The 72,089-nt window shown below is 38.6% G+C and overlaps 1 protein-coding gene across 1 annotated transcript; it reads right to left on the bottom strand.

Annotated features, from left to right (window-relative positions):
* Positions 1-42,507: 42,507 nt before the first annotated feature.
* On the bottom strand, positions 42,508-71,711 carry LOC101670399 (glutamate decarboxylase 1-like). Its single transcript, XM_013052718.2, is given in 16 exon segments — positions 42,508-42,711; positions 44,888-44,977; positions 46,562-46,669; positions 51,846-51,995; positions 56,793-56,871; positions 56,974-57,038; positions 57,917-58,033; positions 58,543-58,597; positions 61,175-61,254; positions 62,907-62,980; positions 62,983-63,018; positions 63,535-63,647; positions 66,303-66,393; positions 68,914-69,156; positions 69,808-69,924; positions 71,678-71,711. Coding segments are annotated over 16 exon segments (1,626 nt in total). The 3' UTR covers positions 42,508-42,537.
* Between the last annotated feature and the right edge of the window lie 378 nt (positions 71,712-72,089).

Raw genomic sequence — 72,089 nt, 5'->3', positions numbered from 1 at the left:
ATGGACATCAGACAGACCTAACCAAGAGAAGCTGTGATAAACCTGCAGAAAACAGGGAAAAACACAAACGGGAAAAAACCCAAAAATACTAGTTTCAAGGCCACAGAAAACAGGGAACACCAAAACAGGACAAAAACAGGGAAGAAGCAGAAAATATTAGTTTCAAGGTCACAGAATGAAGTACAGTATTGAGACAAAACAAAAGGCTAAATCAAAAAGTCTGAGGTCAGGCTGGTATGAATACAAAGGTCTAGTCAGGACAAGGATAACTCTTGAGAGTTTATGAGGTGTGGCATCTCTGCTTTCTAGACCTGAACTCCTCTGAACATGGGGTTATTTCAGAATAATTAATAAAATTATTATTTGTTAAGATATAGGAAATAGACTGTATCAACCCATAAGCTCTTAGGTCTTTAAATGTTGAATTTTACACCTAATCACAGGCTCATTACTGCCTATATTGTCATTACTTCAATGTTGACTATAGAAATCCAGAAAGTCTCTTATAATCTAATGCTCTTAGTGTCTTGGTAATTTTCTTATGAATTCCAGATAATTCCATGATAATATTTCAGATACCATAGCTTCTGCTATGGACGCTTTGCAAGGCACCCAATGTATCTAAGTATAATTTCCCTCCATAGCCCCTGGAAATCTATCAGAAAATAACCAGCAAGGACACATGGTCTACAAGCCACTTCTAATCTACCCATCCACCGTATCTTTTTGTATGCTTTTTGATGGGTATGCAAAAAGTGCAATATTATGAATGTCTGTTCAGTAAGTCATGTATTGACTACAAGTCAAAGCAAGCAAGTGCTAAATCCATCCCAATATTTTTTCTGCTCAAATCAATGGGCATTGGCCATTTAAAACAGGAATCAATAATAGTGACAGATTTCAATGCTATTGCTAAGAATTTATATTAATACAAACAGCATCCACATTATACTTGACCCTGTGACACAGAAGACAGAAAATCAATACCCTTATATCCCTGCTTGGATTAAATTCTCTTCTTGGAATATGCTAATTAAAAGTCAACCACGGTGCTAACATTTTCTGCATAATTAAGATAACTTCATAAAAGGTAAAATAAATTATAACATAGTGAGCACTTTTGTTGGAAAATTAGTACCAAATTAAATAACACTCAAAAAACCCAATGACAATAACATCCCCGGTCACAAGCATTACTTATTATAACCAAGATGCTGAAACTGTAAGTCAAGTTGTTCCCTACTTTGTGTTGCTATTATCTATTAATAATGAAGTGGTGTCAGTGTGTGTGTGTATTTAAAGCATGCAAGCTCAAAAAGTGGAAGACTGTGAGGTGTTTTTGTACCTGGATAATGTGTAGATAGGAGAGCAATTTAAAGCAATAGAATGCATTATTTAATGTCAGCACAACTTTCAGTGTGACTCAAACTTAATGATTTTTGGAGCTCCATCAGATGTCTACTCAATTTCACACTGCAGATAGTGTTTGAAAAGAAAATTTACTATGAAAGTTGGAAAAGTAATTACTCTTCAACTACAGAGCTATTGTCTTTTAAAAGATGCATGTATGATTTGGCCTTGGACTCAGAAAAGAGCAGTCACAATGTTCAGAGAAAGATCCACTAGTACAAAAATATCTAGAAGAAATGGAGAAAGCAGACATTTAAGATATACTGAATGAAGTACAAAATACTGTCATAGGTGATTTAAGAAATCCTAGGTTGGGGGGCTGGTCCTTGGGTATCTCAGTAGGTTAAACATCCAACTCTTGGTTTAGGCTCAGGTCATGATCTCAAGGTCATGAGATGGAGCTTCACTTTGGGCTCCGTGCCCAGCACAGAGTCTACATAAGTTTCTCTCTCCCTCTCCTTTTCCCCTTCCCTCTGCTCTCTCTCAAATAAATAAATCAACCAGAAAGAAAGAAAGTAGGAAGGTAGGAAGGCAGGGAGGGAAGAAGGAACCCAAGGAAGTTAAATTAGAAATACAAACATTCCATCCCATTCTTTCTTGGATATTCCCAATCAACTGATTTCCTTGATGGGCCCTTTATGATTTAAAAAATGTGCTCACAGACAAACCAAATTTCCTCCTCCCCCTTTCATTTCTTCTCTTGCACTTAGCCAGTGACTATGACTTTCAAACTATGTGACTACAGTGACTTTCAAACTATGGAGTCAATCATTTTTTTTGGGGGGATAGAGTCTTCCATTACTCTTTAGTATAAGATAGGGTGCCTGGGTGGCTCAGTTGGTTGAGCAACTGCCTTCCGCTCAGGTCATGATACCGGATTTCCAGGATTGAGTCCGGCACCAGGCTCCCAGCTCCTCCTTGGGGAGTTTGTTTCTCCCTCTGACCTTCTCCTCTCTCATGCTCTCTCACTCATTCTCCCTCAAATAAAAAAAATCTTAAAAAAAAAAAAAAAACACTTCTAAGATAAGTGCCATCTACTTGCAATATATGTGCAATCTCTCAAGCATTCATCTTCGACCTCCTTTTAAACTCATTATTGTTGTGTATGTATCACATACTGTGCACACTGTTCCAGGCACTGGGGAAACAAAAAGAAACCAGACATTCAAGTGCTTGTAAAGAAACTTAATGTTCAACTGTTATAGCAGATCTGGATTTAATCTAAGTTCTAATCTTTTATCAAATTTTGCACCAACTCAACCATCTTTATTAGAGCTGACCATATCTGAGAATCACTCTTCTCTTACACCGCAGCTTCCAACGTCTATAGTTTTCACTCTCTACACACTATTTTTTTAAAGATTTATTTATTTTATTTATTTGAGAGAGAGAGAGAGAGAGAGAGAATGGGGGTTGTGCTGAGGGAGAGAATCCTCTCACAGGCTCCCTGCTGAGGGAAGAGCCCCACATGGGCCTGGATCTCAGGACCCATAAGATCACAACCTGAGCTGAAACCAAGAGTCAGATTCTTAACCAACTGAGCCACCCAGGCGCCCCTCCATGTACTACTTTTGTATGTAATTTGAAGCTATATACATTTTCCTCTTGAGAATTTCCTATGATCGACTTTTTTTTTTTCCTGCCTTCAAAACAGCAATCTATAGACAAATGACCTTGGTCTAATGCACGCAATGAAATAAATGTATTGATGATCTAACAGGGCCATTCACAATTCTGAACAGTGCAGATAAGAAATGAACAAAATAAACAAACATCCTTGCCTCAAAAAGCTTACATAGTGTTCATTAGGTATACATGCTTTTCTTTGTCAATTGAGTAACTGCGACTGCAGCAAGACGGTGTGTCTGTGTCTAGAAACTCTACCACGCTCATTACGAATTAAGGGCCAGGTAACTAAACATAAAAGGCAAAATAAAAATCTTAACCAGAACCAACATCTATAAATATAATCATGGTGAACGATTTTAAATGACTTTAAAATTTCACTATTTAACTGCAAATTGTGAGATGTGATTAAAAAGTGAAGGTGGGGAAATATTAGAAATAAAGTAGAAGCCTATGCTTAAAATTAAATATGCAAAAAGATGATGTCATTGGATTCTTTTCTACATATTCTTTACATTTTTTTTTTCTTCTTCCTGGAGTTCTGGGCACTCCGATACGGTTTCTCCCATGCTTATCTCATACAAGACAATTAATTATACTTTATTCTTGGTGCAGTGGTTTTACTAGTCTCAAAATTAAATAGATGGAACTTCTACTTTGTTTCATATTTGTATCTATCTATTCTCAGTTTTTCTTTCCCAGAAACCATTCTATCCCCTATTAAAAATCGGCTGTGCAACTCTAGGACATGACAATGATCAGGGTCCTTTTCTTTTCTCAGTGATTACTCAATGTTGGGTATTTTACCCACTTCCTATTTCTTTACCTAAAAAATCAAAATCCAGATGTTATTTTATTCCTTCAACCTATGTTAATAACCCTTTTATGCCATGTAATATCCCAGGTCTTGGGAAATATGAAATAATGAACATTTTCTTTTTAGGACTTGGTAGCCTGGTGGAGATTATTGTTATAAAGACACATATTTACAATAAAATGCAATAACTTTTAATAGAGGTAAATAAGGAGGTAGAGAGTTGTGGAAAAATGGGTTTTAGAGTCTAAATGTAGAATGGGAGAGGTGCTGACAGAATGAGGGCTGCAGAAACTATTTTGTTTACCTCTGAGGGGCTCACACAAATCTGTGTGATTTATCCCCAAATCAGTTATTCTACTTATAAAACATGAGATGTTTAATTTAGAGAAACATAAATTCTTATTTCACCTCTGTCCCAAACTCATTAAAAAGGAAGGAATCTGAATTTTATTGTAACACTAAAAAGCATTTTGTATATTTTAAGATGCTTCTACTTGTTTTTAGTTAACTTCTCTCCTGAAATGAGCCATCCAGTCGTTCTACTTGGGGCTGTCTTCCTGCTTCGGGATGGGCTGCCTTCTCTTTTGTAAGCTGCAGTAGTGCCAACCCTGTCTCCTCGTATCTCCCAGAACAATACGGTCTTGAAATGCACTGGACTCTTGAACAACGCAGGTATGGACTACACAGGTCCAATTGTACATGGATTTTTTTTTTAATAAAGTGAGTACAGTACTCTAAATGTATTTTCTCTTCTCTATGATTTTATTGGTATCATTTTCTTCTTCCTAACTTACTTTATTGTAAGAATACAGTATATAATACATTTAACATATAAAATACGTGTGTTCATTGACTGTTCATGTTATCAGTGGGGCTTCTGGTAAGCAGTTGGCTATTAGTAGTTCAGTTTTGGGGAAGTCAAAAGTTATACTTGGATTTTCAAATGCATGGGGGTCCGGGACCCCAACCCTTACATTGTTCAGAGGTCAACCTTACGCTGTTTCTTGTCTTTCTTTTTATCTCATATTAAATGGGCCATTCTGTCTACTCATAGGCTTCAAGCAAATCCCTGAGCAGTATTCCCGCGAGCTGCTGTAGGAAGGGCTTGTCTGGTCAGAATCTCTGAGAGACCTTGCGAGGCCTGATTCTCAGATGGGTATAAATTTGAACGCTCCCCCTCAACCCCTCTTCACCATGACAATGACAGTTGGAGTGGAGGGCCTTTGGAAGGGGCCTTCTTGCCAGGAGATTATTTACTTTTGCGTGAGGAAGGGCTGGGGGTTGTTAAAAACTTGAGCATCTACCTCTGGGCTCTCGATGTTTATATTTTAATATCTATGCCCCCTTTGCCTGAAATTATACTTTCCATATGAATTGTGTGCCCCCCCTTTTTAATCATTTTGCTACTGGGATCAATAATTTTGCTTTTTATTATGTAAAACGTGGTTATTTCATTGACTTCCACTAACCATAAAGTGTGCGGGTTTCCCCACCATTGTTTCAGGCTCTTCGTTAAAGTCCTGTGTATCAAACTAACTAAAAGCCTTTGCTATTCAATTCAACTCTTTAAATTTTAGACACAAGGAATATAAGACATATGCAAATAGAGACATAAGTAAATGTAAGACATAAGTAAATACTCACATTAAATGGGTCCAAAGGCAATCCCAAGCAGTGGGAACTCCCAGGCTTACTTCTCCCAGTTCCACTCTGCCGCTGAACAGAGGGGCTACCCAGAATTCCTCAGGAATTTAGAAATAAATCAAGTCTCGAGTTTTAACAAGATAGAAAGTTCCAAATGACTATCCACTATATGAAGTATGAACAGACTTGCCACAAAAATTTAAAGGATACTTCTGTCGTTGTGTGTGTATTTGTGTGCGTGCGTGTGTGTGTGTGTGTGTGTGTGTAGCCTTGACCCAGGTTTGAGAGCAGCTAACAGGTCAGTCAGTACTCCTTCTGGACCATTAGATTCTGTCATACCCCAATGACCTCTCCTATGACCCCAGGTCCAGGTGCCAGGCAACCAGGGACAACCCCAAGCCCCCAGAATTACTGATATTATTCAAATGAGCCAATCCCAAGCATGTTTACCTACCCTCCCCTTCCTTTTCCACAGAAACTACAATCAAATTGCTTGTTCATGGCTCACTTCCCACCCTCTGTCTGTGGACCCACGCCGAGCCTGGTGCTTCCCCTGAGTCGCCCTGTCCTGGGGCTCTGTGTCCTCCCTGGGATGCTGGGAGTAACCAAACTGCACGACTCTTTCCGGTCTCATCTTACAACCATCACAAAGTAACTAAAACAGCTTTAATTTAACATGTTGGATTTCTCGGGCACCTGAGTGGCTCAGTCGGTGAAGTGGCCGCCTTTGGCTCAGATCATGAACCTGGGGTCCTGGGACTGAGTTCTCGCTCCTCCCCACTCCATACTCGTGCTCTCTGTCGCTGTCTCTGTCTGTCTCTCTCTCTCAAATAAACAAACAAGCAAACATGTTGGATTTCTCGGTGATGTTTCACTTGAGAATGGTAAACAGAATACCAGCACGTGTGGGAACAAACACAGTCAAAACACCGGTTTGCTTAACACGGAACAAGTAAAGGATGTAGGTTTTACAAGCACTTTTACAGGACTCCTACTGCCTGTGGACTAATAATGCCACCTGGTGGACGAATGAAATAAATGCAAAAAAGCGTTCTAGGTAGGGTGTGTGTGTGTGTGCGTGTGTGTGTGTGAGAGAGAGAGAGAGAGAGAGAGAGAGAGAATTAGGGTAAGAGATTTTAGTAAATGTTCTTGTGTGAAGTCCCAGTAAATCATATTCTGTTGAACCTATAAAAAGACCAGTTCCTGAGAGCTGTGTTACTCAGTTTCTTCCCACATATATTTAACAAGGTTTATTAGTAATTAGTACCAAATCCCTCATCTTTCATTTATGCAGAGTAAACTTAAGCAAATTGCTTAATTTCTCTGAGTCTCAGATAATTTACATCCATAATATCGGTTAATTCTCACAAGAGAACACTGTGTAGAGGATATTAATATTCTCATTTCTTTAAATGAGAAATCAAATTCTGCAGCTTGAAACAAATGAGGCCTTCTACCCAGGTAATCCTCCAGCTGATCAACCCTCTGAATATTATTTCATTTATTAGAACTTTGATTAAACGGCACACAAAACCCCACAGTCTTCTGTTTCCTTAGAAGTTTTTGCAAATAGAAAATGATTTCTGTTTCATTTGATTTGATGTATACAGAACTTGTGCCAACAAAGATAGCAGCACATCAGCTGTGACTTCCAGTGGACAGAGATTAGACTATGAAGGGGTATGGCAGTGTCTAGAGAGAAGATGGCATCTTGTTAAAAAAAGAAGGGAGGGGTGCCTGGGTGGCTCAGTGGGTCAAGCCTCTGCCTTCACCTCAGGTCATGGTCTCAGGGTCCTGGGATCGAGCCCGCATCGGGCTCTCTGCTCAGCAGGGAGCCTGCCCACCCCCCCCCCAGCCTTCCTCTCTGCCTACTTGTGATCTCCATCTTTCAAATAAATAAATAAAATCTTTAAAAAAAAAAAAAAGAAGAAGAAGAAGAAGAAGGGAGAGTGGGAAATTGCTATTTGCTCTGGCTTGCCGGAGCTGTTGAGAGCCTAGGAGGCAGTGGAACCTGCACTGTGGACTCTCCCCACTTGTGCCTTGGAGGGGGGATCTCACTGTGCGAACAGCAAAGGCGCTGCCCAGCCTCGCTGCCAGGTGCCACCTTCCAACCCGACATGAAGTCTCAGCGCTGGGGGAGGGCTGCCCCCCACTCTGCCTTAGCATTTTTATTGTTTTCTTAAAACAATAAAAAGGGTTTTGGAGCACAACTTACATTTTTAGGTATATATTTCTATCAGATGTGGGGTTTTGTTTTTGTTTTTGTTTTTTTGAGGGAGAAAGGGAGCAAGTGGGGAGGAGCAGAGGGAGGAGTCTCAAGCAGATTCTGGGCTGAGCTGGGGCTTCATCTCCTGACTCTGAGATCATGACCTGAGCTGAAACCAAGAGTCTGCACACTGAACCAACGGAGCCACCCCGGTGCCCGTATTTCTGTCCGTTCTAACAAATATATGCAACCACGTAGCCACCCCCACAACTGAGAAGCAGAGGATTTCCATGACCGCAGAGTTTCCTCGTCCCGCTGGGAGTTGGTGTCCTCTGCACAGCCCCAGCCCTAGCCCCTCCTGCGGTAGCTTTCCTTCGTTCATTTTGTCTTTTCTAAAATGTCACACAAATAGAATCAAACAGCATGTAGGCTTTTGTGTCTGGCCTCTTTCACTTTCGATAATGCTCAGGAGGCTCATTCAGATTGCCACGTGTGTCAGGGGTTTTGTGTTTATTGGCGGAGAGCGTTCCACTGTACGGATGCATCTCCCGTTTCTTTGTGGAGCCATCACTCGGTGAGTCGCACATTGGGACTATTAGAAATAAAGCTGCTATCAACATTTGCAAAGATGCTTTCTGTGGACACGCATTTTTCTTTGATTTGGGTAGAAATCTAGCCGTGGAATTGCTTTGTCATATTAAATGTACAAAAATATAAAAATCTGGGATGTCCGGGTGGCTCAGTCGGTTAAGCGTTCTGTCTTGGGCAGGGTCATGGTCTCAGGGTCCTCGGATTGAGTCCTGCATTGGGGTGGGTGGGGGGCGGGGAAATCCCCGCTCAGCAGGGAGTCTGCTTCTCCCTCGCCCTCTGCCCCTCCCCTGCTCATGCTCTCTCACTCTCTCTCTCAAATAAATGAATAAAATCTTTAAAATATATACATAAATCCGCCAAACTGCTTGCCCCAGTGATCATTCAACTTTGCATGCCCACTAGCAATTGTGAGAGTTCCTATTCCTTGACATTTTCACGTGCACTTGGCATTATTGTCAATTTCTGTGTGTGTGTTATTCTAATTTGTAGCTGTTTTCCCGCTTTGGTTTGATTTGCATTTTCCTAAGGACTAAAGATGGTGATCAGCTTTTCATGTGTGTATTTGCCATTCCTCTATCTTCTTTTGTCAGGAAGGGCTCCTCTAATGTCAATTAGATCAAATTGATTATATTGTGTTTAGGCTTTCTTTACTCTGATTGATCATCTATTTGTGGTATAAATAGAGAGAAAATTAAAGTCTTTAAACTCTAATTGTACATAGGTTTAATTCTTCCTTAAATTTTATCATTTTTATTGTATTTTGAGGCTCCAAATATTAGGTGCTTATATGTAGAGGAAAGTGTTTTCTTGGAGAACTGACACCTTTGATCATTTCTTTACTCCTTCCCCCTCACTTAAAAGCTTTCAACCCGTGTCTTTATTCTTAACTGGCACACACATCTTTAAGCCAGTATCAAAGCTCTGTCTTGTAGTTGAGGCATTGAGAATGCCGACATTTACTGTAATTATTCATGTGGTTGGGTTTAAAACTGACATCTTGCTAGTTATTTTTCGATTTTCTCCATTTGCTGCTTCTTTCTTTTGAGTTAAGAATTGTGGGTTGTTTTAAAAATTTCATTTATCTCTACCAACAGTTAATTAGTTCTATGTCTTTATTTTTCTAGTAGTTGCATTGAGGTTTGCAACATAAATCTTTTATTTTAGTGACTCTCGTCCCAGACTGTACTTCTTCAGTAATGTGTTGGCCACTCTGTGGCTATTGTCTTTCCATGTATGTGTTAGAGTCAGTTTGCTTGATACCTGCCAAGTAAATTCCTGCAGTTTGGGTTGGACTTGCCCTGAATACGTAGATCGCATTAGAGAGAGCGGCCATCTGTGTCACGTGCTTGCAGTCACACAGTTTGTAGCCTTTCGGATTGACGTCTTTCAACTATTATTAGCCTGTATTTAAGGTTCCTTCCTATCTTTTCATGGATTGTTAGCTCATTTCCTGTTAGCATCGAATGATTTCCATTCTTTGGATGGACCACGGTTTATTTATCATTCACCTACTGAACAACATCTTGATTGCTTCCAAATTTGGGCAGTCATAAAGCTGCTGTAAATATCTGTGTGCAGGACCTGGGGTGGATGTAAGTCTCCAACTCATTTGAGTATCAGTGAGTATGATTGACAGATCATACGACAAGAATATGTTTACTTTCGTAAGAAACCTACAAACTATCTTCCGCAGTAGCTGGGCCGTTTTGCATTCCCACTGGCAGTGAATGAGGACTCCTGCTGGTCCGCATCTTCACCAGCATTTGATATTACCAGTGTTTTTTAATGTTTATTTCTGGATTTTGTCCACTCTGATAGATGTGTGTTCATTGTTGTTTTAATTTGCATTTCCCTAACGACATATGATGTCAAGAATCTTTTCATATGCTTAATTGCCATTCGTGTCTCTTTCTTCGGGAGATGTCTGTTTCACTCTTTTGGTCATTTTTTTTTTTTTTTAAAGATGTTATTTATTTGTTTGACAGAGATCTCAAGTAGGCAGAGAGGCAGGCAGAGAGAGAGGGGGAAGCAGGCTCCCTGATGAGCAGAGAGGCTGAGGCGGGGCTGGATCCCAGGACCCTGAGACCATGACCTGAGCCGAAGGCAGAGGCTTTAGCCCACTGAGCCACCCAGGCGCCCCTCTTTTGGTCATTTTTAAATTGGATTGTCCATTTTCCTGTTGTTGAGATTAAAGCGTTCTTTGTATATCTTAGATAACAGTCCTTTATCAAATATGTTTTCTTTAAACATTGATTTCCCAGTCTGTGGCTTGCCTACTCCTTCTGTTAAGCTATTGGTTTTTGTAAAAGTTCCTTATCAAGTTGTGAAATTTCCCCTCTATTCATAGTTTGCTAAATGTTTCTATGCTGAACAAATGTTGGCTTTTACTGAATGTTCTTTCTATATCTATTGATATGGTCATATGATTTTTCTTCTCTAGTCTGCTGATATGATGGATTACATTAATTGGTTTTCAGATGTTGAATCAACCAAATGATCTAGGGCTTTAAAAATAAATATATTTTGTGTTTTTGTAGATTAAAGAACAAATTTAATCAGTAAGATGGATAGATTAAATTTTAAAAAATAAACTTTCCTTAGATACGAAAATACATTGTGGATCTTGCTAATTAGATTATATATGGACAGAGAGTAAATCCAAGGTTAAAGAATTTTAAGAAGAAACACCATAAATACATAAATTTAAATATTGCTGATTTTAACTTGATGTGACACTCCCACTTTGCCAATTACTTATACTTGAAAGTTAAATTATAAGTAATTTAATTAACAGAAAATTGCCTGCCTTAAAAAAAAAATGCCTTTACCCAGACATTTTCTTTGTTTAAAGTGTTTTCTTTTTGTATTTTTTACAAGTAGAAATATACTCCGTATTTTCAATATGCCAATTCATACTTTTTCCAATGCACTCTAGAAAATAAGTTAGTATAAATTAGATTAATAAATTGAATATAAATGACCTTTTTCCTCAAAACAAAATATTCTGTTTGTGATTAGGAATCAACCCCAGGAAAATTTTATTGGAATTCATAATGTCTATAAAACTTCTAAGGTGTTTATGTGCACACATACTACTCCTTAAAATGCTTCTTAATGATATGATATGATATGATATCTAATAGCTACAGTATGTACATAGAGAAGAATAGATAAACACAGAGTTTTTAAATTCAGTCAAAACTACAGTACATTTAATGAGAGTTATGAAAGTTGCGTATTTAGATAGGCAAGAATTGGATAAATATTTTTCAGTCAATCCAAACATATCCTTTGTATTTCATGTTTCCCCCCCCCCAAATTTCTAGTTGTATTTATAAATTCCTACAAAATACAGTACCCTTGTCACATCATTCACTTCCAAGGGGACCGCTTTCCCGGATAACCCTTGGGTATGACTCCTAGAGCCACAATCACAGAAGTGCCTCAGGTTTGGAGGCACTTGGGTTGCTCAGTCAGTTAAGCCTCTGACTCTTGGTTTCAGTTCAGGTCATAATCTCCTGGGTCATGAGATAGAACGCAGAGTTGAGCTCACGCTCCGTGGGGAATCTGCTTGGGATTCTCTCCCTCTGCCTCTCCTCCCACTCATGCACTCTCTCTCTCTCTCTCTTTCTCTCAAATAAATAAATCTTTAGAAAAGAAGAAGGGCATCAATTTTGAAATTCTTTTGTTCATAAAATTTCATACCTATTCTGCACTTCTTCCTTTTTCTGTTATCATGAAATAGCATTTCACCTTCAAAATCACTAATTCAAGAAACAGCACTTGGACATAAACTTCTTCCTATCCATCTGGGCCCTGGATACCTCTAGTTCATCCCATATCCTTCAGACAACTCCTCTGTACACTGCAGAGCCCGGTTGTCTGAGATTTAATGCCCCTGATCTAAGAAACTCTTAATAATAGCCTTCTTTGCACTTCTGTCTTCTTTTCTATTCATGGCACAACTGTAACCAAGGATGAGAACAACTACCCATTTTTAATTTGAATGGAACTAGGAAGTTGCTGATAAAATAATCCTATGTGTCAGCAGAATTTGTAGGGTCTCCATCTCTGGGCTTTTTAAATTCTGTACTTCTGTGTGGGGACACCAGTTTGCCTGGTCTTCAGTTACCTTTGTGTCTGTTCCACACTTCCATCTTGACGTTATTTCCATTCTTTGAAACTAAATTCACTGTGAGTACCTCACTTTTTTCTTTCAAACTAGAAATTCAGTTTTGAGCTGGATTTTATGAGCAGTGACCACCATGTTACTTAATCCAAGGTGTGTTCCTCTCTGCAGGTCTTTTATGACCTCTTTGGAGCTCTGAACTCTTGTACTGCTTCCTTATTCTAGAGAGTCTTCTCTCTTATCAAAGATCGCACCACACTCTTCAGCTTCCCTCTCTACCTTCCAAGCTATTTCTCATTTTCTGCCGGATCAGGCTTGATCTGGTCTTTGATGTTGGAGGTCACCAGCAAATAGTTCAAGATTCTTTTCTCCCCACTCATTTTTATTTTGAAAAATTTCAAACCTATAGTCAAGAAGAAAGTATAGTATTATGAACACAGAACACTCTTACCTAGAATGACCAACTGTTATCATTATGCCATATTTCCTTTATCTGTCTATCTATCTATCTATCTATCTATTTACACACACACACACACACACACACACACACACACACATTTTCTGGAAAAGTCATTATGGCATTTAGTTACAAATATTTTAACATGTACATCTATTAATGATAAAACATTTTCTTACATAACTACAATACACCTCTTACTACACCTAATAAAATCTATCTTAGTTCAGTGATGCCATGTAATCACGAGGCTATATTTAAAATGCCCTAAATGCCCCAAAAATGTCTTTTTTAGTTGGTTTCATTTCTTTAAAGACCCAATTAAGGTCTGCACAATGCACTTAGTTATTATGTTTGTAAATCTAGGACACAGCCATTTATAGCACTTCATTTATTTACTTGGTCTTTCATGCCATTGAAACATGGTATATCCCTGCATTATCCTGAGTTATCCTAACCTAATAGAATTTTACCTTGATACCTTAGCTGGGAAATTGTACTTGGTCCTCACTTAATGCCAGTCACTAAGAAATGACCACTCTTATTTTTTGCAGGGAAATGACAGGAAACTTTTTTTCTTGCACATGTCAAACAGGTATCCTATTTTGAAAATGGACACGTCACAGAGTTCGGAAATTTGCTCAGGGTATTGTTCTCAATGTCTCAGTCACTTGCTGTCATAGTTGCTCGATCCCACAGACCTTGTAAAATCCTTTACCAGCATAATTGCCTCAAAGCAATGCTTCTGGTGTTTCCCTCCTGAGCATGAGTGGTAAAGAGATGTCCTCCATTCCTTCTGATGGCCTTTCTTATTTTAGCAATGCTGACATTTTAAAATACTCTAGACCAGTTGTTTTATAGAATATTTGATATTATGTTATGAAGTAGTATTTTCCTGGGAGTCTGCAAACCCCCCCCCCCAAAGTGGGATGTCCCTTCAGCAGAATCTCTTACTAAAAGGAAGTTTATCGGTCTCCTGTCCACTTCTGAGAGGACGCATGGCGTAAACACACTGGCTACTAAATATTGCCTGCTGCACTGCTGCTCTTTGGTAAAGTACTGTGATTATTGTCTCTTCATGTCCCAGACTCCACCAGCCAAAGCTTTTGTTTCTACCAAGTTTTTACTGAAAATGTGTTGAGTCTGAGAGAATAATTATATCACAAATTAGGAAAAATTTTAATTGCATGTAAAATATTGCTAGTGGTGATATTTTGGTTAGTGTCTCCCATAAGGAACTTCTGGACTATGGTTAGTGTCCACCATAAAGAACTTCTGGACTATGGTTAGTCTCCACCATAAGGAACTTCTGGACTATGGTTAGTGTCCACTATAAGGAACTTCTGGACTATGGTTAGTCTCCACCAAGAACTTCTGGACTATGGTTAGTCTCCACCATAAGAAACTTCTGGGTGGAATATGCACTTCATGAGGATCCAGGCTCCTGTTAAGATAGTGGTCCCCCCATCCCCTTGGATCCTTCTGTCTTCTCTCTTTGCTCTTCTGTCCTCCCTTCTCCTCTCTTATCTGCTGGAGGCATGAAAATAACACTAACTTTGGTTAGTGTCCACCATAAAGAACTTCTGGACTATGGTTAGTCTCCACCTCTTTTGCTTTATTTCAGGGGAAAACTTATTCTTTACCTAAAACTCTCTTATCTAAGTTAAATATCATGGGGCCCTACCTTCAGTAGCCCAACAGGGTTACTAAGTTCTTTTCTTTTCTTTCTTTCTTTTTTTTTTTAAAGGTGTGTTGATTTTGGTGAGAGAGAGAGCATGTGGTGGGATGGACAGAGGGAGCAAAAGGAAGGATCCCAAGCAGACTCCACACCAAACATGGAACCCAATGTGGGGTTCAATCTCATGACCCTGAGATCATGACCTGAGTTGAAACCAAGAGTCAGATGCTTAACAAACTGAGCCACCCAAGTGCTCCTATTAAGTTGCCTTCTAAAACAAAGAAGGAATTCTCTTTTCTACTACCCATCTAGGTTAATGGTCCAAACTGAGTTAGCCTTTACTGTGTTTTCCTCCTGGTGTACTCATACGTTAAATATGGTAAAGAAAAAAACTGGACTCAGACACCAACAGCATCAAAACAAACTGTGCTCTACCAAGTCACTAACAACAACATGAGCTCCAGCGGGCAGGCCGTGTACATTCAGGCAGACCCCAGCCTGGGGACTGTGCTGCTGGAGATTACAGCTGCCAGCTCTATAAGAAGTGATCTCTGTGGGACAGCTCTGAAAGAACCCTCAGCATTTGCTACCCTAAATGCATTGCCTCCTATTTAACTTGGGCCATCCTTCCCAGCAAAAAAGTACTTTCCCAACTAAGGAAAGACATAATGAAGCTTTGGAGATGAGCTGTAAGAGGTGAAGCAACATCATGTCCATTGGAACATGTGTCTCTTTGCTGTGATGTGATCAACTTTTTCAATAATTACATGAACTAAAAGGAATAAGAAGGGGAGTGGACAGAAGAGGAGGACACAGAGGAGGAGGAGGAGGGAGAGGAATAGGGAGAAGAAATAAATATATTCTATTAGGAGCTCCTGGGTGGCTCAGTGGGTTAAGCCTCTGCCTTTGGCTCAGGTCAGGATCTCAGGGTCCTGGGATCGAGTCCCGCATCAGGCTCTCTGCTCAGCGGGGAGCCTGCTTCCCCTTCTCTCTCTGTCTACCTCTCTGCCTACTTGTGATCTCTGTCTGTCAAGTAAATAAATAGAATCTTTAAAAAAAATTCTATTAAACAAACTGCTCTTTGCCCTGCCCAAAAGAGCAAAAGAGGAGGAAAAATAACACTGAAAGTTTCCCAAGCATCAAAGACTAATACAGGCTCATCAGTTAAATATTCTACAGTAGATGTTGTTAGCGTCCAACTCCGCCTCCCTCAAATGCTTGCATGAGCAAGCCCTCGGCCCGACACCTTGCTGCCAGCACCTGCATCTCTTTGCCTTTGGGCTTTATCCTGCAGTTGGAGCCTGGCTTATTGTACCCAGAGCAAGCCACAGTGCTGGGGAATTACCATGCCTCAAAGCAAACCCCAACCAATAATTATTCACTTGCATAGCATTCCGGTGGGATTAAAAGCCATTCACTCAGTAGTGGCCAGGCCTAGGGAGGCCAATTACTGGCTCACATTCCTGCAGGTGGTTCCCTTCACCTCCCCTATAAATTCAGTACATTCTCAAGATCTGTTTCTGGACCTGTATAAATCATATGCTGCATAGTACAGCCTGATGGCTTTAAAAATATCTGTGCTTGTGTAGTTCAAACATGGGTCTTCTCAGATCTTTAGATCATTCTTCAAAACTGTTAAAATATAAATTAAATATCCTTATTATAGTACCCTTAGGTGCTCTAAAGAAATCCTCTTCTGTAAATAATTGATACACTTTTTATTTTCATTTTCTTGGAAGAAAAAGCAACATAAACTAAATTAATGTTTTTGTTATTATAATATTAAAATGTAATAAAATGTGTCATACTTTATACTTTTCCAAGGATAAACAAGCATAATCCAATTTATGTCTCATGCTATAATTTAATTTACTACGAAAGAACATAAGGGATTACAATATTCGGCACTTATAATTTAAAAAAGGTAAATAGGGTATAAAGTAGCATACTATAAAGTAGGAAACCGATGGGAAAGAATAGAGAATTCATTATTTAAGTACATTAAAGTACATATCAAATTTCTCATGTTACATTTAAAATCAGTAATCACAGCACTCTATTATTAATGAGTGTCCTTGGGTTTAGGAGAAGAAATGTTCATACCACATTGAGATGACTCTGATAAACTATTAATCAAATGACATATCCTGATCTTAGTCAAGAAAAGAGGTTGGCTGACTATGACCCCTGGACCAAATCCAGATTACTACCAGTTTTTATAAATAAGGATTGATGGGAACATAGCTATGCCCATTTGTTTATGACTATTTTCTTTTTCTTTTCTTTTTTTTAAGATTTTATTTATTTATTTGACAGAGAAAGTGAACACAAGCATAGGGAGAAGCAGGCAAAGGGAGAGGGAGAAATTGGCTCCCCACAGAGTGAGGAGCCTGATGCAGGGTGCTGATCCCAGCACCCCGGGAGCTGAAGGCAAACACTTAACTGACTGAGCCACCCAGGCACCCCATGACTATTTTCACATTACAGCACCACATTACAACAAAGTGGAGTTTTTGTGACAGAGACCACATGGTCTTCAAAGCCTGAGATATTCGCCAGGGAGCGCTTTACAAAAAAGGTTGACTGACCTTTAGTTTAGAGCACTAGAACATAAGATGTTTCTAAACATAAGCATCAAAAATCTCTTTCATTAATTACTTGAGGATGTATCTGTGGCAATATTTTTTTTAATTTTTATCTAGAAAAACTTTCATACTTACAGAAAGTTTGCAAAAATGGGACAGAGTTCTCCTGTTCCCCCAAGCTTTTCCAATGTTAATATCTTACACGGACATAGTATAATTATCAAAACCACGAAATTAACATTGGTGCAGAACTATTAACTAACCTACAGATCTTAGTAGAACTTTTTCCACTTTTTCAGTAATGTCCAGGATCCCTCCTTGCCTTTGGGTGTCACAGTTCCTTGGTTTCCTTCAATATCGGGCATTCAGTGCTTCATCATTTTTCATCTCCTGGGGGCATCTGAAGAATGTGTGATGTGCCTTTTCAGGGCATCGATGTTACTGGTATATCTGATGACTGGCTGATGCTCTCTCTGATCACATGATTAAGGTGGTATCTGCCGGGTTACTTAACACGTTTTTCTCTATAGTTAATATGTATATGGGGAAAATATTTCAAGACTATGGAAATACTCTGTTTTTTCATCATAATTTTGTCCACCCATTTCAGCACCCTTTGACGTCTGCAAGAACAATTATTGGGGCGTTTGTGTACTCATGATGATCTATTTTCTCCATTTTGTTCTAATGAATGGAAAGTCTTTTCTTTCCCCCTTCAATTTCCATTCAGTTATCCATTGGACCTCTAGTCCTATGTTGAACAGCAGTGGTGATAATGGACATCCCTGCCGTGTTCCTGACCTTAGCGGAAAAGCTTTCAGTTTTTCTCCATTGAGAATGATATTTGCGTTGGGTTTTTCATAGATGGCTTTGATAATATTGAGGTATGTGCCCTCTATCCCTACACTTTGAAGAGTTTTGATCAGGAAGGGATGCTGTACTTTGTCAAATGCTTTTTCAGCATCTATTGAGAGTATCATATGGTTTTTGTTCTTTCTTTTATTAATGTGTTGTATCACATTGATTAATTTGCGGATATTGAACCAACCTTGCAGCCCTGGAATAAATCCCACTTAGATCTTCTTGTTGGACAGACCCTTTGAGTATGATATAGTGTCCTTCCTCATCTCTTAGTATAGTCTTTGGCTTAAAATCTAATTGATCTGATATAAGGATTGCTACTCCTGCTTTCTTCTGATGTCCATTAGCATGGTAAATTGTTTTCCCCCCCTCACTTTAAATCTGGTGGTGTCTTCAGGTTTTAAAATGAGTTTCTTGTAGGCAACATATATATGGTTTTTTTTTTTAAAGATTTTATTTATTTACTTGAGAGAGAGATAGTGAGAGAGAGCATGAACGAGGAGAAGGTCAGAGAGAGAAGCAGACTCCCCATGGAGCTGAGAGTCCGATGCGGGACTCGATCCTGGGACTCCAGGATCATGACCTGAGCCGAAGGCAGTCGTCCAACCAACTGAGCCACCAGGCGTCCCGGGTTTTGTTTTTTTATCCATTCTGATACCCTGTGTTTTTTGATTGTGGCATTTAGCCCATTAACATTCAGGGTAACTATTGAGAGATATGAATTTAGTGCCATTGTATTGCCTGTAAGGTGACTGTTACTGTATATTGTCTCTGTTCCTTTCTGATCTACTACTTTTAGGCTCTCTCTTTGCTTGAGGTAGAGCTGGTTTGGTGTTTGCAAATTCTTTCAGTTTTTGTTTGTCCCGGAAGGTTTTAATCTCTCCTTCTATCTTCAGTGATAGCCTCACTGGATATAGTATTCTTGGCTGCATGTTCTCATTTAGTGCTCTGAATATATCATGCCAGCTCTTTCTGGCCTGCCAGGTCTCTGTGGATAAGTCTGCTGCCAATCTAATATTTTTACCATTGTATGTTACAGACTTCTTTTCCCAGGCTGCTTTCAGGATTTTCTCTTTGTCACTAAGACTTGTAAATTTTACTATTAGGTGAAGGGGTGTGGACCTATTCTTATTGATTTTGAGGGGCGTTCTCTGAACCTCCTGAATTTTGATGCTTGTTCCTTTTGCCATATTGGGGAAATCCTTTCCAATAATCCTCTCCAATATACCTTCTGCTCTTCTTTCTCTTTCTTCTTCTTCTGGAATCCCAATTATTCTAATGTTTCGTCTTATGGTGTCACTTATCTCTCGAATTCTCCCCTCGTGGTCCAGTAGCTGTTTGTCCCTCTTTTGCCCAGCTTCTTTATTCTCTGTCATTTGGTCTTCTATATCACTAATTCTTTATTCTGCCTCATTTATCCTCGCAGTGAGAGCTTCCATTTTTGATTGCACCTCATTAATAGCTTTTTTTTATTTCAACTTGGTTAGATTTTAGTTCTTTTGTTTCTCCAGAAAGGGCTTTTATATCTCCCGAGAGGGTTTCTGTAATATCTTCCATGCCTTTTTCGAGCCTGGCTAGAACCTTGAGAATCGTCATTCTGAACTCTAGAATCTGACATATTACCAATGTCTGTATTGATTAGGTCCCTAGCCTTTGGTACTGCCTCTTCTTCTTTTTTTTTGTGTTGAATTTTTCTGCCTTGTCATTTTGTCCAGATAAGAGTATATGAAGGAGCAAGTAAAATACTAAAAGGGTGGCAACAACCCCAGGGAAATATGCTTTAACCAAATCAGAAGAGATCCCAAATCGTGAGGGGGGAGAAAGGGGATAAAAAGAGGTTCAGAAAGAGAAAAAAGAAAGAAAGAAAGAAAAGAAGCAATTAAAAAAAGAAAACGAATAAAGAAAAAGTATAAAAAAGAAAAATATATATATTAGATAAACTAGTCAAAAAACATTAAAAAAGAAAAGGGTAAAAGTTAAAAAAAATTTAGCAGAAGAAGAGAAAAAAAAAAGAAAAAGAAAAAAATTAAATTAACTACAAGACTAAAGAATCATGGGGAGAAAGCCATGAGTTCCGTGCTTTGCTTTCTCCTCCTCTGGAATTCTGCTGCTCTCCTTGGTATTGAAACCGCACTCCTTGGTAGGTGAACTTGGTCTTGGCTGGATTTCTTGTTGATCTTCTGGGGGAGGGGCCTGTTGTAGTGATTCTCAAGTGTCTTTGCCCCAGGCGGAATTGCACCGCCCTTACCCGGGGCCGGGGTGAGTAATCCGCTCGGGTTTGCTTTCAGGAGCTTTTGTTCCCTGAGCGCTTTCCGTAGAGTTCCAGAGGACGGGAATACAAATGGCGGCCTCCTGGTCTCCGGCCCGGAGGAGCCGAGAGCCCAGGGCCCCACTCCTCAGTGCGCCCTCAGAGAACAGCGCCCAGTTACTCCCGTCTGCCTGACCTCCGGCCGCGCTCCGAGCTCACTGAGCCTGCGACCGGTTCAAGGTCACCCCACGCTGCGAGCTTACTGTCGGCTCTGTCTCTGTAGCCGGCTTTCCCGTTCCAATACCCGCAAGCTCTGCGACACTCAGACACCCCCGATCCTTCTGTGACCCTGCGGGACCTGAGGCCACGCTGACCCCGCGTGGGCTTCGCCCCGGTTTAGCCTCTGGAGCGATGTCCCTCAGTGGAACAGACTTAAAAGTCCTGATTTTGTGCGCGGTTGCTCCGCCGCTTGCCGGGAGCCAGCCCCTCCCCCTGGGGTCTATCTTCCCGTTGCTTTGGATTCACTTCTCCGCTGGTCCTACCTTTCAGAAAGTGGTTGATTTTCTGTTTCCAGAATTGCTGTTCTTCTTCTCTTCAATCTGCCGATGGATTTGCAGGTGTTTGCAATCTTTAGATAAGCTATCTAGCTGATCTCCTCCTAGCTGATGTAGTCTCAGCCTGCTACTTCTCCAGCATCTTGACTCAGTTATCCATTGGTATCAGAAGAGGTTCATGCAGATCGATTTTATTTTATAGGCTAAAATTTAATACTATCATTATTTATTTTGTTGTTCAGATTCCCTCAGCTTTGGCCCTGGGGAGGCCCTTTAAGCGAGTTACTGTGTTTCTGTGCCCTTTCTACAGAATCCCTGCTTCCTTTTATTGGAGAATGATATTTAGACATCAAGATCTGGGTACTAGGTGTATCCAGTGCTACTGGGTTATTATTTTTCTAGACCTCAGCAGACAGAGCTAAGAATACAAGTATGTATCCTGCTGTCTCCCCACTGTCTGCTTGGTTTTTTAACCTGTTGTCTGGGGAGCAACTGCGCCGGGGAAAACCTCCAAGTGTCTTGGGCACATCTTTGTGCCTCCTTCTCTAGAAGCTTGACTCCTTTGATAGGGACATTAAGCCTTGACAATCCTGAACTCCAGCTTCTGCGTGTTAGCTCAGCATGATCACTCCAAACTCTGATGACTCCTTAGCTTCCCCGACCTGTTCCAAGTGTCATGGAATGCTGCTCGGACGGAAGTGGAATCCTAATTTTACTCTCACATCAGGGAGATTCCTCAAGCCTTGGTGGCTCTGGAATGCCTCCAAAGAAATGTTTGGTTGTATTTTACCCACAGATTTTAAATTTTTTTTTTTTTTGGCTAGGTGCACAGGAGTGTAAGTCTGGTATAAACTGCCACATAGTAGCTTAAAGTGGTGGTATTTTTCTTTAACCTTTTAAAATAGAGGTTAAACAGTCATACAAAAAAATGCACACAGTGTAAGCATGTAGTTCAAGGAATTACTACAAATAGAACACAAGTTTCTATCTGTCCTCCATATCAAGAAATAGATCTTGTGACATTTTAACAGTTTGTTCTTGGATACTTTAAATGAAATGCCTAAGCAACATACAGCATTCGTGTAGGAAAAACAAAAATAAAAGATTAAAAAAGCAAATCGTAGGTGCGCCTGGGTGGCTCAGTCGGTTAAAACATTGGCCTCTGGGCTCAGGTCACGAGCCCAGGGTCCTGGGATGGAGCCCATGTTAGGCTCCTGCATCTACCTCTCCTTCTGCCGCTCCCCCTGCTTGTGTTCTCTCTCTCTCTCAAATAAATAAAATATTTAAAAGTAAATAATTAATTAATAACTAACAAGTCGTAGCCCTTTGTGGGGAGAGGTCGACTGAGGCTGAGATGTCAAGTGTTGTCGCTTAAGGTCATTATCCTTGGCTGTACTAGAGACATCAGAGAAATTTAGGCAACATGACATACAGTGAACATGTTTAGTATGAATTAAACTGGATCCTTTGTTGAGTGGGTGTCCACCTCCATGCCACCAATGAATTTCACAAAGTTTCTCTAAACACCACAGCCATTGTGAGGATTCTCATCAATGATGACCTTTTAATTAATTGAGAGGCAGAAAAATATTCCGAGAACAGTTCAGTTTGTTTTCTTTGTGGGACCTAACCCTAACCCTAACCTATTTAACATACACAAAAGTTTGCAAAAACAAAACAAAACAAAAACCCCAAAACAAACAAACAAACAAACAAACAAACAAAAAACCCCAAACCAGTAATGGAGTCAGAGGTTGCCATTTTTCTCATTGAGAAACTTGGAAAACAAATTGTACCTCATTTAAAGCTTTGTCCTAGGGGCAAAGCCTGGGTGGCTCAGGTGGTTAAGGGTCTGTCTTTGGTTCAGGTCATGATCTCTGGGTCTTGGGATTAACTCTCCCCCCCCCCCCACCGTGCTTGCTCTCTTTTCCTCAAATAAATGAATAAAAATCTTTAAATAAATAAAGCAAGCTTTGCCCTATGTGTGTTCATATAAAAATGGAAGTGTTGATGTTGATGCTGGTGAATGCCAGAGAAGAAAATGTGTTTCAGATGGAAGAACGGAGAGAGCTTTGAGGGTCTGACCATCTAAAAATCCAAGAAACAAAATCGAAGGCTCCCCAAACTGATCAATGAAAATGAATGAGCAAATGAAGAATAACCAAAGAATAAAATAATATATGGGCTCTAAAAACAAACCAATGATACTAACAAAGGCAGAGTCCATGGTAGCCAGAAATCTCCAGATGCTGATTGGCTTTGATCAAAACTGGATGTTAGCATGTGTTAAAATATAAACTGAGGCACAGAAAAAAAATGTTAAGGGTTTATTTCAGCAAAATTCCAATAAAATTGGGCACAGTACCAAACCGGAAGTGGCTGGGGTGCTGCGCGCACAGGACCATGGCCTCTCCACCCTACACCCCAGCACCCCTGCTCAAAGAAAGTTAGCTACAGGTGGAGTGGATAGATGTAGACAATGGACATATTTGACTCAGCCCTGACTTTGATGCTTAAATATTGGACTTTCCAATACAAAGTCCGTGCATCCCCGCCTTGCCTTTAGCCGGCATCTGCGAGCCCTTCCATAAAAATATACTGATTTTGGCTATGTTTTAAGGTCACCCCAGAAAATAGGCGGGCATCTATTGTCAGGCCTGACTGGGTAACTGGTACCGAGCTGGCCCTAAGGTCATATTTAACTATAAAACGGGACAGCGCCACTCCGGGCTGTTCCCTGACCCCCAAACGAGAAAGGCAGACCCGGCCCCGATCCCCCGGAGGAGAGAACCGGGAACCTTCCTGTGGCGAGCACGTGGCTGCTGCCGTGGCACAGGCGGAGGCCACAGGGTCTCGGTGACCTGAGGGGGACAGCTGAAGTTCTGGAGCTGCCCGGAGTCCTCGGGCAGGGTGTCAGGGAAGAAGCTGCCCTGCAGAAAGGTCTGGAAGGCTGCGTGTGGATTCGCCTGCGCTCTGGCCTGCTCCAGGCAGAGGGAAGGGCCTTGCTGAGGCCCTCGGGCGTGAGAAAGGCCCGAAGGGGTTAAAAACGGCCATACAGTTACCGTGATAAAGAGGAAAAGCCAAGCCTGAAGAGACCAAACAAACCCAACTCCAGTAACTCCAGAGTCTGCCCGAAAGAACGCTTTCAAGGACGACCTGATCCCACCCCCTCACCCCTCCGAGGCCGGGAGGAGTTCGCGGTCAGGGATGCGCACCCACGCGGGAACGCAGCATGGGACTGCGGCCGAGGTCACCCTCTCCGTGAGAGCGCAGCATCTGCTCGCCGAGCCCCAGCCTGGGGACACAGGTCGCAGGTGCACCGGGAGCCAAGTTTGCGCGGGACCCTGCCTTCGTGGGGTGCGCGCGCTCAAGGTAGAGTCCTCTGTGGGACAGACGCCGAGTGCTGGCGCGGGTGTGGACCTTGCACGGTGCGGAGGATGTTAGGGTGTGGGTCGGAAAGTGTGTCTGGAAAGATTATTCCGAGGTCCCAAGGCCTTTTCCCGAATGCCTTGGTGGGAAGGCTCTGGAAGAGAATGGTCACGCTGTCCTTTTCCTTTCCGTGGAGATCACGTCTGCATCTACTCGGTGTCCGGTTTTTGCGGGCCCTGCTAAGGGACGGATTTTTGGAACTGCCTGGAGAGGACGCAGAGGATCGCTACTGCGATTAAGAGAGTCACTGCGGGGGGTGCCTGGGTGACTCAGTGGGTTAAGCCTCTGCCTTCGGCTCAGGTCATGATCTCTGGTTCCTGGAATCGAGCCCCGCATGGGGCTCTCTGCTTCCTCCTCTCTCTCTCTGTCTGCTCCTCTGTCTACTTGTGATCTCTCTCTCTCTCTCTCTGTCAAATGGATAAATAAAATCTTAAAAAAAGAAAGAAAGAAAGAAAGAAAGAAAGAAAGAAAGAAAGAAAGAAAGAAAAGAAAGAGAGAAAGTCACTGCGGGTCGAGTTTTGTTTCAGATCAAAGGCCCTCCTAGCCGTCCTACCTTGGAGTAACTGGAGCGAACCCTCCGAAGGGGATTTCGGACCGCGATCGGGGACTGCGAATTCCGCACGGAGTAAGGAACCAGCGGTCCAGGCGGTGGGGCCGATCCGCAGGAGCCCCGTGCGGCCTGGGACACCTCACTCGGGTCTTTTCAGCTCAAAACTGGGGTGTGTCCAGCCCAGAAGGTGCCTTCTGTCGGATGGAAGCCTGGGCACACGGACTGCGCTCGCACAGCGGGTTTGAATTTACGGGCATTTACCGTGAGCGAGTGAGGTCGGACTGGAAAGGACAGACGTGAAGGGCCAGTTCGCACAGTACAGCGGGGGATACCGTCATGACGCCTCTTCCTGGGGACGCAGAAGGGAATAGCCGTAGTGGCCCAGGTGACCAACACTGGCTGGCGGATAAATGCAGCCAACATGTAAAGCACATTGAAATTTCCTGGGAATTACCCGGGTTGGAGCACCAGGGCCATTACCGTGGGGCCAGGGAAGGGCACGGGCTCGGGATCTGCAACCTCATATCTATATGGAGGCTTTAAAATTAGAAGCCTGATATTTAGACAGTGAACTGTTGGTAACAGAGACCATTAGAGGCTGAGGAGCTTCCTGAGTCAGGTTTTCTGTCAGCATAACGTTGTCAGCTACACCAAAGTGAATTTTTTTTTTTAAAGATTTTATTTATTTGACAGAAACAGAGAGAGATCACAAATAGGCAGAGAGGCAGGCAGAGAGAGGGGGAAGCAGGCTCCCTGCTGAGCAGATAGCCAGATGCGGGGCTCGATCCCAGGACCCTGAGATCATGACCTGAGCCGCAGGTAAAGGCTTAACCCACTGAGCCACCCAGGCGCCCCCCAAAGTGAATTTTTAATTCATGAAATATTTCAGTTGTAGAGATGATTTAACAAATCCCCTTTCACCGATCATGGAGATAAACAAACTTAATATTTTGTCCTTATTTGGTTAAGAATACTTAAAGAAATGTAACTGTCCCTATCTTGTTGAACTGCTGTTTGAATTGTTTTCCCTCAAGAAGGAAATTATTGTGATATTGGTGCGCATGCTGCTTGCCCACATTTTTTCCTTTTTTTAAAATTACATTTTGTATGAACTCTCACTTTCAGTTCTAGTCCCCTAGTGATTTATTGATCTAGGCCTGTGCCAGACCCCCAGTGTCTCAATTCCTCCGGTTTTGCACCAAGTTTTGTAAGTTCTTCCTTGTACTTCAAACTGACTTCGATTATTCTTGGCTCTTTATTTCTGTAAGAAATTTGATATCAGGTTGTGATGCTTTGAGAAGTACACAAAAAACACCTGTTGAGAAGTCGATCAAAATGGCTTTGAACTTAAAGATTAAGAGCATTCTATTTTAAGATACGGAGTATTCTCTTAGATATACATACTCAGCTAAGTGTGATTTAATGGCATTTTGTTTGGGATACCCACGTCAGTGTTCACAAAGAAATTTGGTATAAAATGTTATTATACTGCTTCTTTCTGGTTTTATTATAATAATTAAAATATACATGTAGATTAGATCGAGATCGCCCTCTTTCTTATTCTATGATAAAGTAGTCTTATAAAGTCAGAATTCTCTGTTCCTTGAAGGTGTATAACCCATTCATAAAACCAGCAGGGCCTGATGTATCTCTGTTCATAGTGCAGCACAATTATTAAATCAAATCCTTAATATTTTCATTTCTCCTATTCTATTTCTTCTTGAGAAAAGTATGGTAATATATCTTTCAAAATTGCTAGCATAGGTTTTTTTTCTTTGAATTTTATTATTATTTTTTAAATCTCTGAGGAGTCTATATTTGAGGCTCTGTTTCATGCCCAGTGTTAACTTGTTCTTCAATGTTTATATTGAATATTTGGCTAGAGATTTGTTTTACTTATTTTTGTCTGGAGGATACCTTTGACAAGAGAATTTCATTTTTTAAAATAAGTATTAAATGTGTCAGCAACATAGAAGTTGAATAGTTTTAGAGGTCAAAACTGTCACATAAATATTTCTTCTATCAAATTCTGATACTAGAGTTTTGACCTTTTGATAGAGACAGATGACACACATTTCAGGTTTCTTCAATTTAGACTCATTTTTTTATGCTTTGAAAATAGAAGGATGTTTTTCTAACAGGTTCCTGCAACTGTATTTAGTTGAAATCAAAGAGTGGATTAGAGTAGTTTCTCATCAATTCTTTCAACTGGTCAAAATGGCTCATGAGAAAGAGATTAAAGGGACAGCTGTCCCATGGAACCGCATGGAACCCTGAACAGCTCTCAGGGACCCACAACTAAGCCAAAAGAGAGACAGAGACCCCTATGGGGGGGATGGGGAAAGAGGAGGTACTGAGGTGAGAACTTGGAGAAATATATCAATTCTAAGCTACAAGTCTGGAGAAGATCTGTGAATGAAGCTATTCACATAGTGGACTGTTGGAATCAAATATATAAGGAGCCAACTAAGTTTCCGAAAGAGAGATCCTAACAAAGGAAGAGCCAACTTGGAGTGTAGACAAAGTATGACTACCTGGCAATTAAATTAGCCTTGGATCCTCCAGCATCTATACGCGGGAGGTGGGCTGAGAAACTACTCATCTGCAAGGAGGTCAGATTCTGCAATTTGCAGTTCAGCTGTGGCAAGGCAAAAAAATGAAAAAAATAAAAGCCTCCAAATGGCAGAGCCGGGGATTCTTGAGAAGAGTGGGTTGGGGGTCAGAGTGATGAATTGAATGGGAGCTACTCCCTGTCCTCGTGGTAGAAGGTGCTCCTGACATTCTCACAGTGATATTTTAGAATTGCTATGTACTAATAATAGCTCAGTGTCTCCTTGTCCTCTTTCTGAAAGAGAAGATCCCAGTGGTAATTCTGTCTAGTCCGTCATTGTGCATTGGGTTTGTACAGGACACTTGTCCGGTCTTTCAATTTTATTGGTCTTTGAATTAAGACATGCCAGATGTGGTTCTTGGTTACAGACCATGGCTTACCTCTCCTTCGAGGAAATATTACCACACTTTACCCAACAATCCTGAACTTTGATCTTGATCTTGGAATGAAACTGGATTTTGTAGTGGTGGTGGTTGTTTGAGTTAACTTCTTGGAGATAGGCTGAGCATATCTTGTTCAAAGAAATGAGATAGAGTCCAATGGGCTGAGTGGTCAGTTGTGGTAATATTCAATGCCATTGACCAAATACTTCCATGTCTTTGCTTTCAGGACACATGTTAGTTTTGTATTTAGCTGTTTTTTTTTGAGATGTGGCACAGCCTCATAACTTGTTATGGCCCACACATATGATCAGAAGTGATGTAGGACTCCTCCAGGGAGCTTTAAGAACCCAAGCGTGATTTAGCTCTTTTCTGCTACCAATGACGTTAGAGACAATTGTTCTGTCAGCCTAGGGCCGAGAATAAGACACTGGAAATCAGGCACCCTGATAATCTGCAATGGACGTGGAGCAGGAACAAGAAATAAAGCTTTGTTTTTAAAAGCCACTAAGGTTTTAAGGTTGTTGCTACCTATCCCGATGAATGTAACGGAGAATTTGGCAAGATATAGAGCTCTAAGAATTGAAGATATTAAACTCCAAGGATCATCACTTTCTGAGAAGAAAGTTAAGAGAGGGACACACTGACATTCTTAATAACCATGTGAATATTAATAATAACCATGCTACATATTCTTTAATACACATCCAAAATTTGAGTTTACAGAAATTAAATTACTTGCTTATTAACATATTTATGGGGACACTGCGAAGCCTCCTGCCATGGAAGATAAAATGGAAGGACAGCTCTTTAGCCTCCATGAAGGAAACTTCCATATTAAGGGTAAAGGCAAGTACTTTGAAATGAGTAAGTTAGAAATATTTACATTAAGATATTAAGTATATTTTTATTCACTTAGACACATTAATTTATATGGGCAGAATGAAAAACCCACAAAAATTGTGTTTTTTTAAGTTACACTGTTATTTTTCTAAATGCAATGAAGCTCTTGATCCAAAAGTAATCCAGGCACTGCCCCCAGAGCCCCCCCACCCAGCATTCACTCCCACCAGGCCACAGGTAACCAGCGCCCTCTAATGGATAAGATGAGTTCATGGGTAACAAGCGGCTGCTGTTGTTTCTAAGAGGAGCAATGAATGGTTTTTAAACCATTTTTTAAATGTTTTCAGTTGCAGCCAGCACCAGGTGCTATGAGCAATGATGCCGTATTTTCAGCTGGATCCTCCCAAGAGACCCCACACCATTTCTTCAGCTCTCCCTAGCCTAGACAGTTCATCCCCTTTGTAGCTGTGCTGTAGACTAGCGGGAGTCATTAGCTCCTCCTCTGTGGCTTGCTCTCCTCGGAAGGGAGAGAGAAAACAACCCTGAGGCAACCTTACCCAGTGAGCAGAGTCACAGAGAGGACCAGGAGTGTTGTCACTTTCTCATTCTGTTCCTGCACTTAAATAAATCAATCTCTTTTTATTCCTTGTAAGTAACTGGCTTTAAGTCTTCTCTGTGTAGCTGATACACATGAGGAGGTTATGAAAGAAACAAAATAGATTCTTTGTAATCCCTCTTACAGACCTAGAAGTCATTAACATGAGACCTTTAAGTATCCTTAAAATAAGTCTTGCTTTAATTCTATAGTTTTACAAAAGACAAGCTTCTTTTTGACTTAGGGAGAGACATGATCGAAATAGATTCAGCTACTTCCATTCCAGAATAAATTACTGCTTCTCTCAGTATCATAAGACTTCCTTGACCAATCAGATATTTTTCTAGTTAGAACCTATATCCAAATGCCATAGATCATAGTATTAACATATTAAATGCTTAGATGAATAAGCTCATTTGGTTAATTGGATACTTTATTTAGGCTCAAAGTAAATATTTGATCTTTCATCAAATGTTGTAGTAGAGCAAAATACTGGGTACGAAAAATGTGTAAATTCGTTCTCTTAAACAACTAGTCAATTTCTTGGTGGCTATTCTGGGGAAAGAATCCACTGAGGTCACACTTTTCTATTGAACTTTATTAGCTTATAAACCAGTGATTCAACTTTAACTGCATTTTAGAATCACTAGGAATGCTTTAAAACAACAGCAGCAACCACCACCACTATTCTGATCACAACTTCAGAAATTCTGATTTATTTATCTGGGGTAATTCCATGCATTTTTATTATTTTAAAAAGCTCCCCTTTTTAATCACATGGATTAGACCAACATGCAGGGTTCATGACGTGGAGTAAAAGAACTATAAAAACAATACAATGTTCAAACACCCAAAACACTGAATTCCAGCCAAGTAATCCTTCTCTAATAGTGCACTGTAGAAATCTGCTTAAGGATTGGGAGAATGCCAGAACAATCATGGCATGATAATGTGTGCCAAATAATCAGATAAAATCATTATATTTACAAGTTCTGATTCTGCTTCCCTGTGATACACACACTGGAAGCCTTGGAATTCAAGATATTACATGACTTATTTAGTGCCACCTCCAGGTATTGAAAGAATTAACTCCTGATTTTATGTAGTTTTATATATCCATAGTTGATGTCATATATGCCCTATACATTAAATTATTCTACACACCTCTATCATTTCTCTACTGTGAATAGGGAACGAGAAATGATACATGTTGTAGAAAAATATATAGACAATAATTCCAAATTCCACCATCCTCTGGTATTATCAAAATCCTGAAACATTTCCTATGTTCATATGAGTGCATGACACCCATTGATACACTAGGCATCAGTGTATTCCTATTATTTCCCAGGACTAGAATAGGACATCATCCCTGACCTAGAAGATGTTGCTGTCCAGTGAGAGAGCCGGTTTGCCAAGCATATCATTTCAATGTAACATATTCAGTGTTAGTAGTCAGTTACTATATATTGTGTTCTTCCATTTATGTCATTAGCACTGGTTACAAAATGGGATTCAAGAGATAGTCCCTGTCCTTGTAGAGCTAATCATCTAACTGAATAGAAGACGAATCTATTATTAAATGAGATATTATTGGGGGAAAATTTCCTGTGAGTCACCAACACCTGCAGTGGGGAGATATCTGTAAAGCTGGAGTTAGAAGTCATACATAACTCTGTAGATTGTCTCCACAGGTCAGTTGAGCAATGACTTTCTCTTCTGCTGCCAATGAGCGAGCTTCAGGAAAATTATCAAGCTAGTAAACATTGTGCACTGGGCACAAGAGTACCTTCTTCAGCTGAGGAGACTGTGGGAATCGATGTGGTCTGATGGCACCACAGCCTATTGGGATCATTGGGTCAAGGGTAAATTCACCAGGCTTTGTGATCATAAAAATTGATGGGGTGGTTAGGAAGATAGCTTGCACCAGAAGAGAACCAGACTGAGCCTATGGAGTGGTATGTTGAGCTATCATTTTTTATGAGTTACATCATCTGATCAAGCATGTAGTTTCTGAAGAGCCATAGTTAGTGGCTCTTTTACCATAGCTCATTGTCATGGCAACAAATGTAAAAGACCCACTGAGGGTTCAGGGATCAGTCATTTGAACTTAAGGAGAGAAACTTGAGCAAACGTCTCTGTTTTCCTTTGGCCAAGCAGAATCACTCAGAAGCCCAGTATTCAGGATCCTGTTCAGCTCCAATCTCTCCCAAATTCTTGTGACTCATGGTTATTTTCATACTTCAGATCATCTGTCAAAGTAGATGTTCAGATCTTCCGCCAAAGTAGGAATTTGTCATGAGGCTCTAGTTGTGAAATATAGGCTTTTTCAAAGTCTACTTTTTGTGGTACACAGTTCTTTGGGTTGTGATAAAGGCATGGAGTAATGTGTCCGCCGCCATCATCATGACACAGAAGAGTTTCATCGCCAAATTCCCCCATGCTGCCTCTTTAGAGACAACCCCTCCCACAGCTTTCAGCTTCTGGGAACCACTCATCTGATTTCTCATCTCCATAATTCTGCCTTTTTTTTTTTAACAACTCATATACATCTTCTTTCACTTGGCAAAATGGATTTGAGAGTCATCTGTATTGTTAACAGAATCAAGAGTTTGTTCCTCTTTCTTGCTGAGAGAGTACAAATGGGCTATGTTCCACAGTTTGTCCATCTACTGGTTGAAGGGAATTTGGGTGGTTTCTAGCTTTTTTGGTGAAATGAAGAAATAAAGCTGTTATAAATAAACATTTGTAGGATTTATAAGAATGTAAGTTTGGTTTTTTTTAATCTTAATTTTATTTTTTTCCAGTGTTCCAAGATTCATTGTTTATGCACTACACTCAGTGCTCCCTGCAATACATGCCCTCCTTAATACCCACCACCAGGCTCACCCTTATCCTCACCCTACTCCCCTCCAAAACCCTGTTTGTTTCTCAGAGTCCACAGTCTCTCATCTCCCCCTCCAATTTCCCCCAATTCACTCTTCCTTCCCTTCTCCTAATGTCCTCCATGTTATTCTTTATGCTTCACAAGTAAGTGAAACCCTTTAATTGAGCTTCTCTTCTTGACTTATTTCACTCAGCATAATCTCCTCCAGTCCCACTCATGTTGATACAAAAGTTGGGTATTCATCCTTTCTGATGGCTGCATAATGTTCCATTGTATATATGGACCACATCTTCTTTATCCATTTGTCTGTTGAAGGGCATCTCGGCTCTTTCCACAGTTTGGTGACTGTGGATATTGCCACTATGAACATTGAGGTACAGGTCGCCCTTCTTCTCACTACGTCTGTATCTTTGGGATAAATACCCAGGAGTACAATTGCAGGGTCATAGGGTAGCTCTATTTTTCATTTCTTAAGGAATCTCCACACAGTTTTCCAAAGTGGCTGCACCAACTTGCATTCCCACCAACAGTGTAAGAGAGTTCCCCTTTCTCCACATCCTCTCCAACATTTGTTGTTTCCCATCCTTTTGATTTTGGACATTCTAACTGGTTTAAGGTGGTATCTCAATGTGGTTTTGATTTGAATCTCTCTGATGGCTAGTGATGATGAACACTTTTTCATGTGTCTGTTAGCCACTTGTAGGTCTTCTTTGTATAGGTGTCTGTTCATGTCATGTCTTCTGCCCATTTTTTGACAGATTGCCTGCTTTTTGGGTGTTGAGTTTGAGGAGTTCTTTCTAGATCTTGGATATCAGACCTTTGACTATAGTGTCATTTGCGAATATCTTCTCCCATTCCGTGGGTTTCCTCTGTTTTATTGACCGTTTCCTTTGCTGTACAGAAGCTTTTATAAATGGTGTTGGGAAAATTGAACAGCTACATATAGAAGAATGAAACTTAACCATTTGCTCATACCATACACAAAAATAAACTTGAAATGGATGAAAGTCTTCAACATGAGGCAGGAATCTATCAAAACCCTAGGGGAGAACATGGACAGTAACCTCTTTGACGTTGGCCACAACAACTTCTTTCAAGACACATCTCTAAAGGAAAAGGAAACAGAAACAAAAATGAACTTTTGGAACATTATCAAGAATGTAAGTTTTTATGCCAGTAAGATAAATACTTAGAAGTGGAATTTGCTGGGTCTTTTGCTGAGTCTGTGTTTCACCTTATACAAAAAAAGTCCATGTTTTCCAACATGACTGCTCTATTTTGCATTCCCAGAAAAAACTCTGAGAGTTATAGTCTGTCTACATTCTTGTCTTGCACAAGTAGGATGGCAATGCAGAGAGCAGACATATCTTGTTATGTTTCAATTCTCCTAGAGAGTCCAACATCCCTAATGTGGTGTGGGAAAAGCAGTGGATTTTTCCAAGTCCCAAAAGGTCTGTGTGTGCTGAATGGATACAAGAGTACAGAATTCTGGAGCTACCAATAGCTGAAGTCATGTCATGGTGAGGGCATTAACCTTACTTGCCAATGCAAGACAGAGGAAGCTAGATGGAATGGAATGAGCAGTAGAGTACAGCATATCAATCATTCCCCAGAGCAGCATAATACAGTATTTCTACCCCTAACTAAGACCACCCCCAGAACAAATTAAAGCAGAAGGAAAATTTGTCCTAGCCTGAGCCCGGTCTCACAATACTCAACCAGGAAGTCTCCATCTTTCATGGTCTTGGAGTTAGGAGGCGAACGGTAAGCATAAAATGAAAAGAAGAATGATAAAAAATTATACTTCTCACCTAAGAGAAAAACAAAAACATAGAAATGTTCTTCACTTTGGAAATCAAGGAAGAAGTAGAGACCAAATTTGATGAAGCTACAAAATAACTCTATATAGTTGGCATTTTCACATTTTTGTCATCCTACTTCCCAGGGGCATTTAACTTTTCAATACAGTTATTGTAGAAAAAATCTGGAACTGTTGAATTATCATAATAAGTCATCTGTTCTAAGGAAATTTTAATTTATCACACAGCTACTGAATGCTTTTGCTATAATTATACAAAAATCAATCCATAGGATTTGCGAGGGCTGAGTAATGTTGATGTTCAAAATTAACCATAAATCACTGAAATCGAGTGCACATTCTAAAGTTAACGTGGTGAATGTGGTTGTTGCACTTTTAATTATGCCAATTATTTCCTGAGATATGTGGTCTGGGAAAAAGGAATTAACATAAACTATGAATCGTGTCATACCTCTAGCTCTTGACTAAGCCAAGGATAATTTGGGTATGGCTTCATTCCCATTTCTATTTACTTTTAAATGATTTGACGAATGGGAATAAGGGTGCTGAGACTTGAAAATACTGTGTTTACTATCTGTGAAAAATTAGCCATGGCACGAAATATTCCCAAGGGACTGCAGAGGTAAAATGATCCCAGACTGGACGTCAGGGTTGCCAAGAGAAAATCTGAAATCATGGGTCAGTTCCAAGTACAAGCTCCAAATACCTTTGAGGTCTCTGTAACCAAGATTATATGGTCTGCCTGGGAATACAAGACCAACCTCCACAAATGTAACATTGATTGTTTTGATCCTAGTGTGTTTCTTGCTGTCTCAAAAATCCCTGGGGCTCACATGAAAAGATGCTCAACATCACTCATCATTAGGGAAATACAAATCAAAACTATGATGAGATACCACCTGTCAGAATGGCTAAATTAACACAACAAACAACAGGTGTTGGCGAGGATTCAGAGAAAGGGGAACACTTGCACACTGTTGGTGGGAATGCAAACTGGTGCAGCCACTCTGGAAAACAGTATGGCATTTTCTCAGAAAGTTAAAAATAAAACAACCTTATGATCCAGCAATTACACCCTAGATATTTACCCAAAGAATACAAAATTTCATATTTGAAAGTGTATGCGCATGCCGATGTTTATAGCAGCAATGTCCACAATAGTCAAACTATGGAAAGAGCCCAAATATCATTTGACTGATAAATGGATAAAGAAGATGAGTTATATTTAAGAAACAAAACAGATGAACATATGGGAAGGGGAAAAAGAAAAGAGGGAAAGGGAAGCAAACCATAAGGGACTCTCAATGATAGAGAACAGCTGAGGGTTAATGGAGGGGGATAATGGGGGATGGGCTAGATGGGTGATTGGGATTAAGGAGGGCATCTGCTGTGATGAGCATTGGGTGTTGTATGTAAGTGATGAACCCTTGAGTTCTACTCCTGAAAGCAATATTGCACTGTATGTTAACTAATTAGAATTTAAATAGAAGTTTTTAAAAATAAATAAAATGTTTTAAGTTGGTAAGTAAGAAAAAAAAATCCCTGAGTCTCTCATAAATATCTCATATATCTCTTTATATTGGTAACCTTGAGAGTAGGAGTCTCAAAAATAGCCTTTATTCTTGCTGTTGTCTCAGACAGGTGGACACTAAGCTCACAGAGCAACCGAAAGTAATCGGGAAACCCACCATGGATCAAGAATATCTCGGGGAAAGAAATTTTACCAGAATTTTAGCCCTCATACTTATTCCTTCTGGAGGAAGTTAACATTTTCTGATAAAGCCTGGTCATTTTATCAGAAAGGTGGTATTCTTGGCACCTCGGAAATAAAATCGTAGAATCAGAGTACAGTTGAAAAGTGTTTCCGTTTTGGGGATATTGTTGAATTATTTGAGATACCTCTCACTTAACTAACAGATTCCTAATCTTTATGTCTTTCCATCTAACTTCTTTCAGATCATACCTTTCTTGACACTGTGATTTGCCACATTCCTACTGAGGCTTCCAGGCCCAAGTACAGACTGTTCTGTATCATGCCTTTCACACAAGATTTTGCACATGGAATGGCAGCATAGCAAACTAGAAAGAATTTGAGTTTTGAAAGAGAATAGTGAATTTGAAACCTACCTGAAAGAAAAAACAAACAAACGAGAACACTCATAAAGCTTGTGTTTCTCATATTAATATTAACATGTATTGAAGGCTAATTATATGCCAGGCTGTTTAAAGTATATAACATATGGAAAGTAACTCATGTAATTTTTATACAACCTGTGAGGAAGTACTACTATACTTAGCAGAGAGATGGGGAAAGTGAATACAGACAGAGCAGGGAACTAGCCTGATTTGCCTTGCTCCTAAGGGACAGAGCTAGGATTTGATCCCTGGAAGCCTGGTTCCAGCATCCATGCTCTTAGTCTCTTTGTTATACTCTTTATTTTCACAGAGTTTGTGACCATGCCTTCCTCAGAAAACACACTCAGCTAAAATAAAATATGTAATGCCAATGTGATTTTAAACTGGAAAATGGCTATCAAAGATTAGGTATTATTTTATCACCTATTATCACATTTTCAACAAATGTTCACATTTGTTGCTTTTTATTTGTATAGAGTTGAATCACAATGATACATTAGTGTCAGATGTACAGCTTAGTGATTCCGTACGTTCATGTTATGCTCTGTTCACAAGTGTAGCTACCATCTGTCCCCATATGTCCTATCTTGCTATTAAAATATCACTGACTGTATTCCTTATGCTGTGCTTTTTATTCCCATGACTTACTCATTCCCTAACTGGAAGCCTGTATCTCTGACTCCCCTTCATGAATTTTGCCCAACCCTTAGCCCCATTCTCTCTGACAACTACCAGTTTATCCTCTGTATTTACAGGTCTGATTCTGCTTTTTGTTTTATCTATTTAATGTTTTGTTCTGTTTAGATTCCACATATTTATGAAATCACATGGTATTCACCTTTCTGAATTTGACTTATTTCACTTAGCATAGTACCCTCTGGGTCCATCCATGTTGTCTCAAATGGCACAATTTCATCTTTTTTATGGCTACATACTATTCCACTGCGATTACAGACCACCTCTTCCTTATCCATTCACCCACTGGTGGACCTTACATTGCTTCCATATTGGCTATTGTAAATATGCTGCAGTAAATATAGGGGTGCATATATCTTTTCAAAATTCGTGTTTTCTTTGAGTTTCTTTGAGTAAATACCCAATAATGGAATTACTGGATCGTATGATATTTCTATTTTTACTTTTTAAGGTAACCTCCATGCTGCTTGCCATAATGGCTGTACCAATTTGCATCCCCACCCACAGTGAACAAGGAGGGTCCTTTTCTTCCACATCCTTGCCAACGCTTGTTGCTTATCTTTTGTATTTAAGCTATGAAGGTGATATTTCGTTATGGTTTTGATGTACATTTCTCTGACAATGCATGATGTTGAGCATCTTTTTTATTTGCTGGCCATCTGTACGTCTTCTTTGGGAAAATGTCCATTCAGGTCCTCTGTCCATTTTGTTCATTGGACTGTTTGGTTTTTTGGTGTTGAGTTGTGTAAGTTCTTAGTATGTTATGAATAGTACCTCCTTATCAGATATATCCTTTGCAGACATATTCTCCCATTTAGTAGGCTTTTTGTTTCACTGATGGTTCTTTTTGTTGTACAAAAGCTTATTTATTTTGATATAGTCCTATTGGACTTTCATAACACAATTTACGAGTGATTTGAATTAGGCAGTTACAGAACCTGGTTAGATTATTTGTTTTTACTGAAGTAAGAATAGCAAATTAATCATGCCTTCCAAAGAACCATAGCCTACAGTTCTGTTAGAATATATTGACAAAAGCTAATTTAATTATTTTATAATTAAAAACATGGTAAGATTTGCAACTAGATGTACCAAAATTACTTTTTCAAGGAAATTAAAAGTTATTTTTAACAGGAAATTTCAGAATGCTGGGTGGAATTTGGGAGATGATAAGACTGAGATATGCAGTGCAGTGTAGAATTGAAGGCATATCTATGTTCCTTATAAATGGCTCATTAATTTGAGAGTATATAGATATGGCTTAATTAGGTATCTATTATTTCTATATAGAGTTTGAATAACATTGGCACATCTGCTATCACTGCTGTATCAAGAAAGCTTTTTGCAAAATTTTTTCCTAGGTAAGAGGACATTCCATGTGGGAGTGAAGAACAGAAAGATTTAATGTCCACCAACTAATGTATTTGTGAAAAAGGAAAACCACAATGGTGACCTAGAGCTAACACATCTCATGCGAGCCTGGAGGAATAGATTCCAATATTCTTGTAAAATACTTGTTGAATTTGTACTCACATTCCATCTTGGAGGGTCTGGACCAGGAAAAAGACTCAGGAGGAGATACCTTCGGCTGAACCTTGCAGGAGAGGTACAATTTTGATGGAAAGAACTAGGTCCCTTTACAATGAAAGTGGACGAGGACGGTGCCAAGTGAGGCACAGACACTGGTCGGGGTTGGTATTCCTGAGCCTTTGTGTGGGTGGAAGTTAAGGGTCTGATAAACAGCTCATGAAGAGAAACAGCCCATTCTTAGTGGTTGACCTAGACGAAGGATTAATGTCAAAGTCAGACATTTGAAGGGGGAAGGGGAAAAAAACCCCAAACCTGACCCTTCAGTCCAAGGGAGTTAAAAGACTGACTGAGCTGAAACAAAAGCCAGACAGAAAACTGAAGAATGCAAAGATATAGAGTAACATGATTCAGCAAGAGAGAGATTCTAGGACCTCAGTGGCTTTTCCCCTGTCCAGGCCCAACCCTTCGTGGCTACACTGGAAATGCTTAAGAGTTAACTAGACCACGATCTTCAAATATTCCTCCTCATTCTCCTGGGTAAGATAATCACTCAGATAATACAAGGGATCCAACTGTCAAATCAGACTCCAACGAGCCAGAGATCTTGTCCATATGAAACCTTACTAAGACGCTCTAGGACAGAGGTAATTATGAAGCACAAAGTAGGAAGAGGTACGGAATTATCCAGTGGTTTCCCAGATTCTTTCGTGCTGGTTCAGGATGTTCTGTGACCTGCATTAACATATAAAGACTTGAAGTAATGTATGATTCTACATTAATTACACAGAAGGGAGCTTACTCAATCTTGAAACATATTCATTTTATACTCAGAGTTACAAAGTTTATGTGGTATTTTCTAGAGAGCTAAACCCTCTAAATTTATAAATTCCAGTTTATTTTCTGTATGCAAGCCAAACAGATTGATGATGTTGTGCTGATAAGGCTCTCCTTTTTGGATTTCTGTGCTACTAAGATCTAAGCTTTCAACCTGGGAACTAAACTGCAGGCTCTTTGAATTTTTCTCTTCCCGACGTATTTTGGTAATTTTACTTCCTAAATGGCTCTCAATTCCCTATCGGCTGGCACTGCTAGACTCTTATCCTTCCTTGTCTTATTGCAATAGCCTCTAAAACTAGGGTACTGAGCTCAAGGCTTGTACCTCCTCTAATGCATCCTTGAAACTGCCATCAGAATAAATGCCTATATGTTGTACATGATCCTATAGCGGCACTTTGAATCGAATGTAATTTTAAGAAATACATTAACTACTTTATTTAGTTACTACTAAATTCCAAAGATACAGTCTCTCTGGTAGTCATCTCTGTTGATTAAATGAATGACATTCATTGTTTAAAAACATTATATTATGTTTAGTAAAAGCTCAAAAAAATAAACTCGGTAATACTCTTCTAAGAATTTCATGTCAAACTAAATCTCTTAGCAGCAAGAAAGGGGCCTTTCTATAGCATTTCTGTAAGTTATGGAAGGTAATTTCATGTAATCCAAGGCTAATGCCAGATACTTGTTTGAGAGAACATTGCCATGGGAAAGTGCTTAAGTGTTCTCTGGCTAAGATAATTTTGATTGACCCGTAAATAAACAATAATCCAAGGTCAAGGTAAGGGGTGACATATGTTAATTAATATTATTCTTTAATTTAAATGTTACAAATTTTCAACACCGTATAAAAGAGGTATTCAGATAATTGAAAATGTTGCGTACCTCAAAATAACAGAACAATTCTTATTAGGTTCGTTGTTATTAACTACTAGTAGTTCAGTAGGGAACTACTGAAAAACTCAGATTGTAGATTTTTAGAAATGCTACAAAAATATTTACTTAATTCAAGTTGTTTATATAACCCACACGATATGCACATTCCATTGAAGTAATTTATTATTTACTATGTTCTTATTTCCAAATGTTTATTAAGAAATAATACCAGTATCTACAATTGTGAATATAGGGACAAAGAAACTTGAGGTACACTTTTGAAAAGGAAATGTTTAATCTCTCTTTGATAACCTTTATGTAATGATAGGCAATCATGCATAATGCATAGGGAAGAAACAGATTTATGTTTCTAAGCCTGACAAACCCGATCGCATTTGGAACAAACCCTCCTGTCTAGAGCAGTAATTCTTATCAAGGGCTACATTGCACTTAGATAATTAAACTGCCATTCCCTATATCTCACAAAGACACCGCCTATCAAAGTCTGTAGCATAATCAATTTTATGTTTCCTCTGAGGAAAACTTTGGATCTGAAATGTCTTATTTATTTGGTAGAAAAACAATTGGAAAAAAAATCTCTATCCCAATTCATGTGTTTTTCTTTCTAAAATATAGAAGTTCTTACACATTTAACTTGAATGAAGGCAACACAGCTTGGAAAACAGAAGGGTGCAACGTCCTCTGTAGTGAAGAAACAGGACAGTATTTGATTATAAACCTGAAGGATTAATAAAGATAAAATTAATGTTGTGGAACTTTATTTTTATGGTAATTTTTTTTTACTTAGTATATATTTTTAAGTCTCTGGTTCTATTTGACATACTAAAAAATGAAATATGCAATACTAACATTTATTATGCATCGAGCCCATACACAGCCAACACTGTAGGTCTCTTCCAGCTCCTTTGTCTATTGGGGGAAAGTAAATTGTCAACAAGCAACAAAGAAAAAGTTACATATACACTATGTTAAATTTTTTCCCTCTTTATATTTTCTCTAGATTTAACCCTATATTTCCATCCACTTTTCCCAGTACATGATATTGTTTTAAGTTTTCAGCTTCCTTTGAAGTTATAGAATCATTTGATGTTTTTCTATATCTTTTTTATTTTTCCAGCTCGATTGTGATATAATTGACAAAACTGTAAGATATTTAAAGTGTACATCATGATGTCTTGATATACATATGCATTGTAAAAGAAAAAAAAACTGACACAGTTTTTAAAAAAATATTTAACATAACTACTTTATTCTAACAAAAACCTGTAGCTTGGGCATCATTATTATTCCTATCTCAGAGATGAGCAGAGATCTGCTTGAGTCAGGTGATTTGACAAACAGCTCAACTGCTGGGTAATGAATGTTAATTGCCGCAAGGTACTTGACAGATTCTTCGTCATGCACACTTGAGAAGAAACCTACCTTGCTTCAAATTTTGGTTTCATTACTTACCAGCAGCATGGTGTTAAACACATTATTTAAACTCTTTAAATCTTCATCTTCTCATTCATGAAATGGAGATAATAAATCACTTAAATCACAGCATTAAAGAGAACTGAATGAGACTGTGCAAGCTGAAATGCTTAGGATACCATCTGATATACAGTAAGCTCTCAATTAATGTTAGCTATTATTATCTCCAAAGTGGAGTTGGAAAACGCTAATGATATCATCAATATGGAGCTGCCTGATTCCATTGTAGAAAACATGGCTGATATGATTTGGAGAACTGTAAAAGATGTTACTGCCATTGATCATTAGAGACATTAAAAATGGTGTTGCAGACAGAAAATGAATTAAATTATTGCATAGAAACATGGTAGAATCACAGTCCCTTCTACGGCCATACCACCCTGAATGAGCCCGATCTCATCTGATCTCGGAAGCTAAGCAGGGTCTGGCCTGGTTAGTACTTGGATGGGGGACACAGTCCCTTCTAAATACAAAGGCAAGAATCGAAAGAAAGAGATGTCAGCTGCTGTCATTCCTGACTCTAGACTCCAAAATACAGAATACCTTATTCATCTGATCTGTTTGAAAAAGAGAAACGTGCTGTGTATGGTTTTATTTTTTTACGGAGACAGAATACTACCAAGTGATATTGAAAATGATTTCAATTCAAGAAATCTTTATTCAGTTAATTCCAACATGTAAATACATGCCAAGTTACTGAATGCCCACAATGGAACTTCCTTTACAAAAATCCTCTAATGGAGGGATTTTTGTCTTTCTCACCCACTGGTGTACTCTGAACACACCAAGAAAAGTAACTGACATTGAACAGATTTTCAATACTTCCAATCACATTAATGAAAATAACGAATACATGAATGAACTTGAGCTTATTTATTTTCAGTGAACCGGCTTCCCTTTCATCATCTTAGATAGCAAAGGATAAATGAGAATCTTGAGTTCTAAAAGAGGATATACCACTTACAGGATTCCTCTCTTGTTATCTTTAGCAGCAGATTTTTTTAAAGTTGCTGTTCACACTTGTATCCAAGCTCATATTGAAGTCTCATAAATCCTTTCCAAGTCTTTCAATTTCATCAATAAGATAGTCAACATCTGCTCGTCTCGTGGCAGGGTTAGAAAAAACCATTCGAAAAAAATTTACCTTGTCCCCACATGGCTGGTAGTTTATCATAGTTGTGCCGGCCTCTACCATCTGTGCTTTAATCTTCAGAGCAATCTGTGTGTAAATGTAAATATTATTAGAAGGTAATTTTACAAGTACATGCTCTCCCACATTCTAGATGGCTTACATAACTATAATTAGTTCAGAGTAAATAGCAGGCAATTTAAAACTATCAGGGATAATTTTTTTTTAAAGATTTTATTTATTTATTTGACAGACAGAGATCAGAAGTAGGCAGAGAGGCAGGCAGAGAGAGAGTAAGGGAAGCAGGCTCTCAGCTGAGCAGAGAGCCCGATGCAGGGCTTGATCCCAGGACCCTGGGATCGTAACCTGAGCCGAAGGCAGAGGCTTTAACCCACTGAGCCACCCAGGTGCCCCAATCAGGAATAATTTTTAAGAAGAGGCTTAGTATAGGGAAAAAAAAAATACACCCAGCATGTTCTATATTCATACTGCTGCTCTCATTACTTCATGATTCACAATGACCAAACACTTAAAATAATATAAATGTGCTAGAATGCATTAAAGAAGGTTTTATGACATTTTGCTTGCATTTATATGGCAATTCAAATAGAAGGATCTGAGAAAGATGTGAGAAGAAACAGGAAATGGGAAAAAATAGTGTATTTTGGTATTGTCACTTTCATTATTTGAGTTATTGTATTACATGTTGAATTTTTCTACAAGGTCACTATTTTGCAGCAAAAACATAGTTACTTTGTAAATTTCACAGGAACAAATTCCGTCTGCATAACTGTCCTACACGGCTCTTCCAACAACAGCACACGTGTGAGACCCGATCGCATTAGTGATCTTGGGTTATTATTAGAGGGCAAAGTGGCACTAGGGCTTGGGAAAGCCAGAGGAGGGTATTCTAGAACTCTCCAACTTGCCCCTCTTCTCAAAACTTCAGCTTCGGCACACAGTTCACTTTTAAAATGCCGCAGATGCTATTCATGACTTAACTTCCCATAAGTCTGACGTAATGGCTGTGTAGAAGCAAATATATATACTTATCACCGTTATAGTTGGACATTTATGTAGTCAGGACCAAATAATGTAGTCAAGACAAATGTAGTGTCCTTCCCTACGGAATATTATAGTTAACCAAGATGATCATAAAATAATAGATATCAGTATAGCTTGCAATATTGTATGGAATTGTGTCACGGTCTTCCCTTTGCCTTCCATCCAGGAACATGCCCCGAAGAGAGACAGCTCTCTGGCAAGTGAGCGGTGCGCACCTCGGGGACCAGCTTGCCAGTCTGCATACACAGGCTCTCAGCCAGTGGTCACTGCCCTCACGGAAGATCACGCGTACAGATTTAGAAAACTGTGAAGGGTTTCACTAAAAACTTTCCTCAAAGCATAAAATAATTAAACAAGTGGTATCAGGAGAAGCAAACAGCCAAAAAAACAATCTTTATTTTCACTTAGAACTTCCAAGCCCAGTACAATTTTGATGACAGAAGAAGCAGAAGGTCTTAAACACCCAAATCAATAGTTTGTGTTCGGTGTATGGGGGCCAACATATGACCCAACATAAGTGGTCATGACTTTGGCATAACTCAAAGTAAAATGTCTATCCATGGTGCATGTTTAAGTTTGGTTAAGAGCTTACAATAAATATATGCGATAATTACATACACCGGTGGTGATCCTCTTTATTTTAACATATATAATTAAGGTAAAAATGAAATATCCCCCATTGTTATTCATTATTCTCTAATAAAATCTCACATTCTTGCTCAGATGGTCTTTTGATGAATATTTCAAATTTTGTAACACTTCTCCAACTACCTCTTCTGTTGCTGTTCAGTATTATGATTATTTATATTCTTGTCTTCTCTCCTACTAAGCTTTCTTGGCCAACCGAGGATTCTGGGTTGTTCTGGCCAACTGGGATTCTGTCTAATTCATTTCATACCTCTAACTCCTACTGGAACATCTGATATATATTAATTGATGAATAGATTAAGCAAAGAGTAGGAAACACAGCATATTGAATATCAAGCACTCAGTAAATATTTTTCAATTATATAAGTTATGACTGGATTAATTTGCAAAATTAATGACATGTTGAGATCCAGCGCATCTCTATACAAGTATTAAATTAATGGCTTGGGACCACATGAATACCACATACTAGCCAATCAAACTAACATATAGACACGTTATTTAAAAGGCAATATTAAAATTAAAAATAACACACACACACACATACATTTACCTTTTGGAGTTCTTGATCTCTTTCAGAATCTTTTGGGATATGTTTAAGTCTTGGTGGAAAATACCAAAAGCAGACATTGGTGAGCTCAGGCTAAATCAAACATAAAAATTATATAAATATCCTTAAAACCATACCTAATTCCTTAAGTATTTCAGAGGTATTTTAATGAATTTCATTATTAATATATTTAAAAATAGTTTTTAAGGACCTAATATATGTCGGACTCTAGACACAGAGACAACAAAAATGGTCACTGTCCTCATAGAGTGCTCAGTTTGTCACAGGCTCTTTCTGTCTTTCTCAAAAACCTCTCCTACCACAATTGATTTTCCTCTCCAGCCAGGTCATCCTCGGTGTGTTCTGGTCTGTCAGTTCTCTCCGAGATCATCAACCACCCACTCCATGACCATATTTTACACAATAATGCTAGTTCCAGTTTCACATTTGAGAAAGGTTTTTTTGGATTGAAATATGGATAATGGATTAGAGAAGAGAACAAGCAAAGAGGGAAGAATATTAGATATTAGAATATTAGGCTCTGATTGTAAGTCAGGAAGGAATGGAGAAGACTTCACTAAAGCAGTGGCTGTGGGTAGAGATAGGAGGGTTTGCATTTTCAAAATCTTCGACAGAAATAATTAAGCTCTCTCTGTTAGCTTTTCAAGATGAATTCAAATTTTCTGGTTTCAGTGACTGGGTGTCTTTCACATAGATAAAAAATGTAAGAGAACTTTACCTAAATTTGAGCTCATTCCAGAGAGGAAAACAAACTAGTAGAGGATGTATAGTATTAAACAAAACAAAACAAAACAAACAACAGCGTTTTGGGAACCTGAGTGGCTCAAATGGTTGAGCATCTGATCCTTGACTTCAACTCAGGTCTTGATCTCAGGGTTGTGAGATCCAGCCCCATGTGGGGTCCTACTGGAGCCTGATTAAGATTCTTTCTCTATTTTTTTCCTTCCTCTCTCTCTCTCTCTCTAGAAAAATTTAAAAATTAAATTAAATAAAAAAACCCAGACTCCTTTACATCTAGTTTCCACTTAAGACTGCAAGAGAGTCACAAAAATTAAGACAATAATATAGTCAGAGGAAGACAATTTCAAAGACAGACAAAGTCCTTTTTTTTTCCTAACAGTTGTTCTTATTAAAATGGTTTCATGCCATTGGATGGTTGAGTGGGCCTTGGAGAGGAAAATGGACATAATTCTGGCAAAAAATCTCAATTTTTTCCTTAATATCTACTTAATGGCTTAATAATGATCTACCAAAGATTATCATAATTTGAAGTCCACCTTCTCCTATGACCTACTGTCCAGAAACCCAGCTGCATATTATAACACATGAGAAAAAAGCCAGAAACAATTAAATTACTCTTATTCTGTGCCAGAGAAATCAGAAAAGCAAATACAACCAAACGGTTTAAATTGTCTTAAAAATGAAAATATTGAGTATAATTATCAAATAAAAGTCTTTTGGGCCCTTGACTTATAAGACATAAAACTTAAATGAAACAGGTTTTAAAACCTAAATGGTATGCATTTGGATAAGATAAAATATTTACGATAATTGCTAAGTATACTTTTAAAATTATCTCATGTAAGAATCAGGTAAAAATACTTAGAGAACAAAATATAAATCCAGTAAATTATTAAAGAAAAAAGACAACCTTACCTCTGCATCAAACACAAGCTTAAAGTTATCTTTTTTCTTCAAAACCTTATAGAAGTATTTTGCAAGTTCCATGTATCTGTTGATCTGTGCCTCGAAGCCACGGGTTCCCTATAAGGAAAACAAAATCAAAGTGTCCATTCAAAATTAAGTCCCTTTAAATTACATTGAAAAAGTTCCTGAAATTGATTACAGCTATTTAAATGTACATTTCAATAAATAAATAAATAAATGTACTTGATTCATAATGTGATTATTATCCTACTCCTGGTAGGTGTTCTCCATTATCACTTCATTTTTATCGCCAGCTCCTCATCCCACTTTGATCCCTACTGTCTGGGAACTTCAGGCCAGTTACTTAGCCTTCCATGCCCCAGTGTCTAGATCTACATGTTTGCTAAATATTTTGACATGTAATTTTCATCTGTCTAGTATGTAGAGGAAATTTTTAAAAATTACATATTCTGTTACAACAGTGGAGGAAATCCTACAAAGAAAGCCCTTTGCATACTTGCCAGCAGAATGTATTTCAAAATTAATGACTGTTGAGCTTCTGCTACCTCACAGGCATGTAGTTCAGCGCTTGATACACTTGGTTAAATTTACTTTTAGAAGAACCCTAGGAGGTGCACAGCTGAGGCACAGAATTGTCCAGTGTGTCTCCATCCACCTTCTTCCTTTTGATTTCTGCTTGTCTCATGGTACTAAGCACCACAAAAGGGTGACGTTCCCACTTATGTTTTCCTCTGAGAACTTCTCTCTGAATCTCAGACTTTAATATTCAACTGCTTATTCAAATCTCCACTGAAATGACTAATAAACACCTCAGAATGACATGTCCGAGAATCAACTCCTGATCTTTCTACACAAACTTGTTTCTCCCACAGTCTTTCCAATGTCAATAATGTATTAAGTTGATCCTCTAGTTGCTAAAGCCCAAAACTTTAAAGCTCTTGTATCCTTGATCTGCTTTTTCTCCTAGTCCACATATAACATTTTGGTAAATTTCATCAGGTTTACCTTCAAAATGTAATTAGAATCTAATATACCTTAACCTGCCGCTGCCGGCCCAGTCGGTCTCTCCCCCATTATTGAGATTGCTTCCCAACTGATTTCTTTGCGTCTGTGCACACACCTACAGCCCAAGCTGAGGATTTGCATTCATGGTTATTCTGGCTTTACAATCATATGAAATGGTAGAACACATAAGCCTTGATCATCAGAGCTGGCTTCATGGGTATACAACCTGCACAGTCACACAGGCCCTATACTCAGAAGGGTTTTGTGCTTAATTTATTTCTCTGCCATTGCTGTTCTGAAATTCTTTAAAATTTTGTCTTGGGCTTGTGTTTGTAGGTAGAGTAAGGAAAATGTCCTTAATGAGACCATGGACCATGCATGTGAGCTGAGGAGATACACGCAATTTCCATGACCTGACACCCTAGTCGCACACAGCTTTTGCCATGTTCAATGAAAGATAATTCTACCAGCCCAGTGCTGTATGGAGCTCCGTGACTCTCAGTGAAAGTACAGGTGAACACAACTGAGCCATCAGGGATGCTAAGAGCCCTAAGAGACCACACTTCAGGGGCGCCTGGGTGGCTCAGTCAGTGGGGCAGCTAGCTGTCTTCGTCTCGGGTCATGGTCCCAGGGTCTTGGGATCAAGCCCCACGTGGGGCTCTCTGCTCAGTGGTGAGCCTGTTTCTCCCTCTCCCTCTGCCTGCCTCTCTGCCTACTTGTGTTCTCTCTGTCAAATAAATAAATAAAATCTAAAAAAATAAAAAAGAAAGAAAGAAAGAAGGAAAGAAACCACACTTCATGCTCAAACCAGACCTTGTTTCCAATAGACTTTGTTCCCTTCACTCCTTATCCTTTTCAATGCCTTCAGTGTCTTTCTCCACAGGAAATATACATGTATAGTTTGTGTAATATGTATAATAGGTATGTTTTACATATACAACATATAATATATGTAAATAATGTAATTATATGAATATGTAGTTAGAACCAACTCTCAAAATTTTGCAGAAACATTTGGAAAAGGCATTGTTAGATCTGAAATGCTTAAGAATAGGAATGATTCACTATCAATGGACTCATTTCTTGTGATAACCACGTTTCATCTGATATGCCAGAAATTCTTGAGGACAGTCTGGTTTTCTGGGGAAGCTATAAACAGTTAAGAAGGGAAGGAGAAAAGTTAACAGAAATTTATTGATGAAGAATGTTCCCACTTTTGATTCTGAGTAAATGAGGCCGAGGATCACCGAAGTGATCACTGTACGGTTGACTTCTCTCCAGGACTTGTGCATATAGAGCTTTCGGTGGCATTCATGCGTACTGAGCTGCCACTGAAAAATATCAAGGTGTGTGCCCATATTATGAATGCACCTTTAAGCTCTGTGAAAAAAATCTATAAAAGCTGAATATTAAAGGCAATGGCACTTGTAATTTAAGTTTTATTGGTCCCTGTTAGCTCATGTTCTCCAAAAAGCAGACATCGTGACGAGATTAAAGGTACCAGGATTTTATTGGTGGCAGTACCTGAGAGGAAGAGTAGGAGGAGCTGGTTAGACTGTGCAGAAGTCGGGCCCTAAGTGAAGGGGAAAGGGATGCTAAGTGGGGGGAGCTCGCTAGACTACCATGAAGTCTGAGGAAAATTCAGAAAGGCCACTGGGGAGGCCTCACAGCAAGTCAGCCGTCAGCAGAGACTTATGCCCCTCGGGAAGGGGAATGCCTTAGCATCCCTGACAAGCTCAGTCACTGGCTGGGAGAAAAGTCCAGGAAACAGCTCCTGGGCAAACATAATTATGAATTTAAGAGAAGCAGATGGGGCTTTTGGACAATTAAACTCCCTATAGCATTCTCATGGCCAAAACAGATTCATTTTATGAATCCAAAACCAGTCCAACTCATGGAGAGAAATTGATGTAAAAGGAAGCTTTTGTGTTATATTTGCTTTTGCATATATAGTTAATGTTTGTAGCATCTTATATTATTATATGATTTTCTCCTTATTTTTATAACCTATCAGAGTATGTTATAGGAAATATGAATTTCATTAACCATGGCTCCTCTTTCTGCCACCAATGAAGAATTCATTGCATAATTAGAGCAAAGAAGGACAAAACAGAATTTTTCAAACTTGCAAGTCAACTCTCTTTCCAACCTGCCGTGGATATTTCCTGAAGTTGATTTCCAGAGTGAGAAGTGGTTTTTTCATGGGAAAAGCATTTCCATTCCAGTGTATACTGAGTTTTTATGTAATCATCTGCGCCCACTGAAAGGGTAATAAAATCTTTATCTCCCCAGGAGTCAAATACTTTTCATGCTGGGGTAGAATGGGATAGAGACTTCCTTTTCTCCACCAAAAGAAGATTCCTGAGCATTCAGGACGTTAACAGGAGCTCTCTCTCCTTCCTCCCTCTCTCTCAGCGTGGGTGTGCCAGCTCATGTACAAGATTCCAGTTTCCTAATTGCAGGTCTCTGCCTATGGTAGAAATCTCCTTTGCACACTTAGATGTGCCACGGCCTTGCCGTGTTGTCCAGAGGGGCACCGGGGTGTGGGAAATTGACACTGAGATATTCTCTAAGTAAATAGTTGATCTTCCTCTGATTCAGAAAACTGTGTTTACAGGAATGATGAAGTACATAAATATAGAAACTAAGTATTCATTGGTCATATCTGCTTTGTAGAAGGCCAGACAAGGTGGCCCAAGTACACAATTCTCTGATGGTCTGGCTTAATCCAGGCCAACTGTGCTCATCTGTACCTTTTGAACCACAGGTGACAGGCCATTAGCAGGTAATAGAACCAGTTAAGTGGGTCATACCAGCTTTTCTTTCAAAGAGAAAGAGTAGGATAAAAAATATTAGAGAATTTCACATTATAAGGTATTTTCTTGAAACTTCTGTTTTAATTATGTGTGTATATACAATTATTGGGCCACAACATAAAATGTATTTCTTAATGTGGATTGCATTAACAAGGTTAAATGCCACTCCTTTGTTGTATAAAGGTACAGATGAACTATATGATCCTTTTCATAATCCCTTATATACATAATTTCCTTTTAAAATATTTTGGTACATATTGAGCAGTTGCGAGTTCAAAGATAAACCTGTTGGCCAGTATCTAGGGGTATATACTCGTTTAAGGTAAGTCAAGGTATATGCTGTGACTGACAGCTAAGCTTTGGCAGAACCAGCAACGTCTTATAGAATTCAGGAGGCCCAGGAGAATATTTACATAAATAAAATCTATACAGCGTCAGACTGAGGAGTATTTGGATTTTCCAGTGTCTGAGCGAGCTACACAAAATTTTGGGCTTCATGTTTTCAAAAATTTGAACTTAGAATAAAGGAAGTTCTAACAAAATTTCCGAAGTGGATATCTAAAAATCTTTAGAAAAAGAACTTAGAGAATGCCTATCTTCAAATATTGAAAATTATCAGTGAACCTCCAAGACGAACTAACGCCTGATTGTCTTCCCGAGTAACTAATGATCTTGTATGAGAGTGCAAACTATACATTAGGTCACTGCTGGGCGACTTCTGTGAAAAGAGGTGCCTCTGGTTTTGTGCTAATAGATTTCTAACAACAACAACAACAACAACTACAAAAAGACTTCAACTTAAACAGCAGCATTGGTAATACATTATATATGGCGTTAGCTCATTTCAGAACTTTCTGCACAGAACCCAGTGTCCATCTTTCTATGGAGGACTGGGAATGGAGTGATAGAAAGAGCTTCTCAAAGCATGCCAACTGTTTCAGTGAAAACTTACAAATAAGGCGCAGGCGAAGGGTACAGAACATGTCCTGCTATGGTCATAATCTTCGGAGAGACCATCTGCTGACCTTGACTCCAAGGCAGACTGCACACCTATGTAATAAGTAAGGGTTCACGTCTGAGAATCTATGTTGACTTCAAGTCTACCTGACTATTAACAATTCCAACGAGTAGGAGGGAAAAATCTTTTTTTTTTTTTTAAAGTTGCAGACAAGTTTATATTCTTAACAGATTTTTATTCCTCCAGTTCGGTAGAGTATATAGCGACAGTGGAACATGCCAATTTTTTTTCCACCACAGTTAGAAATTAGACCTGAGAAGCCAACTTGTCATCTGTAATTAGAAATACAGAGGTTTCCTTGAGAGATGTTTAGGAAAATAAGGAGGCTAAAGCTTTGGAAAAGATGCCCAAACAGAACTCTAAAAAGAATGGAATAGTCTAAACTCTTTACCCAAATGAAGAGGACCTAACAAAAGCGACGACAAACTCCTACCTTTGCTATCCACATTAACCACAGCTTAAAGACATCAACATGTCAGCCGCACTGAATGGTTTTATCTCCAGCATTGAAGTCCACATTGTAGAGTTTATCTGGCTGGAAAAGATAGCCAGCTCGCATCTGGTTACATGCTTCCAGAAGACTCTAAAGAAGGAATAATATATCTATATGCAGGTTATATACATTTCAACAAGAAACCACCACTATTTATTTCAATTAACCTAGCATTTCTACTCTACCTGCACTTTTTTTTTTGGGGGGGGGGTTACCTTCATTTATTTTATTTTTTAAAAATTTAGGAACTTTTGTATTTTAATTCCAGTAAAGTTAACATACGGTGTTATATTTGTTTCAGGTGTGCAATGTAGTGATTGGACAATTCTGTATGTAACTCAGTATATGCACTTTTAAAGAGAATTTTGTTTATTTTATATAAAAAAATGGTACTTTTCTAGGATTTTAGTGCATCTAGTTGTTCTTTGGGTTTATCTGGAACAACAGATTGTGGAATTGGAGTAACACGATTTCTCTATTTCTCTCTAACTTTTCTCAGAGTTCTTGAGGTTTTGCTGCTTTTTTGAAACTACTTGCTACTGTGTATTGAAGTTAATGAGAACTGAGGGCCTCGTTCACTTGCACTAAACTATCCCATGAATCAGCAGTTTGGGTTCCTGTCAGCAAAGTGCTCTGAGAGTCACAGTCGGTGGAGAATAAAGTAATCCATTCATTTAATTTTGTGCTTCTCTCGTAAAAGAAGATGAAAGAATGGAGAAACATTTGCTTTGGATGGTTAAGAAGTAATCACTAGAGGGGCGCCTGGGTGACTCAGTGGGTTAAGCCTCTGCTTTCGGCTCAGGTCATGATCTCAGAGTCCTGGGATTGAGCCCCGCATCGGGCTCTGTTCAGTGGGGAGCCTGCTCCCCACTCTCTCTCTGCCTGCCTCTCTGCCTACTTGTGATCTCTGTCAAAGGAATAAATAAAATCTTTAAAAAAAAAAAAAAAGAAGAAGTAATCACTAGAGAAAAGGTATGCTTCCCGTCCCCCAGTTAAAGAGAGGCTTTTCTCAAAGGCTGTGTTCAGAGAGAGCACGACCCAGGCAAACGCACATGCGCAGATGGGGTAGTGTTTAAGTAGACATGAAGCTCTACTTTCATACAAGAAGCAAATAACAATATATTTATTATGTGTTTATTATAACTGACCTCTTCACAACTAGTACATCATTTGAGCCTCACAGCAAACTCACAGCTGAGGTACTATTGTGTATCATTTTTGCAGACTGAGGAAATGGATACATCAACATATTGAGCAATTTTCAAGGTCACATAACCTAACAGTGATCGATCTGGGATCTTTCTTGGAGTTTGTGGAAGGCTAACTTCAAAGGAAAAATCTCACACTCCTTTGTTTAGGATGGGCTTGTGGATCTAGGCAAAGGGGCACAATGTGGTGGCAAGAACTAAAGTAGTTAGGGGAAAAGGAACAGAAATGATACCTTGCAAAGAGTGCCTTAGTGTCTACATGTTGGGAATCCTCCTAACACGTGAAAATATTTTCTCTTTAGCCTATTTCAAACTCCTTTTTTTAATGTTATGTTAGCAAGAGCTGGAGACTATTTAAAATACTTTAAAACATATAATCAGTATAGGTTTTATCTACTCTCCTGACGTGATGAGTAAGCTACAGTTAGTCATAGTTGCCCCCAACTGTCTCGCACTGTGCAGGGCCATGGGGTTGCAGCGAGCAAGGGTGGCCATGCCCTGCCCCACTGACCTTACAAATATGGCATATGAACCAAATATGGCATACGTGGATGTGAAATTGTACCCAGGATAAATGTTAGGAAGGAATTTCACAGTATTGGGATATTCTGCTCTAAGGGTCAAGGATTTCAATTTGTCTGAAGGTCTAGGAAGGCTTCCAGCGAAAAGTTATTTTCGAGTTCAGTAGGAGCTAAATGAGGAAGATGCTGGGGGAAGGTGTGGGCGACAAAGTGGAGGTCATGATCAGGTCATGATCTCAGGGGCCTGCCATCACCCCTGGATAGGTAGGAGGAGAAACTCCTGCCAAGGTCACAGGGGCCGAGCTGCATGGCTCCCTCGTGGAAGTGAGAGCAGGTCAAGGGTTATCAAGGGCAGAAAGCAAAAGGAAGCACGAGATGAATGGGAGAGTGGAGAAGGGCACGGGGCTGTACCTCCCAGGCCTTGGAGGCCGCGTCGGGGATTTCAATCCCCATTCTAAAAGCAATGAGGAGCCACGGAATGGGTTTCAGTTTTGCATTATGAAAAGGCCCTTCTGGATGAAAGAGATTGACGTGATTAGCACTTCGTTTCAAAAACACATGGCACTTCCTTTTCCTTACACGATTACATAAAAGAAATTGAAAATTAGTTTTAATTGTATTTTATGTAGAGTTACAGCAAAATATATATACTTACAGTGCCTTTTGAGCATCAGAAAATACATTAATATTGAATATACATGGTTTAAGTGGCTCATTAAGGCATGAGTCAAAATGGTCTAATGTGAAACCTTAGGCACTCAGATCGTTTAATAGATAAGAATCAAATGCTCCTCTTAATTTAAGGATACACCACAATAGGCTTATTTTCCAGAGATGACCTTAAAAATAGTGAAAGCTTTAATAGTTTGGGGATCCTGTTCTCCCTCCACTGACAATCTATCTGTCTTTAGGAAAAAATAAGAAGGAGTATAAAACAAGAAAACAGAAACTGAACTTATTTGAGGAACACATGATATGTGGTATGAGAATAAAATGTACTATTTCAATATACTCATTATGGGTGAAGAAATCAGGGAAGATGGCCCAACATTTGTTTTTGAGTCCTAAACATAAAGGTATCACAAATCTGAACGTTGAGGACAGACCTGTCAGCAACAGGAAGAGGGAGCAAACTCCGAAGCTTCTTCAAGAAAACAAATGTAGTCAAACTGTCATTTCTGGGTATGGGACACACAGGAACAGACAGGAAGGAGTCGCTTATTAACCTGCAGGCTTCAAACACAAGGCAGCCGCCCTTTTATTGATGGGATATGGAAAGACTATGGCTGCCATGTGGCCAACTTCACAGTCTGAAGCAGAACTCAAAGTGCCAGCCTGCACTTCTGAGAAAGAACAAAGAGGCAAAAGAAGAGGCAAAGTGGTTGGGGCGCCTGGGTGACTCAGGTGGTTAAGCTTTTGCCCTCGGCTCAGGTCATGATCTCAGGGTCCTGCGATCAAGTCCCGCGTGGGGCTCCTTATTTATCAGGGAGCCTGCTTCTCCCTCTGTCCACTCTGCCTGCTGCTCCCCCAGCTTGTGCTCTCTCTCTGAGAAATAAATAAAATCTTAAGAAAAAAAAAAAAAAGAAGAGACAAAGTGGGCACTGAGTACTCAAGAGTGAGTTTCTTAAATTCTACACAGAAGTGAGATCATATGGTATTTATCTTTCTCTCACTGCCTTACTTTGCTGAAACAAGATGCCATCTAGCTCCATTCATGTTGTTGCAAAAGGCAAAATTTCATTCTTTTTTAAGGCTGAGAGAGAGAGGTAAATCAAGGGACACACTCAACTACAGAGGACAAACTGATGGTCCTCAGAGGGGAGCAGTGGGACAGATGGGCAACACAGGTGATGGGGATTAAGGAGGGCACTTGGGATGAGCACCGGGTGTTGCATAAACATATTGAAGCCCTATATTGTACACTGTATGTTAACTAACTGGAATTTAAATACTTTTTAAAAATAAATTAAAATAATTTTTTTAAAACAGACTGAGGACTGCCTTAAAGTTAATGCAGTTTCTTTTAAAAGAACACAGACACTTTATTTTTACATCCAAAGTCTTTGGATTGCTGGTGAGTAGGAAAGAAAACAAAGCTATAAATGATACTACACAAGACGAATTTACATTTCTGACAATGACATGGAGATAAGAATTCCTAAGCTGCATTTTATCACTGCATCCCTCCTTGGAGGAGATCATGGGCTTATCTCTTTGTGTAACATTGGGTTTAGTACTGATGGAGATAAAACACAAAAACGTATAAGGAGATAATAATTTCATACAACCCATAAATTTGTGCTATGCTAAATATATTGCAGTTACTCCTACTTATCTGCATTTAAAATGAGCGACATTTTTGGCCCTACACTCTGAAATAACAAGTGGCTCCAGTGGGCCAAACGTGATCTCTAAGAGACATTTCGTTTGTTTGTGATGTTTTTAATAAGTGGGGCATGAGCGATCAGGTTTTCTGTAGACCCTATCACCACCCATTGTGTGATCCCAGATCTTATCCACACATGGAGTTAACACCTGTCCTTACACTCATTTGGTCTTGTGGCACCTAAATGGCCCAGTGACTGCTACTTAACGATCAAGGGGGAAGGATCAGTTTAGGAGGGCAAATTGTGCTGCACTGTGCTAATTCACCGAGGCCATAATTATTTTGGTTTTAAACATTCACAATGAAGCTAGACAAGACATCCATCACCGCACTAATTAAAAATAGAAATCACTGGGCGCTTGGGTGGCTTAATTGTTAAGCGTTTGCCTTCGGTCATGATCCCAGGATCCTGGGATTGAGCCCCACATCAGGCTCCCTGCTCTGTGGGAAGCCTGCTTCTCCCTCTCTTACTCCCCCTGCTTGTATTCCCTCTTTCACTGTCTCTCTCTCTCAAAAAAAAATAAAAAAAATAAGTGGGGTGCCTGGATGGTTCAGTGAGTTAGGGCCTCTGCCTTCGGTTCGGGTCATGATCCCGGGGTCATGGGATCATGGGATCGAGCCCCGCATCGGGCTCTCTGCTTGGCGGGGAGCCTGCTTCCCCCTTTCTCTGCCTGCCTCTCTGCCTACTTGTGATCGATCTCTCTCTCTCTCTCTCTCTCTGTCAAATAAATAAATAAAATATATAAAAAAAAGAAAGAAATAAATCATTTACTTTTTCCTGGATCAGGATAGCAGAGCACTGAAGGGGGACACCCATGAGTTTATGTGGATTCCAGCTCACAGAGTTGGCCCTAGGTGATAAAATAGCTTCAATCAGCGCTCAAGGTCTAATGAAAGAGAATAGAAGTCTAAACAGGTTAATTTGTTTTCACAAGTAATGGCGCAGGTCTTACCTTTCAATGCCACTGAGTTTATGGGCGTGGTTTCTGGACAGCAACAGTCCACCTCCCCAGGCTGCCTACAGGTACCGAAGATATTCCTTGTTCTATTAATTCCTTCTTTTTAAATAGCATTGGTGACTTTTTCCCATGTTAAACTGATTTCAAAAGTTGATGAAGCTTTAATTGCTATGCTAGATAATTATAAACTTGGCTATCGTTACACTCCTTATAAGAACAATGCATTTTAAAATTTCCTCCTATGAATTCTCATTGCCTATTCGTGTCATGATAAAGCTTTATAAAGGTTTCTAATTAATTCAAACACCTTCTGTATAATTTCCAGAGACATATAAAAAGGTTGGCACTAAATTTGGCAATACCACAGAAAAATTAACATCTCTACCAGATTGTATAACTTTAAATTTGTCTAACTCTTACCAAAGCTGAAGAGTTTTGCCCAAAGTCATTGTACTAAATTAATAGCATCAAAAATTGTTATTTCTTTAATAGGTATTAATTTTGAAATGTTTATTAGAGTAATGGACTAAATTTTCTTTTGATTTATTAAAGTCAGGTTTAAAGGGCAGCAGGGTGGCTCAGTTGGTTAAGCACCTGACTCTTGATTTTGGCTCAGGTCATGATCTCAGGGTCCTGAGGTTGAGCCCCACATTGGGTTCTACGCTCAGTGTGGAGTCAGCTTGAAATTCTCTTCCACTCCCTCTGCTCCTTCCCCTACTCGCACACATTGAGGAGAGGTTTGGGCTCTTTAAAAACATTGATACATTTGTAGCTCTTTCTGGGCTAATACATTAAGTCTATTTTGTTCATTATAAAAATGAGTTTCCAGAGAAAACTTCATTGGGCCTGCAATGCCAATGAAGTGATTCTAAGGACTGCTCATAGGACACATTTTTTAAAGCAGTAGTTTTGAGTCAGACTAAAGGAGGGGACTCACATCCACGTGCATCCAGAGTCCGTGCACCTCACAAATATCGGCGATGTCGTGGAGAGGGTCGAAGGCCCCAAACACTGTGGTGCCGGCTGTGGCTGTGACACAGAAAGGAGTCTGGCCCTGGTGATGACACAAACTAAGTTGTAGGCATGGCCTCGGGAGGCACAGGAATAGTCCTGTCACTTTACCACTACACTCCTGGCATCAGGAAGCTGGAAGACTTGGACACAAACCCTAAGTACCTAACAATTTCAAATATTCTGAGGTATCTCCAGGATTAGACGAAGTAGTGTAACCATAAAAGGAACTCAAAGCACTGCCTCTAAGTTTTAGTTATTATATTTCTCTCCAAATTTATTTTTGCAAAGTAATACCATGAAAATGGAGATGTCCAAATTCCTTTATGTAGTCCATGTCCTGATAACTTTTCATCGGATATCTGACAGAAAATTATGGAGAGAAATAGCGCAATCTTAATTATTTCATTTTAATATTATAAGGAATTTCCTACATTTAGGGATTATCTTATTTCTCCTGGTAATTACCTTACCAGTTGTTTTCCACCAATGAAGATAGGTAAAGAAAATAAAAATGAATTTACATGTTAAGTATGGAGCTATAGAACATACCTTTGTTTTAGCTTGTAATATATTTTTCTCTAACTCAGCTGGAATCATCTTTCCCCTTAAAAATACAAATACACACTGATTTATTATGAGTATTTAAATACGCATAGCAGTTCTACCAATGAGAAGAATAAATGATACACAAGACTAAAAACTATTAGTTTTTAGTGTCTCCCTAAGGCATTTATATGTCCATAAACAGATACTGGGTAAATGTTCAGTTCCCAAAAACTAATAGTAAATATCCTGTTGAATTAAAGAATGTTTAGTGTGCTATTCAGTCATCTTAAAATTTACATTACTTAAGCTTTCTAAGAAAGATGTAGAATGATAATCTTTCAAGTGATTAAATTTCAACTTATTATATTTTATGTCTAAAGACTTATTTATTTATTTATTTTTCAGAGAGAGAGAGAGAGAGAAAACATATAAGCAGGGGGAGGGGAAGAGGGAGAGAGAGAAGCAGGCTCCCTACTGAGCAGTTTAAAGTAAAAACCTCTTCTCTGGCACATACCCTCACCCTTACCCTGGCTGTAATCCTAACCTAACCCAAGATCTGAGGGGGGGGGGGAATAAAAAGATATGGTATATATACACAATGGACTATTACGCAGCCATAAAAAAGAAAGAAATTCTGCCATTTGCAACGACGTCGATGGAGCTAGAGGGTATTTTGCTAAGCAAAGTAAGTCAGTCAGAGAAAGACAAATACCATACGATTTCACTCATATGCAGAATTTAGGAAAAAAAACAAATGAGCAAATGGGGAGAGAGGCAAACAATGAAACAGACTTTCAGCTCCAGAGAACAAACTGATGGTCACCAGACAGGAGGTGTGTGGGGGATGGGTGAAACAGGTGATGGGGATGAAGGAAAGCTCTAGTTGTGAAGAGCGCTGGTGTTGCACGGTAGTGTGGAATCACTATATTGTACACCACTACCTAATATTACACTGTATGTTAAGTAACTGGAATTTAAATAAAAACTTAAAAAAAAAAGTAAAAGCCTCTTGACATCAAGGTATAAAAATCAGGTATCCAATTGGGAAGGGAGGAAAAAGGGTGGCAAATTTCAGATGGCCTTCACGCTTCTTCACAGCAAAAACCTGAGGGAAACAAGTCAAGACTCATCTACTCGATCCGGGTATCAGACTGAAACCCAGCATGCCTACTGGTGATTCACTAGAAGCATTCCCACTAACGTCAGGACGCTCACTACCATCAGTATTATAGCATTTTTCTCTGAAGAAATTATGAATTATTTAAATGTATGATAGAAAGAAAAAGAAAGAAAGGAAGGAAGGAAGGAGAAGAGAAGAACAAAGAAAAGAGAAGAAAAAAGGAAAGAGGAAAAAAACCCCTAATGGGAGTACATATGGCAGTATACCAGGAATATCTAAAATTATGTATTAAAAAGCCTATGAAAATAATAAGAATGTTGAGCAACTGGGTGCTTACAGGAGTAAATCATATTCCTATTTATATAAACAAATTGTTGTGAATAAATAATAGAATATCCCATTCATAATAATAAAAAAAAATGTAAAGTATCTTGGGCAGGGGTGAGTCTCAGGAAATGTACCTAGAATACATAAAGAAAATCAAACAACTTATGACAAAGTACTGAATAATAAACTTATAAAACACATCTGCAAGAAACTTTATATTCATTTATTTTATGTTTCAGATTTTCTAAATACATAAAGTCTCCTTATAAGCCAATAACAAATAATAAACAACCAATGAAAAATGGGCAAAGCACATGAATAGACAAATCACGGTTATACACAATTTCTGGTCAGAATTTTCAATAATAAAAGTATTGTTAATATTCAGGGTTGGCACTGTAGATAAGAGCATCAATAAACTTAAAAATGTTTGAAGGGTTAAAAAAAATCTTTATGAAATTTTAAATCCAGACATCCTTTGAATCAATAATTCAGTTTCTAGGAATTCATGTGAGACATTCAAACACAGACTCTCAAATAATTTTATATAATGATATTCATTTAATCATTGTTCTTAAACACTAACATCTAGGGGGAAACACTGAAGTGTCTTTTAAAATAAGATTTTTGAATTCTGTAGCATTTATAAAGTGCAAAACTCTGAAGTAATTAAAAAAGAATAAGGTCTGCATGAATTAATGGGATAAGATTTATAACACATATCCTAAAACCAAAAAAAATCTACGAAAGCAAGTTATAAAATACACACAGAATTGATGTATGAGTATGTCTGATATGCATAAAAATGATCCTCAGAATATATATTATAGTTGTCATATTATTTATTTCTGAAACATGGCATTCAAGGAAAACAGAAATACACTTTTACTTTGTAGATTGCTGAAGCAGTTGAATTTTTATCTACAAATATTATATTTTTATGTGTATTTATATTACATATAATTCAATACACTTAAAATGGGAAGACAGTTCCACTTATATAAGACTATATTTAGTAAAGAAATGTTAAGAATAGGATAGGATGACTTTGATGCTTCTTTCACACTAATGGCAGTTAAAATTTATTGAAACTGGGAGAGTATTCTTGCTAAAAACTGGAATAGGAAATAGGATTTTAATTTACAAAGCATAACGATAACGATTTTTGAGACTGTGTTAGAAACATACCTTTCATCGCATTTTACTTCAATTACATTGTCAGTTCCAATACCAAGGATTGCTGCAGCTTTTTTAACTGAATAATGACCCTTGGGCAAAAATGAAAATAGAAAAGGCATTCATTTCTCTGCATTCCATGATGATTCACATGAGTGCATTGGGGAGCGTGAACATGTAGCTTTGAATGGGTTTGCGCACGCACACTTCTATATACACATGTATGGGTCTCAAGGCATATTTCCAGACCTCATCATGACATTTGTTCAGATGAAGGAGGTTGCGACGCCCCTTTTAGAAGGCACCATCACACAACTCTTCACAAGCAGTGGGAGTTTCAGTATTCTAGTTCTCCATACACATAGAATGTCGTGTCACTCATAAATCTAGTAATAATATTCTCTAGAGATAAAATCCTCACATTTTCCAGACAGTGAAACTCTTGCATTACAAACATATATACCATATATATATACTATCCCATATATATATATATATATATATATATATATGGTATATGTGTGTGTGTGTGTGTGTGTGTAGTATATAAAATATGCATTAGGCTTGGAGAAATCCATTGATTCCTCTGATACCTGTAATTCTTAATCTTGACTTTGACACCAACTTTGACTTCTTGCCTTCTAAATAACTATTTCTTTGTATCATTCTGCCTGGTGTAAATAATATCAGTAAGATGGAGGTATTAGCAGCTCAAGATCTAAACTTGGACCCGGTTATTTTTAGTTGCCAGGAAAAGACCAGATATATGAAAGAAAAAAAAATAAAGAAATTTAAAACCCTAACTATGCTTCATTTCCATGTAGAATGCACCAATTAAATAGGAAAACGACTTTTTAAATCTACATTATGGGAATTCAGCATATTTACTCCTTCTATGCAAAAACAAAACAAAACAAAAACCCATAAAAAAAAACCCAAAACATGTCAAATGACGAAAATGACATTTGTAAGCCAGCATCTTATGTTTTACAGTAAATGACACTAATCATGCAGCAGTGGTCTCCAACTTGATATATATGCCAGTTTGAGTTTGGTCATAGACGCATATTGCAAACACAGAGACATTTCAAAGAAAACCGTGTGTTTCCAGGCACTTTTACGTGGAATTCTCAAACTGGGACAACTATTACATTTTAATGTCACAAATGTTGCTGAGGTGGAAAAGAAAATGTGACCAGATTTATTAAAGGGATGAATTGATTTTTTAAAAAAGAAGCGTTGATGCTGTGCACAAGATTGGAACACAAACACAAGGAGACATCAGTGGATACATTGTCAATATCAGAAACATTTGGCTGAGGACCTAGCCTATAAATATAAGCCTTTCTCTTTAACTGATTCCTTTGATCCTCACTGGAAAAATAAAACATCAATCACATTTTTCTCTACATTCAATGATAAAGAGAATCATTAAGTCTTTAAACTTTTTATAGCTTGATTTTTTTGTAAAGAGAACAATGCTTTATATTTATAATCCCATTTTTGTCAGTTTCTCATATTTTGAAATTAAATTTTAATCCTGAATTATCTGTATTGCTAATCTCTAGAGTCCATGTTGAATGGAGAGTGTTTTTTTTTCTAATATCAATATGCAGACCCAGACACAGAGATTACTGAATCTTTATATTGTTAGAGTGAAGCTAATATTCTCTGACTTCCAATTACTTTACAGTTCATCCCAGAAGACTCTTAAAAGTTGGAAAAACCTAGACTTGATACTTACTTGTTCAGAAACCAATAACACGATACATGGGAGTGCGGTCATGCCTTGTCTTTTGATCTGGATATTGCTTATATTGCTAGTAATATACCGTAGAGGTTGGCTATACTTCCACCTATGCAAGAGAAATAGTAATGTTAACCTAATTTCAAATATCAGAAATGTTTATTGAAATCATAATTTGAGAGCTTTCTGAAACGAAAATGGTGCCAAATCACCAACATTATTGTATCTTATTTTTTATTTAAAGACTTTATTTATTTACTGGAGAGAGAGCATGCACAAGTAGGGGGAATGGCAGACAAAAGGAGAAGCAGACTCCACACTGAGCAAGGAGCCCTTGCTCGATCCCAGAACCATGGGATCATGACCTGAGGAGAAGGCAGACCCTTAACAGACGAAGCCACCTAGGCATCCTGCACCAACATTATTTTAAAAATGTCTTTCCTTGGAAGTGTAGAGAAAAATGTCAAATACCACAATTCATAACTTTTGTTCATAATTTTAACTAACACAATGATGCATGAACATTTATCTCTCAAAAATAATAGTATTTGTTGAAATATATTGTGAGTGTCTCCTAGTAGATATTTTATTTAGTTTAGAGAAATGATTTCTTGCTTTTTCTTACCAGGTGCAAATACTCCGTCTGCTTCTGTTTCTTGCCAGCCAATAATTTCGTACATTTTCTTAAGAAGAATCATTTCCATGACAGTAAATACTGGAGCTATTTCATAGGTAAACCTATATTACATACATAGATTTCTACTGTGAATCATATAAAAGGGAAAAGGATAGATAAAAATCATGTGTTAGATAAGGTTATAAACATTTTTTTTGGTATTCTATAGAAGACTGTAAAAGAAATAGTTAAAACTTATATGCTCTCAACGCCCCTTCCAGATTAAGAGTATATTAGTTCTACAAAGTTCTACAAAGACAGTATCGTGGACTCCATTGTTTTGTGCAGTCACTGGGAATTTTGATAGTAACCCCTACATACACAATACTGTTACATCCAGAAAATGCCCAGTTTTATATGTATGTGGCCAGTTAAGAAAGAGATCTAGAGCTACAGACAATACTGTGCAGAAAATGAAATAGGTGGAAAAGCCTTTTCTCAAAATTGATTGATAATGATTTTCTACCTAAAGATTGTACTTTGGATGAGCACACCAAAAAAGGGTGAAATGCTATTATGTTTTCAGTAATAGCTCGAAGCAAGCAGAGGGTACAAGGCAAGAACAGTATGCGATTCATGAACAAGAATTCAGAAAACATGGCAACAGGGACTCTCCTTGGAGTCACACCATGAGATTAGAGTCCCTTCCACAAAAAGAAGGAGCTAAGATAAAAAAGAAGGCTATAAGCTTTTGTCTTTACACACCATATACAGTCAGCAACGAAGTACTTACCATGCATTCAGAAATCAAAGAGTTGGTTCAGTTATTTTCAAGGAATTCTTCTGTTTGTCCTCAAAACCCTTTTAAAGACCACTGTAACTGTTCTTGTATAGAGATACCAGTATTGGACACCATTTACGTGCGACTTGAGTTGCTCTCAGCTCGCTCTGTTTCTAAAGCTTCCCAACATTATTCAGGCCCAGCCACTGCTGTGACCACTTCCACTGAGACACACTCGAACCCAACAGAGACTTGCCTCCCACCTATAAGACAGGCACTGACCTCCAGCCCAGGGATTGCCATTCGTATCCAGGCATGGCAAGTCATGGAATCTTCTGGGAGTCCCAGGAATGTCCAACCATGGGGGAGTTAACATCCCACAGTGAAGTCCTTTGGCCATAAGAGACCTGGCTGAAAGTCAGTTCCTTCCCCTTGTTCCCTACAGATGGGCTGCTCTTTGAAGCAGCTGCTGACAGGAGGGCACGTATCCCAGACAATGGAACATTCGCTACTGCTTATACTAATGGTATAAGCAGGTCTATCATTGCCCTCAAGGAGCTCTTCTGCCCCGTCCCGACTTCCTTCGTCTTTCCTCAACCCTGTTCTTCAGGATGGCGTGGCCTGATAAAGTAGTTGGGCAAACACTTTTGCCCAGGGGCCCTGCACAGAGACCCAGCAGGGAAACCCACTGCCCCCGAGAATTAAGACTCTTGTTCCATGAGCCACCATGTAAGCAGCAAGCTTTATATACTGGTATTTCAACCGGCTCGTTTTCTGCCAGCACATGCCAAGCCAGCTTCAGCATCTACACACACCACCCTTCTGCTCCTATTGCCATGCCATTATTTTCAGAGACTCACTAAACTTCCCAGCACTGGAGAGGCTGGTAAGACTGGAATTTGGTTCTTCCCTGTTCCCACTGTCTCAGAGTATCCTAAGAGATCTCCATTCATTAAAAAGGAGCTCTTCCTCTGTATTTTCCTCAGTAGAGAATGATTAAGTCTCCTAACAATGGAGTAAGATTTATAAATTGAGTTTTATGGAATCATTTATAGAGCAAAGAAACATATTCTCTCTGAAGATAAAGTTATTTTAGGTAACATAGAACTCTGTGCATGTTTCAAAGGCCATAATCAAGCAATGAAAATTAAAAATAGCAGTAGCTTGTGTAAGCCATTTAGGTTTGCATTTCATACCTACAAAATGCTGATTACTACCGTGAGCCATGCATCATTAAAACCCCAATGATAACAAACAGTTAAAATAAACCTTACTTTTTCCACATCACAAAGCAGTCTCTCCTCATAAACATTTAGTTCCTGATTTTAAAGTTTAAATTCCTACCAGCTCTCTCTTTTGATTGCTGGTTAAATTATATTAACATTTGACACAGTCTGTTCCTTTCAATTTCATACCCAATCATTTCCCTGTCCTTATAACCTTGAAAAATATTGCCCTAAAATGAACTTTGCTTCAAAACACTACGGCAGTAGATCTAATTTTTATAGGACCAACAGGTTTGTTGTGGCAAAGGTCAAATTTTTAAAGAATCACACTGGAGTTGGATTTTGATTTCCTTTAGAAGTTTACTTTCTTCACCTTCGATCAGATTCAGGTTCTAATTTATATTCAGGTGACTTTCCATACACGTGTGTGTGTCTTTTAGACTATTGTACACTGTGGGTTCTTTGCGGAGAGTGCTTAAATGATTCCAACCCTAGAACCAGATTCAGAGTTGGCACACCACTAACCCAGACTCATCAAGTAACCTTTACTCCTTACAAAGGTATTAAGATCTTGGAAGTTTCTAGAGCCTGTCCTGAGGACTGGATAAACCTTGAACAGTTTACCCAGGGAACATGGAGCAGCTGTTTTGCATTTCTCTCAGGGTATGGACTATTTGGTTCTGACATGGCAAGCATCATGTCCAGCAAAAATATACAATCTACATCTTCGCTCTTATTTATGCGTGTTCTGAGCCCAGAAGGATACTCACATGTTGGTATTGGCAGTGGCAGTCAGCCATTCCCCGGCAAGTCCAACCGCATGTAGCCCACTGAAGAGCTGGTTAAAATAGCGAGGATGTCCTAGACAACAGACAAAACTACAAATGAGCCACAACAAAAACACGGGACTAAAAAGCATTTCAATTTCTAGCAGTTTCTCAGTGAACAGGTATTCAGGGATCAAACACACATAAACGAATTATTTCATTCAATAAACACTCTGGAGAGCCATCATAGGCAGCGACAGCGCTCAGCACGGGGAACACGGTAGCAAACAGGTGGACAGAGGCGCAGATCCTACTGACCAGTGGAAGAAAACACCCATGTGTTTCACTGCAATTGTGAAAAGTACCACAAAGGAAAAGATTGGGTCGTTGTAAGACCATAAGACCATGCCTCAGGGGCTTAAGGCGGTCAGGGGAGCAAGGAGAGACAATCGTTAGAGAGGGCTTCATGGAGGAAGTGACCTTTCTGGTAAGAGCTAAAGTTAGCTTCCAGACAGAGAGTGGAGGAGATGCATCATGGGTAGGAGAAGTAGCTTCGAGAAGTCATTGGGTTGAGGAAGATCTCCTAAGCCTGAGAAGGAGGAAGCCATCCTGGATCTAAAATAGAAAGACCCAGGCTGGGGTGTGTGAAACCGCACATGGGGAAGGTAGGGAAGGAATCACCTAAATCAAATTAAATAATTTTTTTTTCTCTCAAAAGCTGCTTCCACATTTTTTGGACAGATATTAGAATGATATTTTGAGGATTTATATTAATAAAGAATCACCAAGCCTTGTTGCCACACTGAATATTCCATAGTCAACTCCGTTTAAATTAATTTCCTCCTTAGCGTCTTTGCACTTCTTTGATGAACTCCCCGGAGGATGAAGTCCATCCCGGCTCTCCGCAAACCTCTTTTCCCTCGCTTCCCCTCACCTGCAGCGCCCCCCTCCAAAGCACCTGCATCGTTTGTAACCTGTAGGTGCTCAGTACATGTTCATTACAGTGGAAGGAATGGAATGTCTGGCTTAGTTACCAACTGTTTCTTTCTCTTATTTACTCTTCGCTTTCTCAGCATCTTTGACTTTTCCCTCAGTGCTTGATACAGGGCAATGCAAAGGCAGGGAATGGGCCCCTAGAGACTCTTCCGCATTTGCAATGCCAAAGGAGGGAAGGGAATACAACTTGATTTACATCTGTCAGAGTGCTTTCCCATTGCCCTGCTGCTTTTCAGAACTTCTTTTGCTATTTTTATTTCTAATGAAAACTTATTTCCACTTCACATTTTCTTTATATGGTTGAACTTAGTCTTAAGAATCCTATGAGGCTTTCTTTTCGCCTTATTCAGTCATTTTTTTTTTTAGTTGTAAATACACTACATGTTATAGAAATGCATAGAATAGAAAATAATACATACAGAATAGTAATTTTATGCATAGATGTAGAGAAATTATCTACATAGTTTTGGATATTATAATTTGGATATTATAAATATCCAAATATTTATAATAAATACATTTGGAAGGTACAACTTAAAAATGTGTTTTCATAAATAGGTAGTTTTATGTGTGTATATATACATATATACACTTTCAAAGAGTTTACAATATAAACATGATTGAAATCATATTGAGCATATTACTTTGTGGTATTTTTCTTATAATAATTAAAATTCTGTGAGAAATTCCCCATGACTTTCCTAGGACTTCAAATGGTAACATTGTATAGTATCCTCTCAAAGGATATCCAGTTTATATAAAATAAATGTCAAAATGAGTATACTTTTTTGGGGTTTTGTTATTGAAATTAATGTAGAAATGAGCATTTTTAATAGAAGTCATTTTCCCTTGGTGGCATGGTTGATCAGTTTGCTCTGAAGATTAAATATTTGTGATGGGTAAAGTTTCTGGGATGTCAAAAATACATTATTTTAAGTGTCTATTTTATGTCTATCAAATACAAAGCCAGTCATCATACACAAATGATTTCCAGTTATTAAAATATCCATGAAATATTTTACAGATCACATATTAAGAAATGGATAATAAACCCAGGGATATAGGTTGTATTTGGACCCTTTTTGTGTGTGTCTCTTTCCAAAGACTATGTTGTTTCCAATACATTATTTAGTATACAGTTAAGACTTTTAGAAAAAGAGGGCCATACAGCCTATTCGAACAGTGTTAGCTCCTGGAAGTACCATTGCTTTAATTGGCTAAGAATAAAGTTACAATAAAGTTAATCAGAAAACAATTTCTAAAATATAGGATGTATATATACATAATTATACATACATAATATTATCTCTCTATATTTTATTGATGTAAAAGGATAACCAATTGAGCATCAATAATGAATTTGACCAAATGAAATAGATAAATGAAAAGAAGTTAAGATGGTACATTTAGTTGCCCTTGCGATGAAACTCCCCAAACCAAAACTATTTCTACTTTTCTTTCTTAATTAATAAACAATTCAATGGGATAACACCGATTTGAAAGTAAACTATAAAAATGTTTTAAATAAAAACAAACAAAACTGGACCATCGTCAACATACACATAACTTAAGACTATTCAACCCTTCTCCAGCTCAAGCTCATCTATCTGAAAATCACCTGTTTTAACACTGTACTTTAAGGTATCTGTACAGTCAACAAGTAACTGCTCCAAAGATTCAGGGTGGTCAGACAGTTCCAAGTTAAACCCATCCAAACCTTCAAGAAGTTGATGAGGATGATGGAAGTCCAGTATTTTACTCTTAACATCAAAACTTTTTTTGATGTAATGCAGAAGAATGTTTACCACTTGTAGCAAAAAACATTTTATTAAATCTTTACCGTCCTTGGATGGCAACAAATCTAGAGAGAAAAAAAGAGAGAAACAGCCAGGTCAGTGACTAGAGTACCAAAGAAAATCACCATGGGAATAGAGTTTTGATAATTGGCAATTAAAGATACTAAAAGTCCATGTCAAATAACAAGTAACATTTGTCCAAATCTTACTTATAATCTTCATTCAAAGTCCCACTGGATAACAATTTTCACACACACACACACACACACACACACACACACACAGCCATTTTAGATTAATGCCATTAGAGTAACTGAACCTTCTAGATCCCCCAGGTGGAACCTTATTATATTGTGTTGTCAAAAAATGAGCTGGTCATTGTACGTTTAGAAGTAAATTAAAGCATAGAGGGGTGCCTGGGTGGCTCAGTGGGTTAAGCAGCCGATTCTTGATTTCAGCTCTTGTCATGATCTCAGGGTTGTGAGATCGAGCCTGGTGTCGGGCTCTGTGCTGGCTGTGGAGCCTGCTTGAGATTTCTCTCTCTCTCTCTCCTTCCATCTGTCCCTCCCTGCACCTGCTCTTTCTCTCTCTCTCTCTCAAAAAAAAAAAAAAAAAAAGTTATAGCATCAAAACTTAAGGAAATAACAGTTGCTTCAATAAATATGTAGATGACAAAAAAGAATGAAACAAATAGCATTTGTTATGGACACCCATACCTGAAGCATAAGCATTTGATAAATTAGCCATTACATTCTCAGTCTGAGCATCTTCTGTCACATTTTTCTCAGTTGATTGAAAAGTAGGACCAGACTTTTTTCTCATCTGTTCCTTATCTAAGTTAGAGAAGGAAGTGTTTTGTGATGATTAAAGCATGCTCATAATATGTATTTAGTGCTTTTATCTATAAATAGATGCTTTCAAGAAACTTATAATCACTGAATTTTTATTTATATCCACATGTGATCTCTGGTGGGTAGGTATAAACTGGAGAGAAGCATTAATACTACCAAAATTATGTAAGTCTCTTTTATAACCATATAGAGAACAGATGATACAATTTGTGGTTGTTAGTTTCATATCAGTCTTGTGTACAAGATTAGAAATTTAGTAATTAAGACCTATCATGTTTAATTATACATAAAAATGACTACTTCATGATAAGATCCTGCTGTTAACATTTAACTATATGTGATAATGTCTACCATATATTAAGAGCTCTAAGTGCTTTGCACACATTTTAATCCTCATAATAATCCTACAACATAATCCCATTTTTCCCAGTATGCAGATAAAGAAACAAATTTAAAGAAGATAAGTAATAGTAATAATCCTAAATCTAAATAATTCTAAATAATTCTAAAATCTCACATGTATTGTACTACTTAATCCTCATAACACAGGGTTATGATATAGATGCTATTATTAACAAAAATAGCTTATATGATACAATTAGGATTTATCAACAGATGTTTGAATCCAAAGACCATCTTTTAAAAATCAGTATTTAAAAACAGTAAGTCCTGTGGTCCTCTTCAATAAAAATATTAAACCAAACATTCAATTCAACAAGTAAGTCATTCTTAAGTATCTTTTAATGTTCTGGGCATTGTGGGAGAGGTTGGAATTCATAACATCAAGGTGTTTGCCTACAGCTAGGCAGAAAGAACATATGAAGTAATCAGAAAATAGTTTCTAGCCAAATTTTGTAGTTTTGGCTTTATAATAAGCTTAGTGGTATTAAATGCTTCCAGTTCTAACAGATTTTTCTTAAAATAAAATAAGCCATTCCCTACATATTTCAGATCGCATTTTTAGACTATAGCAAAATCACTTTTAAATTGTTTTGATTAATGCTTAAGCATTTTAAAGTGTTTATGTATGACAGATAAAAATGTTCTTTTAGAGCTTTTTCTCATAAAGACCAAAAACCTGATACATGAAAAAACTGTGCGAGACAAATTACAGAAACGTGGGACGATTTATAAAGCATACAGCGTACTGAAAAACAAATTTCCGTATTACACGTTGACCCTGTAGACAGAAATATATTAGGTTAATTCTTTGTAAAATTTTTTTCTAGAGGAAAAATGCTTTTTAAAGTTCCCCTGCCATACCAAGTGAATAATAGTTATAACATAAGTTCTAAAGTAACTAAAGTTTTAGAAGCATACCTCCTTTTAAATGATTAGTGGAAACAACAATTACAAGAAAAAGTAAAAATTTTAAAAATATACACATGGAATGATATTACAAATGTTTATAGAGAAATTATGTAAAAACCAAAAGATCTGATATATTTGCCTAAGAATTATCCTCCATTATTAGTTCAACTACACATTGAATCTACAACCTAAAACTATGTTAAATTTATATTTAATAACAAAATGACCATTTTAAATATGTAAGACAAAAATTGCTAATAAGTTTTTGTCAAAATAAGTGATAGATGATTGTGATTAATAACCATATAAAATAAGTAAGACTTTTTTTGACAGTCTGCACTTTTTGACAAGTAACACTCAAAATCCTACTCTTTCGGTTAATAATTGCCATTGAATTCCCACTTTGCACAAAATTTCAACTTACTTGTCAGGCTACATCCACACTTCTTGACATCCATGTTCTGTGAGAAAATCGTACCTGCTTTCAAAGACTCCCTGGAGCCAGAGTGTGCTTTTTATGTGATAGGAAAGAAGCTGACCATGAAAGGTGTGTTGACTGCTCTAATTTATAACATAGACTCTCTTAGAGTCCTTTTTATTAACGGCACAGAAATCTGAAGCAATTTCATTATTTGTAAAAAGTTCAGGGATACAATGCTTTTATTTGTTTAGTGAATTAAACAAAAGATGATTGCAGTGTATTTGTGTTTAAGCATAACTTTTTAAGACTATGATTTCATGTCAAAAAAGGAATGGGTTTCAACTTCCCTTTTTTTTTATTTTATTTTTTCTTCCAGTGTTCCAAGATTCATTGTTTATGCACCACACCCAGTGCT

Source organism: Mustela putorius, unplaced genomic scaffold, assembly GCF_011764305.1.
Source record: "Mustela putorius furo isolate JIRA1106 unplaced genomic scaffold, ASM1176430v1.1 tig00003858_pilon_pilon_pilon, whole genome shotgun sequence".
Taxonomy (NCBI): Eukaryota; Metazoa; Chordata; class Mammalia; order Carnivora; family Mustelidae; genus Mustela; species Mustela putorius.
The sequence above is the reverse complement of the archived record's forward strand: the minus strand, read 5'-3'. Positions and strand labels throughout refer to the sequence as shown.